This window comes from Saccostrea cucullata, unplaced genomic scaffold (assembly GCF_032062105.1).
Source record: "Saccostrea cucullata isolate Sc308-1 unplaced genomic scaffold, CSIRO_AGI_Scuc_v1 ctg6807, whole genome shotgun sequence".
In the NCBI taxonomy this organism is placed as follows: Eukaryota; Metazoa; Mollusca; class Bivalvia; order Ostreida; family Ostreidae; genus Saccostrea; species Saccostrea cuccullata.
The window spans coordinates 8,746-80,834 of NW_026937751.1; the positions used below are offsets into that span (position 1 = coordinate 8,746).

General features: G+C 33.9%; 1 protein-coding gene, 1 long non-coding RNA gene and 2 pseudogenes across 4 annotated transcripts; 3 read left to right on the forward strand and 1 right to left on the reverse strand.

The window, feature by feature from the left end:
- Positions 1-10,034: 10,034 nt before the first annotated feature.
- On the reverse strand, positions 10,035-23,604 carry LOC134248767 (uncharacterized). Its single transcript, XR_009988129.1, has 4 exons — positions 23,506-23,604; positions 20,273-20,428; positions 19,088-19,171; positions 10,035-10,189 (listed from the first exon to the last, which is right to left on the reverse strand). It is a non-coding gene; the product is annotated as an uncharacterized LOC134248767 (long non-coding RNA).
- A 2,708-nt stretch (positions 23,605-26,312) lies between these two features.
- On the forward strand, positions 26,313-27,606 carry LOC134248768 (uncharacterized; annotated as a pseudogene).
- A 27,556-nt stretch (positions 27,607-55,162) lies between these two features.
- On the forward strand, positions 55,163-56,696 carry LOC134248769 (uncharacterized; annotated as a pseudogene).
- Positions 56,697-66,404: 9,708 nt separating this feature from the next.
- On the forward strand, positions 66,405-69,198 carry LOC134248770 (uncharacterized). 3 transcript variants are annotated; one of them, XM_062731157.1, is made up of 6 exons: positions 66,405-66,606; positions 67,151-67,201; positions 67,502-67,540; positions 68,022-68,054; positions 68,336-68,377; positions 68,534-69,198. In XM_062731157.1, the coding sequence occupies exons 1-6, from the start codon at positions 66,504-66,506 to the stop codon at positions 68,728-68,730; spliced, it is 465 nt and encodes a 154-aa protein (XP_062587141.1). In that variant the 5' UTR covers positions 66,405-66,503; the 3' UTR covers positions 68,731-69,198. The 3 variants fall into 3 exon arrangements, with proteins under 3 accessions (XP_062587141.1, XP_062587143.1, XP_062587142.1); XM_062731159.1 differs by having other exon boundaries at positions 68,336-68,388; positions 68,534-68,710; XM_062731158.1 differs by lacking the exon at positions 67,502-67,540 and having other exon boundaries at positions 68,534-68,738.
- The last annotated feature ends 2,891 nt before the right edge of the window (positions 69,199-72,089 follow it).

Here is a 72,089-nt window from a genome sequence, read left to right on the forward strand (position 1 = left end):
TAAAACTAATTCCTGTAAGTATAGATCTTAAATTATTCTTGTATTTTCCATGTTATGAATGAATTAATGAATTTGAATGAATTGAAATGGAAGAGTGTTTTCAATTTGATATGCAAATGAGTGCTGGAAATATACTATCTAAATATCTATAATCTAAATTTTTAACCTTTACAATTTTTTGCAGAATTGAAGTAAAGGTAAAAATTGCAAGCATATTTCAACGAAAACTTAGCCGACTACCAGTCACACTGCCCGCCAGCCAAGACGTCTGACCAGCTAAAATGATGGAGGCAGACCACCAGCCAAGTCCCTCGGCCAGCACGGCTGACTACCAGTGCGGCCTGTCAAGAGATGACCAAGTCCATCAACTAGCTCGGCTGACTACCAGTGCAGCCTGTCAAGAGATGACCAAGTCCATCAACTAGCTCGGCTGACTACCAGTGCAGCCTGTCAAGAAATGACCAAGTCCATCAACTAGCTCGGCTGACTACCAGTGCAGCCTGTCAAGTCCTTTGTCAACTTACTTGGCCTATTACCAGTGTGGCCTGTCATTGAACGACCAAGTCCATCAACTAGATTGGCTTACTACCAGAGCAGCTTTTCAAGGGATGGTTAAGTCCATCAACTAACTTAACCTACTACCAGTGTGGCATGTCAAGAGATGGCCAAGTTCGTCAACTAGCTTGTCTTACTACCAGTGCCGCTTGTCAGAGGACGGTTAAGTCCGTCAACTAACTTGACCAACTAAGGGATGGTTAAGTCCGTCAACTAATGTTACCGACTACCAGTGCGGCCTGTCAAACGATGGCCAAGTTCTTCAACTAACTTGGTCTACTACCAGTGCGGCCTGTCAAACGATGGCCAAGTCCTTCAACTAACTTGGTCTACTACCAGTGCGGCACGTCAAGGGATGGTTAAGTCTGTCAGCTAACTCAGCCTACTTCTAGTGCAGTCTATCTTCGAATAATAAAGATAAAAACTACAACTGTACACCTGCAAGGATATGTGTGCAAGGAGGATGGTATGCAGCTAGGAACTGTAACTGAAATCACTGTTTAGAACCTTTCTTTTTTTTGAAATACAGCTACTGAGCTAGATCATAAATAGATAGGGTGTTAATATTTAAAAAGTGATGTCTGTTTATACAATTAGGAAGAGTAGAATGCAGTGTGCTAGGTAATTTTACAAAGACCATAATTGCTATATGCTAAAAATGTATTCTTTAAAACAACCAGAGAAATTTCAATCTGTTGAAGATGACATGATGAAAAATAAGGTAGACTTGAATTTTGAAAACAATTGCATGTGCATTCATTTATTTGTATTTGACAATAAACCAAGTTATCTTTATCGTGTTTGTTAAGTAAAATTGTTATTGCCTTTAATATATTTTAAATAATCTTTTTTGTATAAATTTCAAAAATCTTTTTTTTTTTAATTTTAATGAGAAGCTTTTTAAAAGCTTATAACTGAGTAAATCCACAACGGGTTAACATACAGTGTATAATTTCACTGGAACTCTTACAAAAGTTTTTATTAATAGGTATAACTTTTTATAGTTATAACTTTTTTAGGTATAACTTTTCTATAACTTTTTTATAACTTTCTTGGGGTATAACTTTTTTGTAACTTTTTCATAACTTTATAATAGGTATAACTTTTTTTAGTTATAACTTTTCAATGGGTATAACTTTTTTGTAACTTTTTCATAACTTTATAAAAGGTATAACTTTTTTTAGTTATAACTTTTCCTGGGTATAACTTTTTCCGGGTATAACTTTTTTGTAACTTTTTCATAACTTTTTTTGGGTATAACTTTTTTGTAACTTTTCCACTGTTTATTTGGGTATAACTAAAGTATAACTTTGTAACTTTTTTATAACTTTTTGTGTAACTTTTAATAAGTATAACTTTTTGTAGTTATAACTTTTTTGTAACTTTTATGTACTTGCTGTATTTATGTTGAATAAAGGGTGAAAAGTTATACAAAAGTTATAACTTTTTTGTAACTAAGTTATAACTAAATTATACCTCACTTAAAACATGCCATTCCAAACTCCGATAACTTAGTTATAACTTTTTTGTAACTTTTTTTAGTTACAAAAGTTATAACTCAGTTATAACTTTTTTCGGTATGGGTCAATAAGAAGCTGAACCTTACGTCGCAGGTTCCAATCCCATTGCTAAATGCTTTAGACAGGTTACTCCTATGAGACTGCATAAACCAAGATTCTGTGTCACGGTAGGTGTTAGCACAAAATGGATCTCATACTTCTTAAAGGCAATAAGTGCTGAGTACAAGTCTATATTTGCAGCTAATACCATCCCAAGTGGTGGCACCATGAAATGACTGAAAAATGTATGATTAAGGCAAATAAACAAACATTAAACCATTACAGCAGTCTTATCAAACAAAAAAGCAAACTTTCTATTATTACAATTTTTTTAAACAAATTTCTTTTGCAATTTAACTGAGCAATATTTGTCCTTTTTGTCAGTAAAGTATGATATTAAATAATTAAGACTTTTTGAGAACATCTATTTATAGCGAGTCCAGACAGCAGCACAAATCCCTGCCCATAATGCGAGCTCTTATGATAACACCTTGGCAAAAGAAGATTGTGACTTGCACATTGCTACACACAATTTTTCCGCAGTATACTTTGGACCCACAGTGCTTAGCTTCTTTATAATGTTTAAGCTACATTCAAAATTCATGTCTATTGAATTTGAATTAGCTATCCTTACTCATGTTCCCATGGAGCTAATGGGAAGTAATTTAACGAGCAGTGAATTCATTCGTATTAAACATTTGAATAAACTCTCAGTGTGAACACTGAGCATGGATGCACCAAATGTCAAATGCGGCTTGACAAGCACAATCTAAATTAAAACTAAATAAGTATCTGCCCTCACCCTTACAGTCACACTGTCAATATATAATTAGTTGAATATATTCTGAAACATTAAGTGCAGTTTGAATTATAGAGTATGAATACTATGATAGATAGTAGGGCTGTTGAAATTACATCCTCAAATTTAAAAAATAAAATATAAAGCTGTAGGGATTTACAAGGCAAACAGAGAGCGTCTGAACTGTAAAACAGATAATATATCGGTGTGTCTGTGTATTTCTAATAACATCAATGTATGTCACTGTCATGTAATCAGTAGTGTAAATTTTAAGTAATAAAAATATTCTAACCTTCATTCCAATGGTCCAAGCCGGTAGAGTCTATAACATAACCTAGTCCTGGATTCCGGGAATATTATTTCCGGTATGGTTTTTTGTAATAGAACACATATTCGATCCCGATGCAATATACTTTATGTGTGGCAACTAATTCGATTTTTAATCGGAGACCTAATATTATGACATCCAAGCGAAAGTACGATTTCACTAAGTTTGTGGTATTTAATAGTAAACATAATAAATTTCATGACCTAATAGTATCACTTCTACAGTTCTATACACAAGCATGCCAAGGTAGAACTAGTGACCTACTTCAGTACTTAGCATGTGCACGTACTGCAGAATATTAATTAAATTGATTAAGTATGTTAATCTACCGAGACAAAAAGAAGATTGTTATAAGGAATCCAGCCCATAAAAAGCTAGGTAATTAGTCTCTAAATGTGAACCTGGATAAAAGGAATTAGGTCCTAGAAGTAAAATAACGTTCAACGAGCAATATATGATGATATAGGTGTTCAACATAACCTAATAAAATCTTCAACTGTGCCATTACTCACATATCTCATGAAAAAAAATCATCGGAAACTAAAATCCGATACACAGGGAAACCTAGTAATCCAGTCATGGTTTAACAGATCCCAGTCACCGAACAGTGTAACCCAGCCACTGAACTACATATCCCAGTCACTATTCAACATAACACAGTCATGGTTGAAAATAAACAAGTCTCTAAGCTACCTAAATCCAGTAACAGTTCCACATAAATAAGTCTCTTAACAACCTAACCCAGTCACGGTTCTACATAAACAAGCCTCTAAAGTACCTATCCCAGTCACGGTTCTACATAAACAAGTCTCTAAACAACATAACCCAGTCACAGTTCTACATAAAGAAGTCTCTAAACTACATAAACTAGTCACGGTTCAATATAAACAAGTCTCTAAACTACATAACCCAGTCACGGTTCTACATAAACAAGTCTCTAAACTACATAACCTAGTCACGGTTCAATATAAACAAGTCTCTAAACTACATAACCTAGTCACGGTTCTACATAAACAAGTCTCTAAACTACATAACCCAGATTCTGTTATACATAAACAAGTCTCTAAACTACATAACCCAGTCATGGTTCTACATGACAAAGTCTCTAAACTACATAACCCAGTCACGGTTCTTCATAAACAAGTCTCTAAACTACATAACCCAGTCACGGTTCTACATAAACAAGTCTCTAAACTACATAACCCAGTCACGGCTCTACATAAAGAAGTCTCTAAACTACAGAACCTAGTCACGGTTCTACATAAACAAGTCTCTAAACTACATAACCCAGTCACGGTTCTACATAAACAAGTCTCTAAACTACATAACCCAGACTCTGTTCTACATAAACAAGTCTCTAAACTACATAACCCAGTCATGGTTCTACATGACAAAGTCTCTAAACTACATAACCCAGTCACGGTTCTACATAAACAAGTCTCTAAACTACATAACCCAGTCACGGTTCTACATAAACAAGTCTCTAAACTACATAACCCAGTCATGGCTCTACATAAAGAAGTCTCTAAACTACAGAACCTAGTCACGGTTCTACATAAACAAGTCTCTTAACTACCTAACCCAGTCACGGTTCTACATAAACAAGTCTCTAAACTACATAACCCAGTCACGGTTCTACATAAAGAAGTCTCTAAACTACATAACCCAGTCACGGTTCTACATAAACAAGTCTCTAAACTACATAACCCAGTCACGGCTCTACATAAAGAAGTCTCTAAACTACATAACCCAGTCATGGTTTTACATGACAAAGTCTCTAAATTACATAACCCTGTCACGGTTCTACATAAAGAAGTCTCTAAACTACATAACCCAGTCACGGTTCTACATAAACAAGTCTCTAAACTACATAACCAAGTCACGGCTCTACATAAAGAAGTCTCTAAACTACAGAACCTAGTCACGGTTCTACATAAACAAGTCTCTAAACTACATCACCCAGTCACGGTTCTACATAAACAAGTCTCTAAACTACATAACCCAGACTCTGTTCTACATAAACAAGTCTCTAAACTACATAACCCAGTCACGGTTCTACATAAAGAAGTCTCTAAACTACATAACCCAGTCACGGTTCTACATAAACAAGTCTCTAAACTACATAACCCAGTCATGGCTCTACATAAATAAGTCTCTAAACTACAGAACCTAGTCACGGTTATACATATACAAGTCTCTTAACTACATAACACAGTCACGGTTCTACATAAAGAAGTCTCTAAACTACATAACCCAGTCACGGTTCTACATAAAGAAGTCTCTTAACTACATAACCCAGTCACGGTTCTACATAAACAAGTCTCTAAACTACATAACCCAGTCACGGCTCTACATAAAGAAGTCTCTAAACTACATAACCTAGTCATGGTTCTACATAAACAAGTCTCTTAACTACATAACCCAGTCACGGTTTTACATAAACAAGTCTCTAAACTACATAACCCAGTCACGGTTCTACATAAACAAGTCTCTAAACTACATAACCCAGACTCTGTTCTACATAAAGAAGTCTCTAAACTACATAACCTAGTCACGGTTCTACATAAACAAGCCTCTAAAGTACCTATCCCAGTCACGGTTCTACATAAACAAGTCTCTTAACAACATAACCCAGTCACGGTTCTACATAAACAAGCCTCTAAAGTACCTATCCCAGTCACGGTTCTACATAAACAAGTCTCTAAACAACATAACCCAGTCACAGTTCTACATAAAGAAGTCTCTAAACTACATAAACTAGTCACGGTTCAATATAAACAAGTCTCTTAACTACCTAACCCAGTCACAGTTTTACATAAACAAGTCTCTAAATTACATAACCCAGTCATGGTTCTACATAAACAAGTCTCTAAACTACATAACCCAGTCACGGTTCTACATAAACAAGTCTCTAAACTACATAACCCAGTCATGGTTCTACATAAAGAATTCTCTAAACTACATTACCCAGTCACGGTTCTACATAAAGAAGTCTCTAAACTACATAACCTAGTCACAGTTCAATATAAACAAGTCTCTTAACTACCTAACCCAGTCACGGTTCTACATAAACAAGTCTCTAAACTACATAACCCAGTCACGGTTCTACATAAACAAGTCTCTAAACTACATAACCCAGTCACGGTTCTACATAAACAAGTCTATAAACTACCTAACCCAGTCACGGTTCAACATCACTAAGTCTGTAAACTACCTAACCCAGTGACGGTTCAACATAACCAAGTCTATAAACTACCTAACCCAGTCACGGTTCGACATGACCAAGTCACTAAACAACCTAACCCAGTCACGGTTCAACATCACCAAGTCTTTAAACTACCTAACCCAGTCACGGTTCAACATAACCAAGTCTCTTAACTACCTTACTCAGTCACGGTTCAACCTAACCAAGTCTACAAACTACCTAACCCAGTCACGGTTCAAAATAAACAAGTTTCTAAACTACCTAACCCAGTCATGGTTCAAGTGTTATCCAAGGTCCAGTCTGTTACATTCCTTCTTTCTTAAAAGGTCTTCACCCTTGACATAACCCAAGTTCTTTGTAGCCTCTGGCAGGAATTTCACCTGCAAGCCTAGGAGTGGTCAACGACACCAAATCTGTAAAGTAGAGAAGAAAATGCAGCGGACTAGACCGAGCCACATTCCTCCCTACTTTAAAGTCTTTTACTCTCCAAAGACCCAAACCCAGACTCATCTTAGCAGGTCTTTCACGTCAATTCCAGGGCATGGCTCCAAATGTAAAGGTAGAGGAGAAAATGCTGCAGACCAGACCGGGATTCAACCCGGGCCCCCTGAAACTCTTGATAGGTGCTCTACCAACTGAGCAATCTGGCCATGGGTTATCGAGCCTGGCTGACCGCCACAGTTACATGCAATTAAAAAGCTTAATTTGCGAGCATTGTTACTAAACTAAACCAAAATACTTGTATTCAATCTAATCATACCGCTTTATCATTTCGGGATTAACCAGTATCTGCAGCAATTGGGTCCAGTCAATGAGAGTCATCAAGATAACAAGAAATATGTCCATAGGACATGAATGCTCTACTGAGGGTATACTAGAAATGCAAAGTTAAAACATAGGTAATCAAAGATTACGAAGCTAACCTCGAGGAATGTTATTGGTTTAAGTAATGCAAATCTCACATCATATTTTCTTAACACTTTGTAATTATTCTGACAACAATATTCAAGCATGTTCTGCTTAAATAAGTCTAGAAGTTCAATAGAGAATGACCATGCTCCAAAAACTTTAACCTGATCACTCATGTGGAAAATGTAGGTCAGATCCAGCATCCGAAGGAAGTCTGGTAGTGTCCATCTCTAGATGCATCATCCATGCAAGTTTGGTCCAGGAAGGGCTAATAGTTACTTGGGAATGGACTTGCTCCTAAAACTTTAACCTGGGACGCCGATGCTAACGCCAAAGCCGAGGCTATAGCATAAGCTCATTTGACTTCGTTTTCATCGTTTAATAACATCAAGTACTCATACAATCTAATTAAAATTAGATGTTAGATCCGCTCGCATACTCGCTACACTAACATCTAACAACATCCAATTGAGGGTCACGTCAGAGGTCAAATTCGGAACGGCTCTAGACTTATTCGCTTCAACAATATACGATAGTTTTGCCAGCAACGATTTGATTGGTTGATAGAATTTGACCTCTGACGTGACCCTCAATGGGTTGTTGTTAGATGTTAGTGTAGAGAGTATGTGCGCGGATCTAACATCTAATTTTAATTAGATTGGTACTCATATACCAATATGTAAACTATGGTTCAAATAAGAATTACAAGTAAAGCGATCTGGAGTGCATTTAATTTGACTGAACTCAAAATTTACAGGGTTTATGAGTTTATCTACATTAAGCAGACACACTGGATCAGCTCTGATAGAGTCCATTTGTATGTCATAACAATTAAATTTCATCAGATACTGATCAAACAAGAAATCTGTGAGCCAATGCTCACTAGTAATACCCCCACTCTGATGTAAATAAGCACTATCATATTAATATACACTTACAGGCAGATCCACAGAAAAATATGAAGTTGACATCAGATTCATATAAAAATTAATTCCACCATATGGCATGCTTAAACAAAGAGTGTAGTACAATTTCAAACATCTGCTATATATAGTTAATGAGAAAATTTGTTATGTATGAAACCGATGGATGCAGGAAATTGACATCGAATTTGAATAACCAGAAGTCTCTGTCGAGACTGTAGCTCTACTGGTTTGTACTTAAAACAAAGGATGAGAAAAGAAGCCATTGCCATCAGACCAAAACTGTAGTAGCTTTAAAAGGAATTTCACAGAAAATTCTATTTTTAGTAACCATGGCAACACTGTTCATCGAAATCAAAAAACCGATGCACTATTTTATGTATCTTAGTGTCGTCTACTTGTGTGCCAATTAATATTGAAATCAGACCAAAACTGTAGAAGGAGTAGCGTTTTAAAGAATTTCACAGTAAATCCTATTTTTAGTAACCATGGCAACACCGTTCATCGAAATCAAAAACCGATGCACTATTTTATGTATCTTAGTGTCGTCTACTTGTGTGCCAAATAATATTGAAATCAGACCAAAACTGTAGAAGGAGTAGTGTTTTAAAGGAATTTCACAGAAAATTCTATTTTTAGTAACCAAGGAAATACCGTTCATTGAAATAAAACACCGATGCACTATTTTATGTATCTTAGTGTCGTCTTCTTGTGTGCCGAGTAATACTGAAATCAGACCAAGACTGTAGAAGGAGTAGCGTTTTAAAGGAATTTCACAGAATATTCTATTTTTAGTAACCAAGGAAATACCGTTCATCGAAATCAAAAACCGATGCACTATTTTATGTATCTTAGTGTCATCTACTTGTGTGCCAAGTAATATTGAAATCAGACCAAGACTGTAGAAGGAGTAGCGTTTTAAAGGAATTTCACAGAAAATTCTATTTTTAGTAACCAAGGAAATACCGTTCACGGAAATAAAAAACCGATGCACTATTTTATGTATCTTAGTGTCGTCTACTTGTGTGCCAAGTAATATTGAAATCAGACCAAAACTGTAGAAGGAGTAGCGTTTTAGAGGAATTTCACAGAAAATTCTATTTTTAGTAACAAGGAAATACCGTTCATCGAAATAAAAAAATTGATGCACTATTTTATGTATCTTAGTGTAGTCTACCTGTGTGCCAAGTAACATTGAAATCAGATCAAAACTGTAGAAGAAGAAGCATTTTAAAGGAATTTCACAGAAAATTCTATTTTTAGTAACCATGGCAAAACCGTTCATCGAAATCAAAAACCGATGCACTATTTTATGTATCTTAGTGTAGTCTACTTGTGTGCCAAATTATATTAAAATCAGACCAAAGCTGTAGGAGGAGTAGCGTTTTGAAAAATTGTTTACAGACGGACAGACAGACAGACGGACGGACGACGGACACCTTACTATCGCATAAGCTCTTCTGGTCTCTGACCAGTAGAGCTAAAAATGTATCCCACTATATGGCATGCCTCAGAGAAGATTGTGTTAACATTTCAAGCATCCAAGAGGAATTGCTGAGAAATCTGCGACGAAAATTTGTTACCAACAGACACACAGACAGGCACACAAGGGTAAAACAGTATACCCCCATCTCCTTCGGAGCAGAGGTATAAATATACCTGTAAACCATATACCAATAGCAAACTTGTAAAAATATATAATTTATACAGTTACTGATGAAGAGCAAAACAAATTTGTTAACTCAGTCAATCAAAACATAAAACTGCTATATCACTGGGTATAGAAGTTCTTCGACTTTTCTATATGTGATGTTCTTGACAATGGAATTGGAAGCTGCGGTAATGATTCTTGCCTAAACAAGCAACACATCTTTAAAATATCAAACTTCTTCATTAAAACTCTGTCCTGTCCTAAAAGAGAATGAAAATAAATAAGGGTAAGAATGAAATTCTTTTGAATATTAGTCATTTTAATAGCACTTCAGATGTGACTAATTAAATTATGGATATAAAGACTGGTCTCCACATATGGTTTACCTTAAATGTTAATAAGTTGATTGGTTATCAAAGAATCACAAATTCACTTTAAAATATGCATATCTATTTTCTTTACGGTAATTTCCCATGGAAAAGTGAACTGCCTATATAGGCAGTTATTAGGCAGTTCTTTAGCAGTTTTACAAATTTTTAGCAGTTTTCAAACAGTTTCATGCAGTTTGGTTTTTACTGCTCTTCAGTAACTGCTAGGGCTTTGAGAGTAAACAGTTTTCCTTAGCAGTTTTTAACGTAGGTCGCGGGTTTGCTGATGTCATTAAAACTGGGTACGCAATTTATATGATTTGGGCGACTTTCTTGTGCACATCTGATTATGACGTCACGGTGAGAAAGGGAAAAATTCAGTACATTATCTAGCTATACCTTTTATTGAAATTGGTTGTTTAGTGTAACCGTATACAAAGAACATGCTGAAGTTATAAAAAATGATGAAGGCCTATTTTGATTCGAATGACCATCATTGAAAGTGTTAGATAGCGTTTCATTATGTGTTATCAATCACATTATGTGTTTTCAAACGTATATTCTCGGGTCTATTCTGAAAGCACGTGTACTTGATTCGGAAATAAATTTTAACCCTTGTATCATGTATGATTTATAAATATTGAATACATGTATTAAATGTGTATAATTATAAAACACTCCGAATTACACTCGATTCCCCCTCCTCAGAAACGCACTCATTTTAGTGTACACTTTCAGTGGAAATGCAATAACAAACTGTTTATTACTATTGTTACATGTATCTACACAACCATATATGGGATGCATGTCTTTGTTTTCATTAATTTTATCTCCGTAAACAGCGTCAAACCTCTGCTCGCCTATGGAAAGTCGAACTCAATTATGAAACGGTATGTGCTACACCCTATATGTGCATGTTGATTTAATCGAAATATTTACTAATCAGAGGCACATAAAGAATTAATTTAATAAAAATGGAAATCTGAAAAGGAAGAAGAACGTGTTTCAAATTTATCGATGTCTGCTTATTCCATGATTCTCCACGCTTTAGATAGTGATAATGCAAGTGAAGATTAAGTGAGGCAGACGTCGAGAATAAAAACAAATTGCAGGCCGTCTCTTTTTACACCGTGTATATCCCTACATGCGGGGTGTATACTATGTTGTACGCGGGGTGTATGCTTCTTAATGATATTTCAGACAATGATACTATGGAGTAAAAAGAGGGTATACACCCCGTGTACAACATGTTGCATACACCCCGGACACAACATTGATTTTTCGTCAATATCTTTATATACGAACTGTTTTATTTACAGACATTTTGTACTAACGTTTATATTGTAAACATGTATTTAACAATAATATAAAAGTGATGATAAAGCAAAGCTTTGTTCTGATATTTGATCACAAACACAGTGTAGCGTCAATCTTGCTCCGATCCTCGGAATTGTGTTGAGGTGTTTGATAAAAGTAGAAGGTGTCCAGTGGTTTCATAGGTATCCATATACTCCTTAGTTAATGCTTTCTTCCGTAGGCATATGCTTTGTGGCGAAAAATATCAGTAAGTTGAGAAAATGGACGAAGAACATACATTGACCCACTTTTCCTCGCTTCGGAAGCATACACCCCGCGCACAACATAGTACTGGCATGTTGGGATATACACGGTGTTTTATGTATCAGTCGAAAACAAAAATCATGTATTTAAAAACAGCGTAAAGAGATAAAAGGGTAACGGTATTACTAACTTGCAATACAAAAATCCAAAATTGTTAAACCCCTTAGAAAAACAGAAGGGGGGGGGGGGGCTCGATACTCCGATTGCCTGTTTAAGTAACAGCACGCGTTGTTGTTAGTTACATGTACATAATTTATTCGCCGCGTTGCTTTCCATGTTCATTCAGTAGAATGAATGTTATATGTATACATTGAAAGTCTAAGAACGAAATAAAAACGCTTTTTTCTATCCTTATACGTGTAAGCATAAAATAAAATCAAGTTAAGTTTTATTTTAGTTATTCGCTGCCTCTTTTTAAACTTAAACAAAAACATTTCTCAATATAAACACTGAATGCATTAATGCTTATACTCGGGAGGATATTTGGCGGAAATTGATTCAGAAGAAGTTATTGTTGATTTGATAGCCTTGCTGAATTTACTAAAGAAAAGGGATATATACAAAGCGTAAAAAAACATATTTCGGGGTTGGGGGGTGTTAGTAGTCCTTGACTTATAAATTATCTTCATACCTACGACTTTTTAAGCAAACTAAGATCACAGATTTGCGATTTCAACGGGGATGGGGAGTCTTACTTTTCCAGAGGGGAATAGGGCTACAAGATCACTTTTATTTTGCAAATTCCGGCGAGAATCCGCGCATGAATAAAAAAAAAGAAACGGTAAGAAATAAACACATCAAAAAAAAAATAATATATATATATATATATATAGTTGAAAATAGTTCACAGTCGATGTCACACAGGTGAAAATAATTATAAAAGAAAAAGAAAATGAAGTTTCCAAATTTCATTTAACACAAGCGCTTTCTTGATTTCATAATCCGTCTTCAGGTGTACATAAATTGAACTGATTGTTTTGCTTAGTAACGTTAACTATGACGTCATGACGTCATGAGAGTCTTTGCAGGGAAGGAAGTAATCTATGACGTCATAGTATGGCTACGTTACGTAAAAGTTAGGGAAAATCAAATTGGACAATAATGGACAATAAATCACATATTTTTCAGTCTCAATAAACAAAGCAAACAGAAATTCTAATTGATGATATATAAAATTAGGTAATTTCTCAATGTTAATGTTTGTTCAGTTTTGGTGAAAAAAGATTTATGAAGTAGTTTTCTTTTGCTAATCTCATTGCAGTGGAATCGTTCCTAAGTTTATAAAAGGGGAACACACAATAGTTTCCTTGTGAGCAAATATCGAAATGTTCACTGCATGGCGTGTTTCTGAGGCTCGGATTGTTAATTTGTTGGCGATGTACGCGCATGCGGGCGGTTAATTGGGTCCCGGTCTGGCCGATGTATTCCTCTCCGCAGTTGTTACACGTAATACAATAAAGGAGGTTTTTGCTCTTACAGGTCATATTTTCATTCACAAGAAATGTTTTTCCACACTTGAAAATAATAGAGGATCCTGTTCGTAGGTTAGGACAGGTACCGCATCTCGGATCACCGCATCTTGTTACGGAATATTGTTCTGGAGTGGTGTTGAATTTAGCTCTGGTCAATAGTCTTTTTAAATTTGGCGGTTGTCTTTGGCTGCGAATCAAATCCGATTTTGGTATAAGTTGATGAAGATCATTATCCCTTTCAATGATGGTAAAATTCTTTCTTGCCTCTTGAAATATATTAATGTGTTTCGGATTGAATGTTGTTACAAAAGGGATTAAGAATGGATCTTTGTCCTTTTTTCTGGTTGTTCTTAAAATATGCTGCAGAATTTTCTTGGATTCTTCTATGGCAGAAAGGATAAGATTTTCTGGATAATGTTGTGCTAGAAGAAATGTTTTTAGTTCGGTCAACCTTTTATTTCTAGTTTCTGTATCTTTCACAATCATACAAATCCTTCTGGCTAAGTTGTAAGGGATATTTCTTTTGGTGTGAGTAGGATGACACGAAGTGAAGTTTAGATATTGGTGCGTATCCGTGGTTTTATAAAAAATATCCGTTAAAATAAGTGAGTTTTGCTTTGTGACCAAAACCAATTACTGGAAAAGTGGAAAAAAGATACGCACGAGGAAGAAGAAAAGTCTACACAAATTTGGACCAAGAAAAAGGCATTTTATGATCATTATGAAGAAAACTATGGAACCGTTGACTTGGACAGAAACCAGAAACCGAAAAAAAGCAAACCATTGAAATCAAACCAGAGTCAGGAACAGACATACTGTAAAACTTATGCCGAAAGCGTAAGTAATAACACCATTCAACATGGAAAATTTTTCAAGCAAAAATGGAGACCGTCCCCAACATCTGATGTCAAAAGTTACCATCAGAATTCTAATTTCAATCAAAATCAAAGGGACCAAGGACTACAGGAACCGAGATTTCAGCAAGAATTTCCCCACAACAATAAGGCAAACTACAAACCCAAGAACAACAACAATAACAACAGCAACAAAAAGAAAAACCAAGGTAAGCCTTTTTTGTGGAAGGGCAAAATTCAGAAATATCGATGGAAAAGCTGGGCGTAAAAAAAGTGGACCCAAAAATCATTAATATTTCAAGTAAAACGTTTACTCAAGAGGAAAAAGAATTGTTAGAAAAGGGCTTTAAATTTACACCAACACCCAACCCCGACAATCAAAACCTAGAAAAGGATATAGATGAATTCTGTAGAAAACTGCGTTTAAGAGAATTTTTTGGACGGGTAAATAAAGATGACGATTGTATTGTGAGAAATAAAAAAAGGGACGACAATACAAAAAGGACGTAACAAGGATTTAGATGACTATATAGATGTTCTGAAGTCCACAAAATCATCTTTGCTAAACAAAAATCCTGTGAAAAACAATTTGAGTGTAAAACATAAAAACGCTCTACAGGAATTACAAAAAGAAACGGAAATTATCTTCAAAGAAGCGGACAAAGGAGGAGCAATAGTTTGTATGGACAAACCTTTCTATAAATCCCTAGTTCTTCAACAACTGAGTGATGATAATTTCTACATCAAATTGCCTGATAATCCTGACAAAACAATCATGAGGCAGCTCAAACAATTATGCAAAAAACATCAAAATTTATTAAAAAAGGATGAGCTTGACTATTTAATAAACTTTGAAATGAAAACAAGCAACTTTTATGGACTACCTAAAATACATAAAAGCAGTGATATTAAAACGGCCATAGAGGAACAGAACGGAACATACATTGCTACTGAAGAACCAACAGATCTGAAACTTCGACCAATTGTGGCTGGTCCTGCGTGTCCCACTCATAGACTGAGTAATTTTATAGATATACTCTTGAAGGATTTGTGTGAAAAAGTCCCGAGCTACATACGAGATAGCATGGATTTTTTAAACAAAATTCCCGAAAACGTGGAGCCAGATACACTACTTGTAACCTTTGATGTGAAGAGTTTATATACTAATATTCCACATGATCTTGGACTAGAAGCCATAAAATATTGGATTGAAAAGTACCCAGAGTTAATTCCAAGAAACATTTCTTCAGAATTTATCCTAGACTCAGTTAGATTTATACTGGAAAACAACACATTTCATTTTGATGGAGATTTTTATAAACAGATCAAAGGAACCGCCATGGGGACTAAAATGGCACCAACATACAGCATCCTTGTTATGGGATTCTTTGAAGAAACATTGTATCAAAAAGTTTCCGATGAATTAGGCCAAGAAATTGGAAAACATTTAAGGGATTATTGGAAACGATTTTTAGATGACTGTTTCCTATTTTGGAACAAATCAGAAGAGGATTTACAAACACTCTACACGCTACTAAATTCAATAAACCCAAATCTTCAATTCACAATGGAGCACAGTGATTCCTCTATTCCTTTCCTTGACGTCATGGTCACAAAGCAAAACTCACTTATTTTAACGGATATTTTTTATAAAACCACGGATACGCACCAATATCTAAACTTCACTTCGTGTCATCCTACTCACACCAAAAGAAATATCCCTTACAACTTAGCCAGAAGGATTTGTATGATTGTGAAAGATACAGAAACTAGAAATAAAAGGTTGACCGAACTAAAAACATTTCTTTTAGCACAACATTATCCAGAAAATCTTATCCTTTCTGCCATAGAATAATCCAAGAAAATTCCGCAGCATATTTTAAGAACAACCAGAAAAAAGGACAAAGACCCATTCTTAATCCCTTTTGTAACAACATTCAATCCGAAACACATTAATATATTTCAAGAGGCAAGAAAGAATTTTACCATCATTGAAAGGGATAATGATCTTCATCAACTTATACCAAAATCGGATTTGATTCGCAGCCAAAGACAACCGCCAAATTTAAAAAGACTATTGACCAGAGCTAAATTCAACACCACTCCAGAACAATATTCCGTAACAAGATGCGGTGATCCGAGATGCGGTACCTGTCCTAACCTACGAACAGGATCCTCTATTATTTTCAAGTGTGGAAAAACATTTCTTGTGAATGAAAATATGACCTGTAAGAGCAAAAACCTCCTTTATTGTATTACGTGTAACAACTGCGGAGAGGAATACATCGGCCAGACCGGGACCCAATTAACCGCCCGCATGCGCGTACATCGCCAACAAATTAACAATCCGAGCCTCAGAAACACGCCATGCAGTGAACATTTCGATATTTGCTCACAAGGAAACTATTGTGTGTTCCCCTTTTATAAACTTAGGAACGATTCCACTGCAATGAGATTAGCAAAAGAAAACTACTTCATAAATCTTTTTTCACCAAAACTGAACAAACATTAACATTGAGAAATTACCTAATTTTATATATCATCAATTAGAATTTCTGTTTGCTTTGTTTATTGAGACTGAAAAATATGTGATTTATTGTCCATTATTGTCCAATTTGATTTTCCCTAACTTTTACGTAACGTAGCCATACTATGACGTCATAGATTACTTCCTTCCCTGCAAAGACTCTCATGACGTCATGACGTCATAGTTAACGTTACTAAGCAAAACAATCAGTTCAATTTATGTACACCTGAAGACGGATTATGAAATCCAGAAAGCGCTTGTGTTAAATGAAATTTGGAAACTTCATTTTCTTTTTCTTTTATAATATATATATATATATATATATATATATATATATATATATATATATATATATATATATATATATATATATAAAAGAAACTAAAGGACTGATTCTTAAAATCCGTATTTTTTTTTTGCTCTGTATACAGGATCGATATTCACAACGTCAAGCGTGACGTCGCGATATTTTATGACGTTATTCTTAAAAATGCTACATTTTTCAATATAAAAGCAATTATCTTCAATTTAATTACGAGAAAACAAACCCGAAGACATATTAATTTTTTCACATAGAATTATTTCAAATCAATTCTATTTTTAAATACCAAAGGATAAACAAATTTGTCTGAACGATTTAAAAGTTATTGATATTTTTTTAATCAAAACCTTGTCTGAATACAAGCCAAAAACGACGTTTTTCCTATACAATTCAATGGAATACCGTTGAAAATGTTACTACAACAATGACATCTTTGGAATTCAATTACACAAAAACGGTGCAGACGAATTTTATAAAATTTTCAGAGAATGGAAATCAAAGGTGGAGAAATCATATAGGCAATTTTCATGGTATGTTTTCGAACACTTTTAAAAGCCCTGTAAACCCGCGACCTACGTTAAGCAGTAATTAGTGTCCCTAACAGTTATATCTTAGCTGCACATGCTTGAGGACAAGACAGTTTTCCTAAACAGTTTTGTAAGCAGTATATAGGCAGTTCCCTTGTATAATTTGATTGGGTTCAAGAGAAATTTTAATGTTGGGCTCAATGTTCCAACAAATATAAACAACAGGAACCCAACAACTGCCCGCCAAAATTGAATTCTGGGTGCAATGTTGTATTGTTGAACAAAGGCTATAAACCATTGAAGAGGGAGCCTGCTGGTCTGAGAATTAGCTTTAGAATTATTGAAATAATGATGTGGACATTTAACAATTGGTAAGTATACAGAATAAAAAGATAAATTGAATAAATATATATGTCAATTCTATTTGAATAGCATTAATTAATTACAATCTGTTTCTATTATAATTCCTTTCCATTTACAGACTTTTGGATGAGGAGTGGGACAAATGAAATTCTAGTTTGCATACACTGAAATACATTTTTGTGTCTCTTTCAAGAAAAAGAACTGAGATCAATGGATGATCTATAAACCCAAGCAATTATGATTCCCAAAATTAATGTACATGCAGTACTTTTGTGATTTAAGAAAACCCAATAATTGCTGGAATCATTAAGAATTGAAACCATGCAGCTATGCAATGTAGCTATGTATACTCCAGTGCTGTATAATCAGGACTTAATGTGGGATGAAGTGGATATTGACCTTGCTGTTTCTTTCGACATATTTTAATGGTGTTGAATAGTTGAATCTTAATTGTTGAACATTATAATCTCTGGGATGTATGTTTTCTAAATAGTCAGTGAGTATAACTGCATGCATGATTGTTTATGTAATTAAAATAAGATACATTTAAAATTACAGATGCATAAAACAGTGTTTGAAAATTTTCAAACATTGAACATCATAGCAATCTCTGATTGCTTGATTGTGTAGTTATACAACTGTACAAAATACAATAAATTAAAATGTAACAATTGATGTATTATTGCTTAGTATTTCAAATTTGCTACCAGAAAATGCCCTTGTGACTCATTAATATTTATGTGGTAAAAGGAAAGTAGATAAGCAGTATATAACTGTTTACTGGAAGTCCACTAGCAGTTGGCAAAAACTGCTTAAGTAACTACCTATGGACTGCTTAAGTAACTGCATATGAACTGCTTAAGTAACTGCCTATGAACTGGTAAGAAACTGCCTATGAACTGGTAAGAAACTGGTAAGGCTAAGAAAACTGATTATAAATTGCAAAAGGTTTGAAAGCAGTTTGTATAACCATTAGCAATCTGGGGAAGGTTAAGTAACTGCTCTAGAACTGCTAACATGTTCAAACTGTTAAGGTTAAGAAACTGCTTAATAACTGCCTTCCACTTTGCCATGGGTTATCCTGAAAAAATAAAATTTATCATACCCATCTTCCAGTGATGTCAAAACCTTTCCATTTTGGCAGTTTTTCAAACTATAAAGGTAACATCATGGAGAACTGAACATACCCCTAAAATCAGTGAAAAAACAATAAAAAAGCTCATTGAAGAATGCTTAACATGATAAGTCAATGGAATAGGTTTTGTGTGTTGAAAAGGGGAAGTGGAATTAGATTGTGTGCTTTTTTAATGTATGCAATATACAGTGTATCACTGGGGGAGTTACCCAGGCCAGGAATATTTCTTAACATGCAGTTAAGAGAAATAGTCCTGGTGGAGGCGAACTGGAAAAATACATTAAATCGTTATTCTCAAGATATTCAAGATAAAATCTTAAAAAAACAAAACAAATTTGTTTGGGACTCAACAATGAGGGTTAAGAGGTTAAAATTTTGGTATCATTTGAAAAAGTCTTGTAATAAGGAATGCACATCTGAAATGAATGCTGACCCTAACACGGAAAATTAAAAAAATCTATGGTTATGTGAGATTTAAGTTTTTCAAAGGTAGTCATAATTCAAGATCAAGGTCATGAGGCAAACATTCAACAAGAGGCCCATGGGCCACATCACTCACCAAAGCACTGTGGCTAGGAAAAAAAGCAGAAATCAGTTTATGATTAAAGTTTAACCCAAAAGTGGTCCCAACCAATTAAAGGAAAAAGGGTATGATTTGATCAAAGTTCAGTCTACACTAACCTAAGGATGCTTGGATATTTCTTTGACTACCTGTGGCTTTATTGACCTTTACATTTGAACTTACTTTGTGCCCCCAAACTAAAATAAGACCAATCATGGCTTTGCTGTCCAAACATTGATTTGCCATTCTGGCCCACCCTATCCCTGAGGGTCATGATTTGAGCAATTGAGCTACTGACTAGTGAATTTTAGGGGTGGGCAAGTGAAATTTTATCGATCACTTGCCCATGGGCAAGTGACTTAAAAAAGCCATATGATCTACTTAGTATTTGTCTTCCTCTTCAATTTAAAAATATTTATATTAAAATACAGTATTAGGTTATGGTAGGACAAGCAAAAATTCAGGTTTTGCAAGTGAATTTTGACCATGTACTTGCCCTTGGACAAGTGCCTTAAAAATCTGTCAGTCAGTCCCTGAATATAAATGTATTTATCATATTTGTAATAGCACCTTTTATAATTTCATTATTTTACCTCTCCTTTCTTGAGACTTCTATGATATTTAACAGTCTGTTAACTGTACATAAAAATAATTTTCTATATTTTCTGCAGGTGAGACCTTCAGGTCTTCTTTAAGTTTCACGACCACTTTCTTCAGAGACTTCTGGTGATGAGGTTTGTTTTCTACACCTGAAAAATATATCCATAAAATTTCATGTTGTTATACATGTTACATGTATTGATAAATATTCAATAATTAATGAAACAAATAAATACATATCCAATAGCTTAAAAACTTTCAAACATGTTAAATATTAATTTGAACAAAACGAGCCATTCTGCACTAATAAACAATTTTGTTGACATGTGTATTCAGACTACAATAAAAGATCTGGGTTAGGTTGTTTAGAAACTTGGTTAGGTTGAACCGTGACTGGGTTAGGTAGTTTTCAGACTTGGTTATGTTGAACCGTGACTGGGTTAGGTAGTTTACAGACTTGGTGATGTTGAACCGTGACTGGGTTAGGTAGTTTACAGACTTGGTGATGTTGAACCGTGACTGGGTTAGGTAGTTTACAGACTTGGTTATGTAGAACCGTGACTTGGTTAGGTAGTTTATAGACTTTATGTCGAACCGTGACTGGTTTAGGTAGTTTAAAGACTTGGTTATGTAGAACCGTGACTGGGTAAGGTAGTTTATAGACTTTATGTCGAACCGTGACTGGTTTAGGTAGTTTAAAGACTTGGTTATGTAGAACCGTGACTGGGTTAGGTAGTTTAGAGACTAGGTGATGTTGAACCATGACTGGGTTAGGTTGTTTAGAGACTTGGTTAGGTTGAACCGTGACTGTGTTAGGTAGTTTACAGACTTGGTTAGGTAGAACCGTGACTGGGTTAGGTAGTTTACAGACTTGGTTATGTAGAACCATGACTGGGTTAGGTAGTTTAAAGACTTGGTTATGTAGAACCGTGACTGGGTTAGGAAGTTTAGAGACTTGGTTATGTAGAACCGTGACTGGGTTAGGTAGTTTACAGACTTGGTTATGTAGAATCGTGACTAGTTTATGTAGTTTACAGACTTGGTTATGTAGAACCGTGACTGGGTTAGGAAGTTTAGAGACTAGGTGATGTTGAACCATGACTGGGTTAGGTTGTTTAGAGACTTGGTTAGGTTGAACCATGACTGGGTTAGGTAGTTTACAGACTTGGTTATGTAGAACCGTGACTGGGTTAGGTAGTTTAGAGACTTGGTGATGTCGAACCATGACTGGGTTAGGTAGTTTATGGACTTAGTTATGTTGAACCGAGACTGGGTTAGGTTGTTTAGAGACTTGGTTAGGTTGAACCATGACTGGGTTAGGTAGTTTACAGACTTGGTTATGTAGAACCATGACTGGGTTTGGTAGTTTACAGACTTGGTGATGTTGAACCAGGACTGGGTTAGGTAGTTTACAGACTTGGTTATGTAGAACCGTGACTGGTTTAGGTAGTTTAAAGACTTGGTTATGTAGAACCGTGACTGGGTTAGGTAGTTTAGAGACTTGGTGATGTCGAACCATGACTGGGTTAGGTAGTTTATGGACTTAGTTATGTTGAACCGAGACTGGGTAAGGTAGTTAACAGACTTGGTTATGTAGAACCATGACTGGGTTAGGTAGTTTACAGACTTGGTTATGTAGAACCGTGACTGGGTAAGGTAGTTTAGAGACTTGTTTATGTAGAACCGTGACTGGGTTAGGTAGTTTACAGACTTGGTTATGTAGAACCATGACTGGGTTTGGTAGTTTACAGACTTGGTTATGTAGAACCGTGACTGGGTTAGGTGGTTTACAGACCTGGTTATATAGAACCGTGACTGGGTTAGGTAGTTTACAGACTTGGTTATGTAGAACCGTGACTAGTTTATGTAGTTTATGGACTTGGTTAGGTTGAACAGTGACTGGGTTAGGTAGTTTACAGACTTGGTGATGTTGAACCGTGACTGGGTTAGGTAGTTTACAGACTTGGTGATGTTGAACCGTGACTGGGTTAGGTAGTTTACAGACTTGGTTATGTAGAACCATGACTGGGTTTGGTAGTTTACAGACTTGGTTATGTAGAACCGTGACTGGGTAAGGTAGTTTAGAGACTTGTTTATGTAGAACCGTGACTGGGTTAGGTAGTTTACAGACTTGGTTATGTAGAACCGTGACTAGTTTATGTAGTTTATGGACTTGGTTAGGTTGAACAGTGACTGGGTTAGGTAGTTTACAGACTTGGTGATGTTGAACCGTGACTGGGTTAGGTAGTTTACAGACTTGGTGATGTTGAACCGTGACTGGGTTAGGTAGTTTATAGACTTGGTTATGTAGAACCGTGACTGGGTTAGGTAGTTTATAGACTTTATGTCGAACCGTGACTGGTTTAGGTAGTTTAAAGACTTGGTTATGTAGAACCGTGACTGGGTTAGGTAGTTTAGAGACTAGGTGATGTTGAACCATGACTGGGTTAGGTAGTTTATGGACTTAGTTATGTTGAACCGAGACTGGGTTAGGTTGTTTAGAGACTTGGTTAGGTTGAACCGTGACTGTGTTAGGTAGTTTACAGACTTGGTTAGGTAGAACCGTGACTGGGTTAGGTAGTTTACAGACTTTATGTCGAACCGTGACTGGTTTAGGTAGTTTAAAGACTTGGTTATGTAGAACCGTGACTGGGTTAGGTTGTTTAGAGACTTGGTGATGTCGAACCATGACTAGGTTAGGTAGTTTATGGACTTAGTTATGTTGAACCGAGACTGGGTTAGGTTGTTTAGAGACTTGGTTAGGTTGAACCATGACTGGGTTAGGTAGTTTACAGACTTGGTTATGTAGAACCATGACTGGGTTTGGTAGTTTACAGACTTGGTGATGTCGAACCGTGACTGGGTTAGGTAGTTTATAGACTTGGTTATGTAGAACCATGACTGGGTTTGGTAGTTTACAGACTTGGTGATGTTGAACCAGGACTGGGTTAGGTAGTTTACAGACTTGGTTATGTAGAACCGTGACTGGTTAGGTAGTTTATAGACTTTATGTCGAACCGTGACTAGGTTAGGTAGTTTATCAAGTTGACCTTTGGCAAAACTTGAAGTAAATTTGTATATATATATATATTTATAAATATTTTAATTTGATTTTCTCGTATGCTTAAATATATTTATACCAGACCCGTTGAACACTGTTGAAGTGTTTACACCGCATATTCAATCACTATTTCAAAACATATCTCTATGTTTACTACGTTCATACCTATTTTTTTCATCCCTTTCATGGAGCTGTTGTGAAGAAAGAGGTCGTACTTCAAAACAAAGCAGTATACCGGAATTCCTTCCATAAAATACATCACTCTCTACCATCGGCTCATACATTCACCTCTGTCGTTGGCTCGCGTATATCACAGTGATAAACACGAGAAATAGTGCGTTTGTTTTAATTGATTATAATTCATTTTCTATGCTTATGTCTGAGTTTCGAGATAGATATTTACTAAATAAATCCAGAACTATCCATTTAATTTGTAACAATCCTGCAAATATCACGTTTTATACGTTATGTCAAAAATCTTGACGTGAGCCCATTGGATTGCAGAGGTGTTTGAGAGAGGAACGAACGACAACTCTGCATAGGAGATTGAAAATACATGTCAAGATTGGATTTACCACCTCATATGAAGAATACAATCGGGTTCGGCGTTCAAGAAAATTATAGATGTGAAAACCAATCTGGAAATAATTTTCCCGAAATCCAAGACTGGGTTATGTTATAGACTCTACCGTCCAAGCCAATCATACATTAAAATGTCAAGAGTGTTCATCCTTGTTAATGTGACAGTCAGAATTTCCTCGTAAACAATTCACACAAGATTCTTAGAATATATGAATCGGGATAATTCTGCTTAGAATAATGTTACAGAGAAGTGACAAAGTACTTCGTAGCTGCAGATTAAATGAGTGTGCATGTCTACAAACGGATTCTTTGTGAGAAAATGTTCAACTTCACAAATCATTCTATTTTCAGTTTGTAAACCATGGCAAACATGTGTCCGACGTCGACTTGAAGGGGCACACTAAAAACGGGATATACTAGAGACCTGATATTTACCTGACGTTTTAATTTTTAATTAAATGGTAATATTGAGTATTTTGAATTACTTATGTACAGACTTTATTACTTCGAGGCATATGCTATACAAAAATTCAATTGTTTGGAACATTTACAGACAAATTTGAATCAGGTCAAATCAGTGTTTAGTACATCGCGTCTTTAGTACCTTCCTATTTCCCACAATGCCGCGCGTTGTTTACAAACAAGCGCGAAAAAATCCTCTAAACTAGGTACTAATTATTGTTGTGTACATCATCACATTTTAAAATTATTTGAATAAAAAGAAAACAAAGAAACACCGAATCAAAACTATATCTTTTAGATGCATCAACTAAAAATGTGCACATGTATGCAGTAAAGGCTTGGCTGGCTATAGTAGACAACTTGTTCCTGAAAGGTTTCTCACATACGTACTTGTTTTATAAAAAAAGCAATTAAATATAGCTGGAAGTTTATTTCTTTTTATATCAAATGACAAGATTTTATAAGTTCGAAATTATTTCAGTCAAACTTTTTCATAATATACCAATATTTTTAGCTATCAGAAAAAAGCGTGTATGAGCTATTAACCCCTAATTATAGCGGCCAGCCCCTTTTCGTTAATCAAATATGAAAGCCCTCGTAATTACCCACAACTTTTGTAATATATTTCTTACCAAATTATTCTCGGTTTAAAAGTTATTACACAAAAAGTAGCAAAAATTCAAAGAAAAAAAATTACTAAAATTTGCCGTTTTATAGCTTCAAAACTTTAAGAAATCAGCTATATAATTTTATCGTTGTGCACATCTACAATGTTTTGGCTACAAGTTCTCCAACTTTCGTGTAAATATCTTATGTCATTTTTGAGATTTTCAGTGGAAACGAGACATCAAAAATTTTCAATTAAAGGGCAATAACTCACAAATAAAGGTATGCATCAAAAAACTGAAAACAGGTTTAAATAGGTTTAACTACAAGCTATCTATCCTGAAAGTTTCATAACGATCAGTCCAAAGGTCTTTGAGAAATCGCCTGTCAAAAATCGAGCGGGAAAAAAAAAGAATAATAAGAAACAATAAAATAACAGTAGGGTCTTCCGAAGGAAGCGGAAGACCCTAATAATAAGAAACAGTAGAATAACAGTAGGGTCTTCCGAAGGAAGCGGAAGACCCTAATAATCTTTACCAACAGAATCAGTAGAAGGTCTCCCGTTGGAAACGGAAGACCTTAAAAATAAACAAACCTTTTAAGCTAGGTATTTGAAATTCAAAACATCGTCTGCTAACGTAAAATCCAACACAATTACACAAAAGAAATGTAAATCGCGCTTGTGATAAGTGGACCGTGACTGGGTTTGCTTCAAATGAAAAACTCATATTCGATTGATTTTCCAGTCGTATGCTTTGATAAAACGTGCTTTTTTTTGCGCTTTCAATACTTAGTTACAAATGAAAAACATAATAAAATTTCTGTAAAATGGCGCGTATGTCAGTAGAAGAACGTTCAAAAGCGGTTGGCATGCTTCAAGCTGGGCGCAGTTTGCGAGAGGTTAGCTCTCATTAAATATAAATACAAAGTTTGCTCACATTTTTGCATAATTTTTTTTAAACTACACTCGTATAAGAACTTGTAGACGAAAGTTTTTATCGAGAGCAAAGTGAAGTCAAAAAACCTCGAATTTAATTAATTTCAGGTCTTGAAAAATGCATTGCTGATATTCAAAGATGTTTTAAAGTGTGTTGCAGTTTGTTTTAACCAAAAAAATGCAATAGAAGCGAGGAACGAGAAGGTACGAGAAACGAGAAGGTAAACAAAATTTGTAAACATATCTGTTTGTGAACACTAGTGAGCGATACTCATACGTTCCACTGTTACATTGTGAAATATGGCTAGTCAATTGACCCAGTCTAAAAAGAGAGCGCTCGATGATATACTAACACCACTAACACCAGTACTAGTGATGAAGAAATTTCAAAGGAATGTGAAAATTTTCAGATGAGAGATGTCATGCACGGTATAACTAATATACAAAATACTCTTGCAAACCTTCTACTAAGGATTGATGGACAAGGTCGCCATCTAGACGAAGTTACCAAGGACATTAGAGGAAAACATGGCATTCAGGAGAGATTAGAAAACGTACAAGAACAGGCGAACGATACGATATATATAACCACTGAACTGCAGGAAAAACAGAAAAAGATGGAGAGAACTTAGCCGAATGAAAGATTACATAGTTCGACTGGAGTATTGTGTAAAGACTCAAAGTGAACAGATTCTAGAGCTAAGATCTAGAGCAATTGAAGACAATATCATTGTGAGTGTAGTAGACGAAAAGGCACCCGAAGTAAAAAATCCTGAAAACCTTGTGAAGATCATTAGTAACGTGTTTGCAGTAGAGATGGAGATACCGGCAGAGACTGTTGATAGCCTACAGATATATAAAGTGTTCCGAATGGGGGAATACGACAAACATAGGAAATATCCTCGGCCAGTCTGTGTCCAGTTTGTAAATAAATCACACAAGGACATTGTGATGAGACACATTAAAATTCTCAAGGATAAGAAGTTCCCAATAAGAGTGTCTCAACACCAACCTGAAGAAGTCCATGAAAAAAAGAAGCATTTATATGATGTCCAAAAGAAATATGCGGACCGTAACATAGAAACGGTGCTAAAAGGTCAGAAGCTCATTTTCACGCAGAGCAAGACGGTGTACAGGGAAAAAATTGGTAGCAGACCAATGGCCGATGAGATCATCAGTGGAGAAGAGGTAAAGATCGCGATCAGTACGGGGAAGACAACAGAAGACAATGGAAACCGGATTGCTGCCCACGCAACGCCAGTAGACTCCTATAAACAGGTGAGACGATCGCTTGTGAAAGTTGTGAAAGATAAGTTAAACACTATCAGTGCAAGTCATAACATTTATGCGTTTCGGTTCACCAGTCACGACGGCACGATACACGAGGGATCAGAAGATGACGGCGAGCACGGAGCCGGGAGAATGCTACTAAAGACACTGGTTGATAATGACATAAATAACGCACTAGTGGTCGTTTCGCGGTGGTGTGGTAGTAAGATCGGTCCTAGACGCTTCACGCACATCACAGAGGTTGGGATGAGTGCGGCGAGAAATATGCCGGTTCCCATCTGACGCTTCAAAATATAAATTATGAAAAGTCACTAGCTAAAAATACAAACTTACAGTAAATCACTTTTTCAATTAGTTAGTATTTGTGTACTTTCATCGAATTTGACTATTACGGTAATTCTGCATAAACTAAAATATTTATTCTAGTGGTTTAGTGGTTTTCGATATGGCTATATTCATGCTGCACATGATATCTGGATAAATTATAAATTATGTTTAGGTTTTGATACTTTCCGGAATTTGCAAGTGTATACGTCACTATTTTTGTGTTTTTTCAAAGACTCAATTTCCGGTATAGATATCGTACAGCATGGATCGTGTAAACTTGTCTGTGTGCATAATTTCAATTTTAATACAGTGCAAAGTGCGACATTTTGATATGGATAAATTTTTGTTGTAATTACATTTCAGATATATATATCTTTAATAGAAAAAAAAAAAACAAACATGGTAACTACAACAAATTGTAATTAGAAAAAAGGAACTGAATAGGAAAGAAATTGAGTATAAAGAGTTCCTCTCAACTGAAATTAATTTTCTATATTTTTAGCATTTTCATTTCAAATATAAACCTAAAGTTAGGTTTTTTGGGTCTAGTTTGGCACATTTTCAAAATGACAGCAGGTGTGTCTGAGCTTAAAAACTACTTTTCTCTAGTGTATATAGATTTTTACTTTTTTTATCAACTCTTGTTTTCTTGCTGTAGGGGAACAGTAAACTTATGCATTTGCTGTGGAATGGATGACTATCCATGTGAAAATTTCCTAAAAATACTTACATTAAATTGCCAAGGTTTAAGGGACATGAATAAAAGGAGGGATGTCTTTAAAATTTTAAAAGAAAAAAAATTAAATGTTTATTTCCTTCAAGACACACACTTTGTCACAAAAGATGAAAGCATGATAAAAGCATTATGGGGATATAAGGCTTTTTTTAGTTCATACAAATCAAACTCACGGGGAGTTGCTACACTTATCAATAATAACTGTGACTTTACATTGATTAATGAATATAAAGATGACAATGGCAATTATCTTATTCTAGATGTAGTAATAGACAATCTTCCTTTTTTGTTAGTGAATATATATGGACCAAATCAGGATACACCAGCCTTCTATACAAAGATTTTAAATATGATACAAGAATATTACTCATCACAATATATGATTATAGGTGGTGATTTTAATTTAATTTTAGATAAGGATTTGGATTCAATGAACTATAAAAACCTAAATAACCCTAAATCAAGAATGGAAGTATTAAAGATGATAGAGATACTAAATTTAAAAGATATTTTTCGTGAAAACAATCCAAATTTAAAAAGATTCACTTGGAGAAAGAAAAATCCAATAAAACAGGCAAGACTTGATTATTTCCTAATATCAGAATCGTTACTAAATTTGGCCCCTTATGTAAAATTTGAAAATATAGTTATCGTTCAGATCACTGTCCAGTTGTAATGGGTGTTAAAACAAATGAATTTTTGAAAGGAATAGGGTTTTGGAAATTAAATAACTCTTTATTAGCAGATAAAGAATATGTAAATTTGATAAAAGAAAAAATTAAAAATATTAAAGTACAATACGCCTGTCCTATCTACAATTTTAATAACATTGACTCTATTGAAAATGATAAAATTCAATTTATGCTAAGTGATCAATTATTTCTAGATACATTATTGATGGAAATAAGAAGAAAATCAATTTCTTATTCAACTTTTAAGAAAAAGAAGATAACTGAAAAAGAATTGCAACTAAAAAGAAATCTTTATACTGGAACAGAATTTGTCGCAAGAACATGCTGAAGAATTAGAAAACAAACATGAAGAATTAGAGAATATTAGAAAAATAAAATTTAAAGGCCAATGTATTAGAGCAAAAGTGAAATGGATAGAAGAGGGAGAAAAACCTTCAAAATATTTTACCAGCCTTGAGTCTAGAAACTATCAGAGTAAAGTTATGCCTAAAATTGAAATGGAAGATGGAACTATAATTACTGACCAATTTGATATTTTGAATGAAGTTAAGCTGTTCTATGAAAATCTATATAAAAGTAAAGAGAATGTAGAATTAGGAAATATCCATGAAAAATTAAAGATATTTGATGTGCCAAAAAGTCTCGAAAGTCTCGAAGGCCCTTTGACTAATTCTGAAGTTTTGAATTATTTGAAAATTATGAAAAATGAGAAAAGTCCTGGACCAGACGGGTTCACCTGTGAATTTTTCAATTTTTTTTGGCAGGATTTAGGTGCTTTCATTACAAGAGCAATAAACAACTCGTATGAATTATCACACTTTACTGAACCAAATAAATTAGGTTTAATAACTTGCCTACCAAAACCAGGAAAACAAAAACAATTCTTTTTTTTTTTTTTTTTTTTTTTTTTTAAATATTTTACCAAGTTCAAGTTCAAGTTCAAGTTCAAGTTCAGTTTATTCTCCCAAACCAAAATATTGGTACATGGGGTACAGTAAAACATATATACATTTTAAACAAACGGGTCAGAGGTACAAAAAATGTAATATATACAATACAAAATATGTTACAAAATGACAAAAAAGGAAAAAAGAGGGAGAAACAGACATTAAGTATCATATTAAGGAGAGCAGGTAGCGTCATAAATTTTTAGAATAAACATACATAAATTTTTCAGAATTTATTCGTTTTTAGTTGACATAAGTTCTGTAAATTTAATAATATTCGGTCTACTAGAATAATATTTACCTAGGTATTTTTTCCTTTCATTTTCCAAAGCTTTGCATTCTAGAATATAGTGAAATTCATCAGCAATTTGACCTTTACTACAAAGTGTACAAAGTCTTTCAGAAAGTGGTATACCACACCACCTTCCAGTTTCTACTGGTAAATGATGATTTGTGGTGCGAAATTTTAATAGAATTTTTCTAAATTTAGGCGATAATTTACAAAGATAGTTTTCGAATCCAAAGTTTTGTTTGAAGATTCTGTAATTTTGTCCTTTTGAGGAATTATTTATATCACTGAACCAATTTTGAATAAATTGATCTTGTAGTATTTGCTTAACAGTAGCACTTATCCATTCATAATTAATACTAACACCTTGTAGGTTCCATACATTTGATAAACCACACATGTTACAGATTTTCTGTATACAGTTTAACCAAGGATTTGTTAGATTTCCATCACAATAAAGTTTTAGTGTATATTTGTATAACACATTTACAATTTTATTTTGCGGGCCGGAAAAAAGTTTTGCCCAGTAAGAAATCATTCTACTGTATATTGAAATATAAAGAGGAAAACGACCTGTTTCACCATAAACCATATATGATGGCGTGGAACTTTTTAAATTAAATACATGCTTTAAGAATTTCAAATGTAAACGTTCAATAACATCTAGATTTTCATAACCCCATATTTCTGATCCATATAATAAAACTGGCACAACAACTTTATCAAAGAGATCAAATTGGCAGTCGACTGATAATTTAAATTGTCTGATTTTTCTGATAATGCCGTACATAGCTTTTTGTGCTTGTTCATACAGATGTTTTTTTGTTTTACAAAAGGAACCAGTACGTGAGAATACAACGCCTAAATATTTAAATTCTTTCACATTTTCTATAACTAAATTGTCATAAAAAAAAATGTTCTTTTCAACATTGGCCCTTTCGAGAAAACAAGAATCTTTGTTTTTTTTTCGACATTTACATGCAATTTCCATTGTGAACAATATGTATGAAATTCATTTAGTGCAAGTTGTAGTTCATCAGCTGATTCAGTCAAAATTACAGTGTCGTCTGCATAAAAGAGTACCAACAGTTTTAAATACATTAGCAGTTCATTCTCAATATCATTTGCAATACTTTTTAAGCCTACAATATTCTTATTCGATAAAAAATCTTCAAGATCATTTATATACATTGAAAATAAAAAAGGTGAAAGATTTTCTCCCTGCCTTATCCCGACATTACAACTAAAAAAATCTGTCGACATGCCATTTAATTTAACCATGGATTTTACACCTTTGTACATATTTTGTATATATCGAAAACACTTGCCGTGTATTCCACTGATATGTAATTTGGTCCAGAGCCCATTTCGCCACACAGTATCAAAGGCTTGTTTAAAATCAATGAAAGCACAAAACAATTTTCTCTTTTTTTGCATTAAAATATTAGATAAAAATTGTAATGTTAAGATATGATCTAGTGTAGAATAACCTTTCCTAAAACCCGCTTGATTTTCTTGAAGTAGATTTATCTCATTTGCATAATCTTCCAATCTCCTATTTAAAATGCACGTAAACACTTTTCCTAAGCAACTGAGTAAAGTGATAGGGCGATAATTTTCAGGCTTTGTAGGATCGCCTTTGTTTTTAAATATCGGCTTTATTATACCAATCAACCATTCTTCCGGAACAATTCCATTTTCATATATCATATTAAAAAATTTTAAATAAACTGGCATAAATAAAGATAATGTCGCTGAAATGTGTTCATTCAATATATTATCATATCCTGGTGATTTGCCATTTTTAATTTTTTTAACGGCCTGTAATATTTCATCTTCTCGTATTGCAGAATTTAAAAACTCATCAGATATATTGTTTATATCATTTATGACAGGATCTGAATTATCACGAAATGAGTTTTGCTCTTCGTGATCACTCTCGTTAACATCTTTCAAAAACTTGAACATATCATTAATATTAACAGCACACTTTTTCTCTTTATCAGAAGCGTTTAAGATTTTCCAATAATCTTTCGAATTTGTTGAGCGTAGTTTTTTGAGTTTATTTGATATATCATTTCTATATTTTTGTATGCACTTATCCATCGTCTTTTTATATTCTTTACTCATGGTGACAAGATTTGTTTTATTTTCTGCTGACTTGTCTCTATTGTGTATTCTCTTCGCTAAGTGAAATTTTTTTCTAGCCGTTCTGCAGTCTTTGTTAAACCATGGTTTGTTACGTTTAGTCGTACCTGGTGTCATAGCTTTTTGCAATCCAAATGTTTTTTCCGATGCATTTTTGAAAACATTACTTATATCGTTTGCAACCTTTGAAATATCAACTTAAAGAACTGGCGCCCAATCAGTTTATTGAATGTGATTTATAAAATAGCCTCAGGCTGTATTGCTGAACGATTAAAAACTGTGTTAAATAAATTAATTAATAAGGACCAAACTGGCTTTTTGAAGGGAAGATTCATAGGTGAAAATATTAGACTAGTTTATGATTTAATGAATTACACAGAACAAAAACATTCCAGGCTTATTAATGTTAATTGACTTTGAAAAAGCTTTTGATACTATTATATACCAAACATTAGATTTTTTTAATTTTGGGGAATCCATTAAAATTGGATACAAACATTTTATAATGGAATCAAATCATGTGTTATACAGAATGGAATTTCCTCTGATTACTTGTTCCCTCAAAGGGGATGCAGACAGGGGGACCCAATTTCACCATATCTCTTTCTACTATGTGCTGAAGTTCTTGGGATTCTCATTCGAAATAATAAAGACATAAAAGGAATTGTAATTGATGGGGAGGAATATAAACTTTCACAATATGCCGATGATACTTCAATTATATCTGATGGATCACCACAGTCTATGGATGGTATAATAAGAGAGCTTGATTATCTTGCAATAGTATCTGGACTGAAAATTAATTTTACAAAAACAAAAATGGTGTGGATCGGTAGTAAAAAATTCTCTAAAGAAGTCTTTCATCACTCGAGATGGAAGTTAGACTGGAATAATTCTACTTTTGATCTTCTTGGTGTAAAGTTTTCTATTAATTTAGATGAAATGATTGAACTGAATTACCCCCCAAAATTAAATGAAATAAAGCGATTGATAAAACAATGGCAATTAAGAAAACTGACTCCCATTGGAAGATTAACAGTGATCAAATCCCTGATTATACCAAAGATGAACCATTTGATATTGACTATTCCAAACCCCAATAAGGAATTACTCGATGAATTTGAGAAAGACCTTTATTACTTTTTATGGGGAAGTAAAGTACATAAGGTTAAGAAGAGTGTTATAATCCAAGACTATAAAATGGGGGGTTGCAAATGATTGATTATATGGATTTCTTATGTGCATTAAAATCAACATGGATTCGAAGACTAATCTGCTCAGACACGAAATGGTTAAAACTTTTTGAATCAGAATTAGGAATGAAAATTGAATCTCTTTGGGTAAGAGGTTTAGATTTTATAGTTAAGATGTGTAATAAAATAAGCAACAAATTTTGGAAAGAGGTTTTACTTAATTGGGTAAAAATCATTGACTGCAGTGGTAGTCAAAAAACAAGTAATACTCAAATTCTTCATGAACATATATGGTTTAATCCAAGAATTAAAATAAATAATTCCTCTGTATTTTTGAAAAGTTATTTTGATGCAGGCTTTGTTTTCATAAGAGATTTGTTTGACGTTGAAGGAAAATTTATAAGCCTCGAGTACCTCAATAATCTGAATGTACAAACTAATTTTGTAGAATATACCGGTTTAAAAATAGCCGTTACAAAGATATTGAAAAGTATTGATATTGAAAAAAGAGGAGAAAGTGGACCTTTTATCCCAAATTCAATTTACATTTTTTATAAAAGCACAAATGGTTGTAAAGATATGTACAATATACTTATCAAGAAGAAAAAGCAAACAATTAAAGCAGTAGAAAAATGGGAAAATAATGGAATATCTTTTGGTGAGTTAGAATGGAACAAAATATTTGAACTACCATTTAAAGTTACAAAAGAGGCAAAATTTCAGTGGATGCAATTTCAAATCCTGCACAGGATTATTGCAACAACTAAATACCTTTATAAACTTAAACTAATTGATTCACCTGTTTGCTCATTTTGTAAACAAGAAGTTGAAACAATTGAACATTTATTTTTTGAATGTTTCTGTGTAAAAAGAATATGGTGTCATATAGAGGAGCGGTTTATAAAAAACTTCCATTTTACTATTAATTTTGATAGAAAATATATACTGTTTGGAAAATACAATAATAAAAACATATATAGATTACACAATATAATAATACTTACTATTAAACAATTCATTTTTGCCAGTAGGTTTAAAAATATGCCTAAATTAAGTATAGTAATGCTAGAAAAAATAATTGTAGATAGAATACTGGTTGAAAAGGCTATTCTTTTAAGAAATTGTAAATTTTCAGAATATGAAAAGAACAGGAAAATTATTTGTGATATGCTATAATGTTCTTCAAATTTATACTCAAATGTACCAATATGGTAAAATAGTGAAAACTGTTCCCCCACCTCACTTTGTTTTCCTTCCTCACCCCTCCCTTTTATTTACTTTTTTGTATATAAAGCTTTCACAATGAAGATTCATTATATACATGAATGTCATATATCTTATGCAGCTTTATGAAATGAATTTGTATTTAGCATTTACCAAAGAGAATTTGTATAAAGTATATAATATAAATTATATGGAAGAAAAATTATATAGTATATGTATGTATTGAATGTAAACAAATCTATTGTACATAGTCTGTAAATGTGAAAGCAAAAAATAAATTCTATGAATTAAAAAAAAAAAAAAGAACCGAATTAACGTCATAATCATTGTTACAGGTTGCACGACTATAAGACAACCCGGAAAATAGTCCGAATATTCAACGGAACCGGAAGTGTGACAATTTACGACGACGACCCGTCAACAGGACCGGTATATATCAGTTTCCAATTTGCAGGACAATCTTTTGACGGCACCTACTGCAAGACGTACATTTAATACTCATGGTAGGCCCTTCAGTGACCAGACGGTAAGGAACAGGCTTGAGGAGACAGGATTAAGGGCAAGAAGGCCTGATGTAGGGTTAGTGCTATCTGCAAGATATAGGCGACAGCGTTTATCTTGGGCACGTTGCCATCTGAGATTTATGCCTGCGGACTGGGGTCAAGTGCTTTTTACAGACGAATCCAGTTTCAATCTGAGAAGACCAGATGGTCGTTCACGCGTATACCGGAGAAGAGGTGGTGTCACGTAGATGTATGCATGAGGGAACGAGGGCAGTTTGGAGGGGGCTCGGTCATGGTTTGGGCGGGGATATCTTTGCATACCGAAATCAGATCGTACCAATCCATCATAACCTAAACGCTGTGAGGTCTCAGAATCTTGTACTGCAGCCTGTAACCATACCTCATATCCAAATAGAGGCATGATCCTAATGCAAGATAATGCTACTCCCCACACAGCCAAACAACCCAACAGATGCTACAACATCATATCAGCAGGGTACTTAATGGCCCCCAAGCAGTCCTGACCTTAATCCAATTGAGCATGTGTGGGACGAACTTGACAGGAGAATTAGGCAACTTCCACAGCAACTTCCACCTAGCGGAACTTGAAAGAGAATTAGTGAACTCTTGGAATAACCTTTCACAGAGGTTTTTAAACAAATATGTTAATTCTATGAGGAGTTAGATGCCAGGCAGTTATTCGAGCTTATGGGGGACACACACGCTATTAATTGAGACTTTTATTTTGTAGGGTGCATACTGTCTTTGTTCTTCAATTAAACGATGAAAACAATGATTTAAAAGAAAATTGTTTTTTCTACTTTATGAGAGTATTTTCTTTATGTCAAACAAAACTTAAGTCGAAACAAAGTGATACAGAAACAGCAGGAGACAAAAACCTAGGTGGGAACTTAGAAATTTTGACAAGTATAGTTATAAAACATCCTGGTTGTTGCTGTAGGATTAATAAATTGCTAGCGATCAGTGCTAACACTGGGCATTTCTGTTTAATTCTGAAGTTTAATTACATTTGTATTTTATTTAATGTGTAACTTACATTTTTGAAAAGTAAACTACACAAAAAAAACTTATTTAGGTCATATAATGCCAAGATTCTAGAATACCTTCTAATTATATAAGTTAAAAAACCAGGAACAATTTGTTTTATATTAGAACTTTATGAAATAAGAACTAAATATTTCAGGAGAAAAATTCTTCGTGCTTTGAAAAACAGACCAGGAATAAGGAAGTTACTTGATCAACAATCGTGGTATACCCTAACGGGCAATGTATAATTACGCAACTTGTGGAAACATTTAGAAAGTAATATTTATAATGAAAAAAGCATCAGTTCAGTTTGCCATGTACTTTCAATGTTAAAAGTATTCAGCGATTTTCATTATCTTTTATCCGTCTTTTTTTTGTAATAGGTATCTTTTTACAACTTGTACTTATATGACAACAAAATCGTCACAGTGGTTGCTCCAAGAATCATTCTGTAAAATAAAAAAAATAACATGGAAAGAACAAGGTTCACTTTTGCCTTATTTGGCCCTGTGAATTTCTGAAAAAAGGAAACTACATAGTTTTTATTAACAATGCATTGACTTTGGTGATTGCATATCTATAAAAAATGACGTCATTTTCTGGCTAGTCAATGTATTATGACGTCACGAAATGCGTCAATTTCCTCATATTCTGAAAAAGTCTTCAAAATCAGCCAATTTTTAAAGCTATTTTTAAATATTTTATATAGAGCGCAACCTCTGATCTAAAATATGCAAAAAGTAAATGATAGAACTGTTTTTGAGGATTAAAAGATAGGTCTTATTTTTTAGATCAGAGAGTGCGCTCATATTATTTTTCTTCACTGAATGTACTCAATTATACCTGTTTACCTAAAAATTCAAGAACATTGCAATTTCATAAAGCTAGTTCCCCGAGACCTGGACGTTTAGGAGAAAATTTTTAATAGGATATGAAAACATAAAGTCTCTATTTTATTTTAATGCTTCAAATGAACAATAATTGTTAATCAATCAATTAGTATATCTACAGGGCCATTTTATGCGTAAAGTGAACCGACTTCTTTATATCAATTTCTTTTCCCGAAATAAACTGCTCATCAGTTATAATATCAATATGAATACTAATACTTGAATCAATATATATCCTTAAAATTAGTGAAAATCAAAGTTCGTATAAATTATGATCCTCGTCCTTGGGGTATGGTTGAAATAAGGTCAGAGCTAATAAGGGACCTCGTTCAGAAGTTGATGGTGTCTATGGTTCCTTATTTTGCGAAGATATTACTAATTTTTAGTGTAAACAATGAAGTTTCCTTCACAATTAGACTTGTTAAAAATTATATATGAATTTATCTTTACTTGCATCATATCATTATTGCATTTTTAGCTCACCTGAGCCGAAGGCTCAAGTGAGCTTTTCTGATCACATTTTGTCCGGCGTCCGTCTGTCCGTCTGTCCGTCTGTCTGTAAACTTTTCACATTTTCGACTTCTTCTCAAGAACCGCTTGGCCAATTTCAATCAAACTTGGCACAAAGTATTCTTGGGTGAAGGGGAATCAAGTTTGTGCAAATGAAGGGCCACACCCTTTTCCAAGGGGAGATAATTATGAATTAGAGAAAAACTAATGGCATTTTTAAAAAATCTTCTTCTTAAGAACCACTGGGCCAGGAAAGATGGAACTCGTGTTGAATCATCCTCAGGTAGTGTAGATTCAAGTTTGTTCAAATCATGACCCCCGGGGCTAGGGTGGGGCCAAAATGGCCGACCCAAGTTTTACATAGGAATATATAGGAAAAATCTTTAAAAATCTTCTTTTCAAGAACCGCTGGGCCAGGAAAGAGGAAACTCATGTGGAATCATCCTTAGGTAGTGTAGATTCAAGTTTGTTCAAATCATGACCCCCGGGGCTAGGGTGGGGCCAAAATGGCCGACCCAAGTTTACATAGGAATATATAGGAAAAATCTTTAAAAAAATTTTCTTCTCCAGAACCACTGGGCCAGGAAAATCAAACTTATGTGGAATCATCCTCAGGTAGTGTAGATTCAAGTTTGTTCAAATCATGACCCCCGGGGCTAGGATGGGGCCAAAATGACCGACCCAAGTTTAACATAGGAATATATAGGAAATTTTTTTAAAAATCTTCTTCTCCAGAACCACTGGGCCAGGAAAGATGAAACTCATGTGGAATCATCCTCAGGTAGTGTAGATTCCAATTTGTTGAAATCTTGACCCCCGGGGCTAGGGTGAGGCCAAAATGGCCGACCCAAGTTTAACATAGAAATATATAGGAAAAATCTTTAAAAATCTTCTTCTCCAGAACCACTGGGCCAGGAAAGATGAAACTCATGTGGAATCATCCACAGGTAGTGAAGATTCAAGTTTGTTCAAATCATGAACCAGGGGCTAGGGTGGGGCCAAAATGACCGACCCAAGTTTTACATAGGGATATATAAGGAAATCTTTAAAAATTTCCTTTCAGGTACTTCAAAGCTATGATTGGTGATATTTATATGGAATCATCCTCAGGTAGTGTAGATTCTAGTTTGTTCAAATGATGAATGCCTTGGGGGGGGGGGGGTTAAATTCAAGCCCGATGTGCTCAGGTGAGCGCTGTGGCCCCTGGGCCTCTTGTTTAAAAAGGTTATCATAGAATATTTACTTTAATAAAGTAGAAATCAACTCACCCTTATAAAACTAACCGATATTACACAATCTCAAAGCTGTTTACAAATTGATTTTCATAGCTTTTTGTTGCTTTGCTGTTGCAGAAGTATTGTAAGAGTTTTCAAATCAATTGAATAAGCTGTTACTTTCTTACTTATATTTTTAAGGAATTTAAAGCTAGATAATTGAATGTAGATGGAAATAATGTTTTTAAGCAACGATCTGGCATATATATTTGTCCTGCACAAAATGTTAGTTTTTTGGGATTTGCATGTTTTTGTCACCAACTGTTGCCTTCTTTATTGTACTTGGTCTGTTTCTGCTTATGATCTCTTGTTTCTCTTGATTGGAAGACAAAAGAGAAACAAGAGATCATAAGCAGAAACAGACCAAGTACAATAAAGAAGGCAACAGACGCTTATGTCTCATTTACTGTAAATTGTAATTTATTTCATCGTCGGAACCCACGGGTTTTCTCTCCGTTACACTGCAAAAATGCTGTGTAACGGAGAGAAAACCCGTGGGTTCCGACGATGAATTTATTTAATATAATTTAATATTTTTAAAAAAAATCCATCCTTCTCTGCATTATTGATAACTCCTTTTTAAACATAAAATTCAAAAAGAGTTTCAGATCCTGATGTTGATTGCAACAAACTGGAAGTCATTATCATTGCTTTACCATGTTCCACAGAAAGTATTAGCTTCCATTTAAACAACGAGCATCGCCAACTGCCACAATACAATCGTTTGGGAGTTCGGAAAAGTGCTTTATACTTTCTTTCTTTTGGTGCCAATAACCTCATGAAACTTTTACAATGAAATTTTTAGTGAGCATGGAACCCTTTTCTGGAAAAAGTCTGGATCCTCCCACGCCACGAGTCTTTACCTTATACGTTGGAACATGCTCTGACTACTATCAATTTTTACACCGAAGCAGGTTACAATCAAAAGAGGCTGATTAGATTAATTTTTTCCAATGATATCAGAAGTATAAAGTGAAACTCAAAGAAAAAATTAAAGTGTTAAGATAAGTTGCAATGATCAATTAGATTTTTTGAAAAACAATATGTATCATAAGCAGAACCAACATGGACCTCTGAAATCCAATGGAAGTTTCGTGAAGGAGTAAGCATCTCCTGCTTTCTCATACATGTATTACCTGCACTGAGCTTGAAATTCTGTTTACTATTCAATTTGAAAATAATGGCGTTACTTATTGTATAAAAGAGTCAGTCAACATTCCACCTTATGAAAGACTGTTTTTTCAAACAAGGTCATTGCTCCGACCATGGAATGTGCGTAGTATTGACCTTAAAGAAGATCTTTATTGTTCTTATAACATAAACGTATTTGTCAATAGCCATCCTTCCATTAAAGAATTGCTGTCAATTTTTTGTGACGAGTTAGTCAAGAAGAAGGTATGGTTTCCATACAAATTTTGCCCTGTGATTTTCTAAAATATGAAACTGGTGTAAAAGTTTAAAACTCATGTTTTTTAAATAATTGAAATTCAATGCAGAAAAATCGTACAAGTCAATTTTCTTACATGTTTTTAAATGCTAATTATGACGTCATAAACATGTGCATTTTCCCGTATTTTCTTAAAAGTTGCAGAAGACACCAATTTTCAATGTAATTTTCTTTCAGATAACATGGTCCACAGCCGTCGCCCAAAAAGATCTTGAGATATGTGATTTGTTATTAAATTTTGCACAAAATATCAAAAAATTAACGTGGGTGACGGCTGTGGACCCAGTTTTCTAAAGGAAAATCACCCTTGAAATGTGAAATTTTGAGGCTTTTTCTGTTGCGCGGGTATGTTAAGGAAGCATATAAGTAATTTCTCGGGAAATTTAGACTTTTTGAAGAAATTTTAGTTTAATAAATTACCAAAGCCACTGATAAACGTAAACTGTCATTTACTTTTGCATACAGACAAAAGCGTGTCTAAAGCAAAGTCGTGCATCACCGCCACGGCATCACGTGACTTCTATTAATAGCAAAATTTTCCTTAATAAAAAGGCTAACAGAACATCAATACCCCGGAGTTTGATAATCTCTTTGAGTATGTAATATAGCTGAAAAAATCTATTTTGTCTAAAAAGTGCTGCTAGAATCCCACTGTCTTGTCCGTAAAATATTTAATCCACACATTCGCACGAAACCTTACCCTTTGTTTTGAATTTTATACATATGAATCGAGATTTTTCGTACAACCATGCTTAACTCGAGATTCTAGCAGCACTTTCCAAGTTTGTTAAAATGCAAACTTACAATCTGTACAAATCGAGTGTTTTAAAATATCCAGCTTATTGTTGTTCTGTTGCATTTTTTGGTCAAGAATGACGGACGATAGGCCGACCAGGATACGTAATATAGCTGACTGTCTTCGAAAGAGAATATAATCGGTGAAAATAAATTTAGCATACCTGTTTTATTAATTGAACTCCATATGAATTTAACACAATATTTCCGATATTTCCTTTTAAACTCCATTCTACATATCTTTGAACATGCCTCCTTAGCCAAATTCTCTTTACACGACATGATCAATTCCCAAGTTACTTGAAGTACACATATGACGTCATCGGTGGTAGATTTCAATTATAATGACTGTTAGAGCATACCAAAATAAAAACATTTTATTTTTGTTAATGTTTTCACATTTCTAATAATTTTCTAGAGTTAAATTACATAGCTAAGAACCAATATTACGAAAACATGATTTCTAAAATTGACGTCATCTTGCCTACTATGACGTCATAATGCAGCACTGATTTAGCCAAGGTAGAATATTTTGTATGCTTCCTTATTTCCCCTGCGTGAAAATAGAGAAATGCTTCACATTAATGACGTCATATTTGCAAAATGGTGAACCTTCATGCCATATTTTTTCCTGATTTATTAAAGTCATTTATTCAACTAATATTTAAGCCAGTTTCAAAACTTTTTGATGTCATCACATTTTTAGGGCGCAATAAAGCTAAAACCATACCTTCTTTGTTTCCTTAAAACCGACATTCTTTTTATTCGTTCAAAAAATGAATAGGATTTACGGGGAAACATGAAAAGTTCATAACAACCGAGATTTTCTTAGTACAATAATACAATCAATTTCTAATAGATATAAAATATAAATCTTTAAATTAGTTTTCAATGACTTTATGCTTTAAGCATGGCTTATTGATCTAATCGGAAAAGAACAACACTTATTTGTATAATCTTAAGCTTTGAAAGAGACCTTTCATCTATCTAGTCTTTGTTCATCAAATCCCAGCCTCACGGTTGGTTTAACCGGTCAACTTGATATCTTTACTTCTCCTTGCCACCTGATCCCACCTCTAGAACTCCCAGAGGTCAATTTTGTTCACATATTTGTATTAAAAATAGATTTTTTATATAAGTTTGACGTCATAATCCATTGGATTTGAAGGTGTCAAACCTTTATAATTTGATAATATTAAATAAGCCAAAATTAGCCTTTTGCTTGCGTACCGAAATCAAGTCACCGGGGCTTGGCGCAGACATATATCACATATTTGTATTTTTTATTAAAAATAGATTTTTAGATCGATCGCGGTTCTTTATCTTCACCTTTTACATCACCTACATGTAACCGTATAGATAAGAAAAAGCACATGATCTTCACATCTACAGGAGGTTTATCAAAGGTGCAGAGCGACCGTTTCACTAACAAATCGTAGATCGTAAACTTACGATTACGTTTGCGATTATTTCACGTGAACGCATACGAGCGTTTCACAAAACATGTCGTAGACGTAGCACTTACGACTTCCGAGTTACGATCAACTTATTGGAACTCTTCTGACAAAGAAGGTAACTGTGGTTACAGCAGACGATTTATGTCAACAATCATCGCAATATCAATATCATATGAATATGGAAGAGAGAAAAGCTAACTGGACCGAGGTAGCTATAGAGACGCTGGTGGACCTCGTCACAGATTCTGAGCGATGGGCTGTTATTCGTGGGAAGTTTAGCCCATCGCTCACAATCCAGAAAAAACATCAAGTCTGGATTGACATAACTGAAAGGTATCTCGATCGTTACTGACAGTAACATTTATACATTTTTACAGTTGTTAAAAGAATTACTGGTTCAACAATCATAATCGTATTTCAATATTTTTACCGAACATTAAATGGCTAGACGTCAACTTATGAAGGGGAAATTAAGTAAAATAATTTTAACAGATAAAAATAGTAAAGAAGAAATTAGCTCATATCCTCAGGTACTTAGTTGTGCAGTGAGCTTAGTTATGTTCCCCAAACGAAGTTGGGGAACATATTGTTTTTACTCTGTTTCTTATTATTATTATTAAGGTCTTCCGTCTCAACGGAAGACCTTATAGTGATTCTACTGTTTCTTATTATTAAGGTCTTCCGTCTCCAACGGAAGACCTTATTGTTTTCGTTCGGTTTCTTTTTCCCTATTATTATTATTATTATTATTCTTTTTTTTTCTTACCGATTTTGTGCACGCGAGTTCTCGGAAACGGCTGGGTCGATTTTCACGAAACTTTCAGATCTGATAGACATTGGTCTGAACCTTATTGGAAATTTTTTATATGTACATCGTCACTTCCGGTCGTGAGATATAGACGATTTACTGATTTTTAGAGGGTCGGCTTGTCCTGGCAATCACTGAAAAACGAATGAAGATATTGACTTGAGATTTTCAGTGATGGTAGAGGAAGGATTGCTGAATTGCTTTTTTGAGTCTATATCTTTCCAGCGCAAAAGGCGTTGAAGCTCACCTGAGCCGAAAAATAGGCTCGGAAATCTCTCGCAAAATTTAACACGTTTTCTCTGAATATCTTGATACCTGTCAATAATTTGTTAAAAGATAGATAATAAAAGTTGTTCAGAATTAGATTTTCTATCATTTGATATAAAGAAAAGGGGTGTAACCCCTCAAATAAAGGGCAAACAGGGGCCAAAAGTCTCTCATCTATAACTCTTTATATATCAATTTTTTGTTATAAATAACTGAAACGAAAATGTTTATCATAACAATCTGCATCAATGCATTGTAAAATCGTGATAATATGTTACGTAATAAGGGGTCATAAGGGACCAAAATGCTCATTCTTGGATTCTTTATATCTCCAAAAGGGAAAATATTTTGATAAGCGATATCGAGTAAAAGATGCTCAGTGTTGTCTTTTAAACATTATACAATCATTCTATATATGCAAAAACATCCCATTAAGTATATAAAGGATTGGCCCCTAAATTTTTCTATCCTTCATAGCGCGAGAACGAAAAGAAATATCTTATTAGTAGTTGAACAAAAAATCTTTAAAATAGAAACCTGATCATTTGATAGGAAGAAAGGATCTGACCCCTCAAATAAGGGGCCCTTAGGGGCCAAAAGACTTTCATCCATTATGATAACAACATGTATTTAATAATTTTATAGTAGAACGTAAAAGAATTTAATCAAAGGAGTGAAGTCTTGATATCATTATGATTTAACAAAGATCATTGTCAAGATCATATCTTATCGAAAAATCAGACGGAAGACCTACTCGTTGCTCGCAACGAGATCTCATCTAGTTATTATTATTCTTTTTTTTTAGACAAAATTTTGTGCAGGCGATTTCTCGTAAACTATTCGGTGGATTTCAATGAAAATTTCAGTAATTATAGGTCATTACATGAATTTTATATAAAATTCCGTTTTTTGGAAAATTCGCTACCAGTGCCAAGTTATGGGCATTTTCCTGATTTTAAAATGCAATTTTGTCTTCGAATGTTCTCGAAAACGGCTCAAGATATTAGCTGGAGACTTGTTAAAGATGATAGACCATGATTTATAGATGTGCAATTTTGCCTTCGTTTGCGTCGTCAATACTTCCGGTCGCTACAGGAAGTGAATTCAAAATGTGCACTTTTTCAACTTTTTTTGTTTTTCAATATTTTTCTTTGATATAATTAATGTTAACAGAGACCCTACTTGAAAGGCCTAATATATCATTTATTTAAGAATTGATCAATCCACACACTAGATATTTGCATTTGAAAATCTGAAGCGTGTCCAAGATGGCGGGGCGTCTCCGTAAACTCCGCCATTAAGCAAGTCGGGTTCTAGAAGGTCAGCTGAGCGTTTAGATGATCGAAACTTTTACCAAAAAGATTTCTGAAATGCAAAGGATTCTTTGGATTGCCACGTCGCAATTACATTGCATTGAGTATAGTTTTATTGTAAGGTTTCTTCAAACGTCTATTCAAATTGCTTTTGTTTGCATCTCAAAGTAGAATACAACATCACTACAAGTGGAAATACGACGACTTCAACCTTTGGTTTTGCACCAGGGAAAACTTATTCTAAACCAAGGTTTTAAGAAATAGCTTTTCAAGAAACTTGCCTTATTCATATACACTATGTTTCTGAATTTACTTGACTTCTGTTTATTTTTTCACGCAGGCTTGTGACATATTAAATGAACAGAAAAGACAAAAATAAGAAAAACATTTTTTTAAAGATTGTTTATTAAAGGATATATGAATATTCTTGTGATAAATGCAAGTTATTGAACATAAATAGTATCAGATTCCTAGACCGTCTGAGGGCGCTCGATTTTTTTAAATGAAATATTCCAGTCTTTTCATGAACGTGTAACTCATCTCTACTTTGGGGGTAAACAGGATACAAAATTCGTGGAAAATCTTACTGATTTCACTGCTTTAGTGTCACTTGGCTGTATACGATATTATATTTGTACAATGTGATAAATATACTTTCTAACGCTAGAAATTCCGGTTATAAGAACATACATTTCTAATTTTCATTGAAGTTATCACATCCATTCAATAGATCAAACATTTCAAAGGAATAGCGTTACGTTTGGCACAAAATAATGTATCGTGACCCGACTTAAGAAGACATTGGCATGGCTGTATATGCAGTTGCATGGAATAAAAAGTTGAATGCATATCGAAAAAAGGAAAGAAAACAATATCATCTGTTCATCACTAATAGAGTATCTATCCTAAAATTACTGTTAAAACTCAAGTAACAAATTTCGATGTGATCATTTTGAGCAAAGTTTGGCAAGCTAGCTCTCATTTTATAATTCCAAACTGAATTTTTAAAAAAATTGTAAAGTTTGTTGGAATCAAAAAAAGCAATCTCGCGATATTCGAATGTTAAATTTGAAGCGGGTTATAATGGGTACCGCAATGGATTTTCACGCTGGCGACCCGGGTTCGATCCCCGTGTTTCCGATTTTTAAAATCACTTTTTTCAGTTTGGTTTTACGTTTTTTTTTCTGAATCGGACGGAAGACCTCTCGTTGCTCGCAACGAGTTTCTTTTCTAGTTATTATTATTATTTTTTTTCTTCTTCCTGGGAAAATTTTGTCCTCGAGTGTTCTTGTAAACTACACATCCGACTAAGGTAAAATGTTTTTAGGGTCAGTAGACATGTTATGTAGATTTGCCAAACAAAGGTCATTTTGCGCGCACGTGCTTGCAAGAGCGAGCACGTGCAACACGTTAAATGGCCAATATAATGTATAAATGCCTTAACTTTTTTATTTTTTGATGAAATGCTTTGAAACTCATAATGTAAGGATATATTAGTAGTATAGACAAGATGACATGGTCAAAATAGCAAGATCTCACGCGCATGCACGTGCGCTTTGCTCTGATTGGCTGAAACTAAAGTCTCAATATCTTTCTTGTTTTTTGACGAAATCATTTGAAATTTTGTACATAGCCATGTATTACGATATCCTACAACGTGATATATAGCAATGATCATGAAAGCACGTGCATGCACGTGCGCTGGAATCTGATTGGCTGAAACTTTAAATTGCTATAACTCCTTTGATTTTCAACCAAACAGGATGGGATTTGGAACATAGATATATTTAATGGACTTCTACAAGAAGATATAGTCACTGTGCACATGCATACACGTGCGTGTACGTGCACTGCAATCTGATTGGCTGAAACTTTAAACAGCTATAACTCCCTTGGTTTTCAACCAAACCGAATGGGATTTGGAACATAGATATATATAGTGGACTTCTTCAAGAAGGTATGGTCACCAAGCACATGCATACATGTGCGTAAACGTGCGCTGCAATCTGATTGGCTGAAACTTTAAACAGCTATAACTCAATTGGTTTTCAACCAAACGGGATGGGATTTAGAACATAGATAGATGTAATAGACTTCTACAAGAAGGTATGGTCACCATGCTCATGTATGCACGTGCGTGCACGTTAAATGGGTAAAATCAAAAATGCACTTAAATGAGAGTTTTATTTTATAAGTTTGGATTAAATACTTTAATATTTAGCATATTAAAGTACATAGATTGTGTAGACAATATGGTATGGTCATTACGCACATGCATTCACATGCTCAAGTGTGCAATGATAAAATTTGAATGAACATGGTACACTTCTGGGTAAACGTTGTTTAAGTCTCAAATGCAGAGAGTTTGTCTTATTTAATTACGCTTACAGGGAATATGACTATGAAAGGGAGTTGGGGAGCGTTTGGGGAACATCTGTAACGGTCCCCGTTACAATTAGCACTAGTTATTATTATTATTATTTTTCTTCTCGGGAAAATTTTGTCCGCGAATGATCTTGTAAAGTACACATCCGATTAAGGGGAAACCTTTTTAGGGTAAGTAGGCATGTTATGTAGATTTGCGGAATCAAGGTCATTTTGCGCGCACGTGCTTGCAAGAGCGTGCACGTGCAAAACTTGAAATGACCAATATATAATGGATATAACCGTAACTTTTCTATTTTTAGACGAAATGTTTTGAAACTCATAATGTAAGGATATATGAGTAGTATGCACAAGATGACATGGTCAAAATAGCAAGATCGCACGTGCAAGCACGTGCGCTTCGCTCTGATTGACTGAAACTAAAGTCTCAATATCTTTTTTGTTTTTTGATAAAATCATTTGAAATTTTGAACAAAGTCATACATTAGGGAGATCTACAGCCCGTAATAAAAGAAATATCATGAAAGCATGTGCATGCACGTGTGCTTGCAAGAGCTCGCACGTGCAACACGAGAAATGTCCAATATTATTGATACAGACGTAACTATTTAAATTATTGATGATATGCTTTAAAACTCATATTAGAAGTATATATTAGAAGCATAGACAAGATGACATGGTCAAAAAAGCAAGATCTCACGCGCATGCACGTGCGCTTCGCTCTGATTGGCTGAAACTAAAGTCTCAATATCTTTCTTGTTTTTTGACGAAATCCTTTGAAATTTTAAATATAGGCATGCATGAGGATATCCTTCAATAAGATATATAGCAATTATTTTGAAAACGCGTGCATGCACGTGTGCTGCAATCTGATTGGCTTATGCTTTACATAGCTATAACTCCCTTGGTTTTCAACCAAACAGGATGCACTGGATGAAAAACCAGGTTTCCCAAATTTGGAAACCCGATGGAAACATATGGGAATCGTGACATCAGTAGTTTCCATATAGTTTCCATTTTATGGAAACCACACAGTGGTTTCCACGTAGATTCCCGACATGGAAACAATCAACCTGTGGTTTCCCGTAAGTTTCCCAAGATAGGAAACCGTGGAAACATGCTTCAGTGGTTTCCATGAGATTCCCGACATGGAAACAATCAACCTGTGGTTTCCCGTAAGTTTCCCAAGATAGGAAACCATGGAAACATGCCTCAGTGGTTTCCTTATAGATTCCCGACATGGAAGCCATCAATCTGTAGTTTCTCCCGTGTTTCCCGGGTAGGGAAACTTTGAAATTATATCTCATACTAATTTCTAACTACATGTACTTTTATTTTACAAAAAGTTAAATATTTTCTGAGGTTACCACATTTTTTCCCGATTATAGATTTTTTTCAAACGTGTACACATACTGTATCAAATGAATTAACTGGTCTCCCCCTTCAAACAGTTAAAATAACTTAAGTGTATTTCAGTGTGATAAAATTTAATATTTCATGACCTTGAACGCAAATTAATTTTAAATTGGATTTATCACATGAGTCTTGGTAAACTCGTATAGAATGCGTGAATTGGAATAGAGAAGAATGAGTGCAGTACGTACAGAGAGAAGTTGTGATTACTGATTAAAAGACATAATATAGAAGAGTAAGAATTAGTACAATAGTTACATAGAAATCAATGTAAACTGGTCAGAAAAAATCATTCATCGAGTGAGATGGGGGTCTGAGTATACTTGGCTACTATTTGCTATAGTAAATATTGTTTAAGATATTATTTTTATTTATTTATTTATTTATTTATTTATTTATTTATTTATTTATTTATTTATTTATTTATTTATTTATTTATTTATTTTAATAATTATTATTTGCTTGTCATTTTTTTCTTGGGAAGCCCCCCCCCCCCCCCCTCTAAAAAGCATATTTGAAAACGTTGGTACGGCCTGTGTAACTACGGGCAACTGTCCTCACGTGCCATATCAGGTGGAGACACGTGCCGCGAAGACACCTGGAGACATGAGACACCTGTCACTGTGTATTTTTTGTATATTCTATGTGATTTGAGAGGGTTTTTACTTACAGGGAACAATGGGCTGTTGTCAAGCATGTACACACACAGTCTCCGCAAATTAAGATGATGATTTGTGTTATTTATTATCATTAAAAATTATTGTAAATAATCATAAGTTATACAAGAGAAAATAGTTTATTCAAAAAATAACCTATTTTATTTTAAGAAGTTCAATGAAAGAACAAGCTATTTAGAATTTCGATTTCAATGTTCATTACTGATTTAAAATAAAATAATCCCGTTTAAAAATTAAATAATTTTCCATAGGTATAGAATAAATATAAATACTCGTCGTGTATAATTATATTAAATCATAATCACTTTATGTAGATCAATGCCATTAAAACGGTACTTAATTAATAGTCTTGTTGATGTTTTGTGTTAAATTTGTAATCCAACTACAAAGACATCTATAAAATAATGATTAAAATATAAGAAAAATATTAATATTCATATAAAAACGTTTTTTTTTCTTAATTTCTTTTGAATTTAAATATGTTCGCAGATCCCTGTATAGTAAACATCTGCACTTTTCGCATGAAACAAAGGTCCAAATGCACACTGTATATATTAAAAAACCATTTTTCCCCTCCAAAGGCCATTGCTCTACATGTAACTAAAGAAAAATCTGTAAAATTTTACATTTATATTTTGTTTTTTCTTAAGAACAACGGCTTTTTGGTGTGTAGTGCATGCTAAGGCAATCTATTAAAAGAACTGAGTGTGTTTATTGTATTATTGTGCATTTTCTGTTGATGTCTTTATATAAAGATGAGAAGGTTTTTAATTAATACAACTACAAACATTTCTTTATCTACGTTGTCCACTACTTTTTTTTCTACATGCTGTAAATTACTCTTATATATATATATATATATATATATATATATATATAAATATATGCGTGTTATTAAATTTGACTAGACTAGGCCTGAATGTAAGTAATTTCAGTTTGGGTAATAAACTTACCGGGAATTTTTTTTTTTTACTTGCATGCTTTACCAAATTTCCTGAACGAAAAAAAAGTACATGAGAAGAGATACAGGGCGGGACCAGCTAAAGTTGTGTGCATAAACTCACAGCCCTTCAGATTAACAAGTATCTATCGACAGTATATGAATTTTGACAAAATCTTTCCAATGACCCAATTATACCAGTCACGACTAAAATACTGAATTAATATACTGTTAATTTTTCCTGCCTTTGACTAGATATTAGTTTTGTTCCACCTTGTGATAACTCTCCTAAAAAAAGGGGGTTTTGACATTCTGATAAATTAAACAATACTACATGTTAAAATCATGTGGGAAATTTATTTAACTAAAGGCCAATAGGTTTCAAATACAATATAGCAAATATAGAAGCAATTCAGCAATCACCTTCACCAGTAATAATTATATTGTAGCTCATTTTAATGCCTTTTAGCACATTTTAAAAAATATACATCGTTATGATGTGACATTATAAAATTCATAATTACAACCGTTAAAAGTAGCGAGGAGTGGGGGGGGGGGGTATTACTTTCAGCTAGGACGGCCACTATACCTACAACCAAGCCCCGAAACCCCCACCCCAAAATCAAATAATTTGAGTTGTTATTCCAGAAAGAATTTTTTCTCTAGGTGGCACAAGCGATTTTTTTTTTAAAAAACGTTTTCGATCTATACTAGGCCGACACATCGTATCGGCAAAAATATTTAGGAGCCCCCTCTTTATTCCATGAACAGGGAAAAACTTCATTAAATTCTATTATAAGATGTCATAATCATACTTAATCATAATGAATTTTTTCCCCGTCCTGCATCGCTCTGCAGGCGCTTTATTTTCATTGGTCAATTTACCGAGGCGCCATTTTTCGAGGATTGAGAAGGACGAAGAAGAAGGTGTAAGCAGCTGGTAAATGTGAAAAGTTAATGATGTTTTCACCACCCAGTGTCTTTAAGACTGTGATAAATGCAGGGAACATCAACCAAGGATTAGTGTATGTATATTTTTGTTAATTTTTTACGGTAAATAATTGTAATATTTGGCCCCAAATCTTCACTGTCGTAGACAACTTTTGTTCTGACGCCATTTTGAAAAGTTGGAATTTATCTAATATTCTTAGCCTTTCGTACATATATTGCAAGAAATGAAAGGGAAATTTGAGTGATATGACATACTTAATTTACTTCCCTGTAATAAATAGACAACGTAGGCCTCCAAGCACCGTACATGTATGTGTTCCATACTATATGTTGTAAAATGGCTACGTTTCGCCTTTTAATAAAATGAATGCTCAATATAATAGTTTAATAGTGCTCTGTGTGTATGTACAAATGAGTTCTTTTAAAGCGGATTTTTTAAATTTATTTTTTAATTTTTACCACCTCTATTTATTCGGATGATAATATTGGTGTCGAGTGGTTACGACCCGATTCCGTGTTCGACCCGCGTGGTAACGACCCGAGTGGTTTCGACCTACTTATATATGTATATACAGGTAAATAGGAGGGTTCAGGGCTTCACACTATAGGGTATACACATGGATATTCGGTAGCAATTACAGGTGTATGGTTTCAGGTATAAGGGGAATACGTGTCATTAATTGGTTGTCAACATTGAAGTCAAAAGTATAGGTGTTTTTTTTTTAATGATTTTAGGGCAAGGATGTAATTAAATTCAATTGAAATATGATAATAATGTATATCTGAGCATTTTCCCCTTAGAAACAAATTGAACATTCAAACAAATTATAGGTCTTGGTTGGATATTTATTTAATTCATAATATTGTCTGAGTGTTTTAATTTTTAATTATTCACAGTACACAAACATGTCAAAACATTTCTGCAGACTTATACTGGTAAAGGAATGAACAAAATATGCTGGTGATTATTTCATAATTCTAAAATATCAATAAATTATATCTTTTAGATTTCTGTGGATAGCTTTCCAGGCTCCTGAAATGATGGTCAAGATATAAGATTATATAAACAACAACAAAAAAATGTTAAGTATTTTTTGTATTCTTAAAGAAATCAATCATATTGATATCAATTAAATAATTATTTCAATTACAAACAGAAACATTATTCTTTCATTTTTATTTTACAATTACAAATAGATTAATCATTAATTCATTTTTATTTTTTATTGTATTTATTGTATTTGTTGAACTCACCCTGCTCAAAATCCACCATGAACATCTCCACGGTTGGTGGTGTAGGCAAAGCAGACAAGATGCCTTGAAAGACCTGAAGAAAAATTACTAAAATTACTAATCATGTATGACTATAAAATTTAAAAAGTGTTTGAAAGTTGTTTTTTTTTAATTCTATTGACAAGAAGAGACTTTGGATTAATATATAATTATATATATATAGGATAAAGGATAACATTGAAAAGATACATTTACTTTTTTTAAGTATATCTTTGAAAGTTAGAGGGAATGATACCTTAGCATAGTCTCCCTCTTGCATTTTGAATGTAAATTTTTCTCCGAATGTAGAAAAAAAAATATCTTCCCAGTAAATATTGTAATAGTCCAAAGTTTTTTTCAAATTATCAGAATTGTTGTCATCTGCTGACTCCAAACTATTGATTAAACTATGCTGTTAAATAAATAGAGTATATGAAAAAGTCTGTCCTCTATAGTTATCTTTGTTACTTTATATGAATATTTCTGCCATTTCACATGTATCTTGTACATTATTTTTTGTATATATACAGGGTTGGAAATTACAGCCCGCCCGACCGCCCGAGACGGTCTGTTTCTCAGGCGGGCGGGTACAAAACTTCAGATGACAGCCCGGTGGTCGGGCTAATTTCAATAGTTAAAAACTATTTTTAAACCCAGAATTTCTATTTTCTATTTTTACTTCGTTTACCTCATTAACAAAAATCTCAATCTGCAGACTCTCGGTATCGTTTTGAATTAGGTAAGATGTAAATTGTTATCTATTCGCTCATTGGTCTGTATGAATGTTTCAGCCAACCAGCGTGCACAATACAATTCATATTCGGCAATAATGAATGCAAGATGATGCGTAAGTTTTTGGGGCTGTCGACGCCAGAAAAGCGTCCTTTGCTTGACTCAAAGGAAAAAAATAAGGCATATGACCAAAACAAAAGATGCAGAACGATAGTTCCTCGTTGGAAGGAAGAATTCAAGTGGTTAATCAGCGATGAAACCCACGGAAAGCTCTTTTGTCAAAAATGTCGGGGGGTGTATGGACCGTTGGCAGTTAAGAAGAGCGCATCCGACAGAATAAAGCGATATGCAAATGGACCGTTTGTGGTAGGTTCAACAAACCTTAGACATGACGCACTTACAACACATGAAAAGTCGGAAGGTCACAAATATGCTGTAGAATTTACAATTTCTAGAAACAAGCCATTAGGCGAAAGTTCTGCAGAAAAAATACTTCATTCATTAAACCATGCTACTGTTTTAAAACTAGAGAAACTGTTTCGAAATGCACATGCCATAGCCAAAAAGTCGAGACCTATTACAGATTACGTGTGGTTATGTGAACTTGATGAGAAGAAAGGTGTTGATTTAGGTAGTACTTATAAGAACCACAAAAGTTGTAAAGAGTTCATGGTTTCCATAGCCGAGGTTGAAAGAGAGAAGATAGAAGAAAAACTAGCACAAGTTAACTTTTGCACAATCATGTCTGATGGGTCGACAGATATTTCAGTGTCTGAAAATGAGATAGTCTACATTCATTTTGCTCACAGAGGTGTTCCATATTGTTTTTTTCTTGGGTTGATTGAATGTGAGTCAGCAAATTCAGAAGGAATTTACAATGCAATTAAAAAGGCACTGCATTTTAAAAACATTTCTGCAGAAGATATTCTTGAGAAAACTATTGCGTTTGCTGGAGATGGTGCATCAGTGAACACAGGGCATCTCAATGGTGTGATAGCACATTTCCGCAGGAATGTTAGTCAGTCTATCATCATGGTCCAGTGCATGTCTCACAGGGTTGAGCTGGCTTATAAAGCTGCTTTGAAGGTGAGGGAATTAATTTATTAAACCTAATTTCTAATCAGTAATTTTCTTATTAAAAAAAAATAATGATAAAATTATTTTGTCATGGCTTACAATTTTCACATGTATAATTATAGGTAGCACCAGCATTTACTAAGGTGCATTGCTTGCTAGATGAACTTTTCAAATTTTACCACAAAAGTGCCAACCAAACCAAAAATTTAAAGAATACTTTCGTTGCCCTTGGCATGTCCCAAAGTCTTCCTACGAGGATAGGCGGAACAAGGTGGCTGGGCCATGTGCAGACAGCATTAAAGAGCTTGTGGAAAGGCTATAAAGCCTTTGTCACACACCTTAGCCAGGTTTGAAATAATGAGACTTTTTAAATTTATTGTATTTCTTATGTAAGTGTATCATTGTATGTGAAGTTACAGGTTATAATTTAAGAATGTTGTTAAAGTGTAATAAATTAACATGCAGGTTGCTTGTAAAAGAAGTGGACAGTCAGCAACACAGTCAAAGGCAAAGTACTTGGTCAAACTTCTGCGGTCTAAGGATGTTATCATCTTTGCTCATTTCCTTACTGATCTTGTTGGTGTTCTAACCAAGTTCTCCATGTGTCTACAAACGAGAGCAACATGTTTTTATGAAGTCCACCAAGAATTGCAATGTACCATTGCAAACATTAAAAAGCTAGAAAACAGGTGAATGAATTTTTCATGTGTCAATATTATCATTGCACGCATGTGTACTCACCTTTACTAAGGATGCTTTTTCACGATTGATCATATATTACATTGGAAACCTCTGTCTCTCTCAATCTCTGCTTGCTTGCACATTTATATAATATATATGTACATATATCATGTGTGTTCCACTTAGCCCTAGCTTCTTTGTAACTTTCTATTTCCAATATTATTAAAATAGCCTAGTAGAATACTAATCAAATTAATATTGGATGTGTAGTTGCACAGCTTTCTTGCTTTGTTATGTCTAAGCATGCTAGTGATTCACATTTCCAGACCTGGTCCTGAATTTAGAAAAATTGTTGAAGCTGGAGATCAGTTTGAAGGGGAGACACTCTGTGGAAATGAATTATCCTCTGATCAAATAAAAAGAGTGTTGAAAGGTTTGACAGATAGTTTGGAGGGCAGGTTCAGTGATGTGAATGATGGAGTGAAAAATGCAACCAAAATTGCTGATCTCACATCCTGGCCTGCAACACTGGAAGAGGCTACTGGTATTAAATGGCTATTAAATATGTAAATAGTTGGACTAAAATATTCATTCCAGTAGCTAGCTTTTATTTGAACCAATGTTACTTATCATGATTGATATATATATGTATATCAGTATACTATTCATTATTACTACAAATCTTTTCAAGTTTTATGTACCCAGGTATGTAAATGTAATTGTTGAAATCATTTTTAAATCTGAAAATTATCAATTGTTTTGTAGATTTTGGTGATGAGATGGTGCAGACTTTGGTTGATCATTACCGCCAACAACTACTGAATAAGGAACTTGATGTGGGGCTTATTGAGTCAGAATGGACAGTGTTAAAAAATGTTTTGTATAACAAGTATGTGTATAAATTTACTGAAGTTAATTAAGTCATAATGTTAGAAATTTATTGACCCTTTCTTGTAAATGTAATAAATTGAAACAATATTACCTTTTATAGCCATAGAGTCCATAGCCTGTCCTGGAGTACAGTAAATGATCTGTACATCGGCCGTGTTCCTAACATTCTTAGCCTAGTGGACCTTGTGTTGTCATTGCCAGCTGGGACTTCGGAATGTGAGAGGGGTTTCTCCCAGATGAAAATCATCAAAAATCAGTGGAGGAACAAGCTGAAATCATCTTCAATGACTCTCCTAATGACAATTCAGCTACACTCTGAAAGTGTAGCTGAATGGAATCCTGAGAAGTCTATATTTCACTGGAACCGGAATGCAAAGAGAAGACCCTGTTTCATGGAATCAAGGAAAAGGCCTGTTTCCATTCAGAGAGAAATCTTAGAATTAGATGAACAGGAGGAAGAATCAGGGGAAACTACAGAAGAAGCAGCAGGAGAAAGGGGGGAGAAAGAATACTCAGACTTGGATGACTCAGACTACACTTCAGACTTTTCAGATTTAGATGAGGATGATTGTGATTCTGAAGAATATGATTAGAACAATAAAAGCATCACATATAAGCATTACAGTGTAATGAATGAAATGAATATGGAATTTTGAATGACCATTATATGAAATTTTGAAATGAAATAAATTTAATTCATGAGATTTTATTCATTCCTCATTCAATATTGGATCTCATTGTTGCCACTTTCCAATCTTTGAATTTTGTTTGAAAGCTCAGAATTTTGACATTGTTTGCAGTCTACCAAAAGAAGACTTATATACAGCATAGAATGATAGATGAATATTTTGAATAATGTTTTTTAGCATGTTTAAAATATGCATCCTTCGGTTTATGATTAGATATATAGTTTCAAATATTCTGTAAATGATGTAAAATTCAAAGAGCATGTAAGACCTGTGTTATAAATGTAACTATTAAGTTTTATTTATAGTACATTCATAATAATGAACATTTAAATCAGGACTGGCAGATTTTGAGCAGGACTGGTAACTTTTAAAAGTAGCCAGCCCTGTGTCTGGCTGCTATTTTCATTGAATTTCCAACCCTGCTCACATTCAATCAACCCAAGAAAAAAACAATATGGAACACCTCTGTGAGCAAAATGAATGTAGACTATCTCATTTTCAGACACTGAAATATCTGTCGACCCATCAGACATGATTGTGCAAAAGTTAACTTGTGCTAGTTTTTCTTCTATCTTCTCTCTTTCAACCTCGGCTATGGAAACCATGAACTCTTTACAACTTTTGTGGTTCTTATAAGTACTACCTAAATCAACACCTTTCTTCTCATCAAGTTCACATAACCACACGTAATCTGTAATAGGTCTCGACTTTTTGGCTATGGCATGTGCATTTCGAAACAGTTTCTCTAGTTTTAAAACAGTAGCATGGTTTAATGAATGAAGTATTTTTTCTGCAGAACTTTCGCCTAATGGCTTGTTTCTAGAAATTGTAAATTCTACAGCATATTTGTGACCTTCCGACTTTTCATGTGTTGTAAGTGCGTCATGTCTAAGGTTTGTTGAACCTACCACAAACGGTCCATTTGCATATCGCTTTATTCTGTCGGATGCGCTCTTCTTAACTGCCAACGGTCCATACACCCCCCGACATTTTTGACAAAAGAGCTTTCCGTGGGTTTCATCGCTGATTAACCACTTGAATTCTTCCTTCCAACGAGGAACTATCGTTCTGCATCTTTTGTTTTGGTCATATGCCTTATTTTTTTCCTTTGAGTCAAGCAAAGGACGCTTTTCTGGCGTCGACAGCCCCAAAAACTTACGCATCATCTTGCATTCATTATTGCCGAATATGAATTGTATTGTGCACGCTGGTTGGCTGAAACATTCATACAGACCAATGAGCGAATAGATAACAATTTACATCTTACCTAATTCAAAACGATACCGAGAGTCTGCAGATTGAGATTTTTGTTAATGAGGTAAACGAAGTAAAAATAGAAAATAGAAATTCTGGGTTTAAAAATAGTTTTTAACTATTGAAATTAGCCCGACCACCGGGCTGTCATCTGAAGTTTTGTACCCGCCCGCCTGAGAAACAGACCGTCTCGGGCGGTCGGGCGGGCTGTAATTTCCAACCCTGACAATACCCGAATAAAAGTCACTGTAAAGGTTTAGTTATCTCTTACTTCACATCATCATCAATCTTTTTCGACGAATGACCCTTGTTTAAAATATATAGACATGTATTACAGCAGTTACCATCTTTTCAGCTGTCAAAATCATGTCAACTTTCGCGGGATTTAAAAAGAAAGTAGAATGGTAGATGATTAAATACTGATCCTGATCAGAATTAAGACGAAGAAAAACAGAAATAAAATAAATCGAGGCGGGGGTATTAAATCGGGGCGGGTGGGGATGAGAATCTAGGAATATTTTTATTATGGCCTTAACTTCCATTTTTTTCCCCATATATCCTTGCTATGGATATACTGTGGTAAAAATTTGGGGGGGGGGGGGGGCGCAACCATCTTTTCAACGGACATTTTCTATAGTAAAGGTAATGTTGGGGGAAAAAGTGGAAGGGGGGGGTAGCCCCCCCCCCCCCTGCCCCCCTCCCTGTTGCTACGTGCCTGTTAATGCTTTGATAAATTTCAAACATGCCTTCAATAAATGGGTGAACTAATTAGTCATAAGAAACTAAACGTATGCTATTTTCTATATTTCATATAATGTTCAGCTTTTGTTTGTAATATGTATATGGGCTTCAGCCTTTTTTCTTAAAAAAACTAATTTCAAAGTGAAGGAAGAAATATGCTCGATAACTCTCGATTCCTGCCTACATTTTGCACTCATTTTGTTTAATATTAATGGCAATTTGGCCATAAAATCGTTTTTATAACAAAGAACAGTTAAGTGGTAATTGATGAATTGTTTTAATACCAGCACTTTGGCATGCCAAATTCACAAAAATGAGCTAAACCTAGTTTCACAATTGATAAACTAGGTTTATCGACTGTAAACTATAGTTTACAAACCGTAAACTTTAGTTAACGATTCGTAAAGTATAGTTTTCATCTGTAAAACTATATTTAACGGTTGTTAACTATAGTTTACGAATGATAATCTAAGTTTATCTGTCTGTAATAAGCGTTAACAATAGATTTTGTTGATAACAAAGATTCACGTTTGTAAACTATAGTTTACAATCGTAAACTATAGTTAAGAGTTATTAATCATAGTTTCACAAATCGTAAAACTATATTTTATCAGATCGTTAACTATAGTTAACGGTTTACAAATCGTGAAACTGTATTTATCAGATAATCTATGATTACAAGTTACTACTACATGAATAAGAAAAATACAAATTTTGACCAGATTGCAAAATAATACAAAAATGAACCCATAAAAAGGATGGGTTGAGGGTTTTTCCATCGCACTAACAGGGTAACAGAAATGGCGCAAGAAAAACAAAGATTTTTTTTTTAATTTAAAAAATCCGTAAACATGGTAACTATCCGACGGTTTAAGATCAAATAGATTTCTCATAGCGGCATGAATTGAATTATAAATGTATCTGTGATAATTTTTTTTTTGTTTTTGTTTTTTTTTTTGTCGTTTTTTTTTTCTATAAACATATCTATGATAATATTGTTTTTGTCGTTTTTTTGTCTATAAAGTATACAAATACCACCCCCCCCCCCCTCTTGAAACACAAAAAGCTTTGGTTTGAATTTTTGAAAAACAAATTGTCCATATCACCTGTAAAAAAGAATTTTTGTTTCACAGGGGGGGGGGGTATTTTCCGTTTTTCGTTGATTTCTTTTGTGAAAAACAAAAGTTTTACCAAATTTTTATAGTTATCTCTCTTTGTTTTCCCAAATTAGTAATGTTTTATGAAAATTTATATAATAATCTAATAAAAACAATATTAAAAATCCTTTGAATATGTTAACTTTTGAAAATTATAACTTGGCGGTAGGCGGAAAAACAATATTTATTCAAATAGCATAGTATCTGTTATTATATATATCATATTATTTTTATCATTGATGAACTATTCAAAGATTTTATGCAAACGTTAATTTAAGAGCTTATATCTCAAAGTAAAAGATTCCCGGCAGTCATTGGTTTATATTTCTCTTCATTTTGAATAAATTTCCTTGCCTATTCAAAAAATTCTTTTAGGAGTGAACATCCTCTGTCTATACCGTTTACACCTACTGTGTGCCCCTTGTCTTGATCGGGAAATGTACCGGGAAAAATCCGTCAATGTGTAAAATATGGCCTAATAATTACTATGAAAAACGTCAGTCAGCATTTGACTCCATGATAAATTGTATTTGCTGTCAAGATCATTGCTTCGACCACGGAACTTTTGAAATTATGACTTTCTAAAACAAGACTTTTGATATTCTTGTTTCAGCAACTTGTTTGTCAATAATTTAATATATACGTATTAAAAATTTCTGTTTTTTCAAGTTCCTGTAAATCCAATATTTTATTTTTGTTTTACTGATAATATTTCAGGAATTGTTATATGTTTGCACTCTATATATTTAAGAACATCAGAGAATGGTAAGCACGTTCGGGTATATACACTACTCCTAAGACGACCCCCAAAAAGATTCAAAATTTTCTGCAAAATGCTTTCTCTTTCTTAAGAGTACATATACATTTGATCATTTTTGTTATACACGTATTTATTGATCAGTCTGACTAAATCAAGCCCTTACTATTTCACTTCTAACAAAGTGTAATAGGGACTAGCTTTAGTCAGACTGTTTATTGATAAACTTTTATGTTAAGAAAAAGACACCGGACTAGAAAAACTTAACAAGTACTGACAACGGACATTTTGCGTTTAAATTGCGATTTCTTAAAGCCTGCTACAAAGAAAAGGATGTCAGTTGCCTAAGACATGTAAAATTAAGTTTTTCTTCATATTTCAAAATAAAAGGACCATTTTCATAAATTTTACGTAAGAAATATTAAATTTTCAGGCTGACGATCATGACTTCACACATGGGCATGTGATTGCCAACGCAAACTCCTCTTTTATTACTTCATTTTAACGGCTGAAATTCATACAACACCAAAAGGGGTGTCAGTCCTATTCCCCATTGCAATTTCAGACATTGGTTGAATTATTTAACTTAAAAAATGAAAAACTGCTTACGACCTGTCTTCTACAGTAATGACACCGGACAGTTTTTGTCATAACCTTACCTGTATTTTTATGACAACGAGCCATTTTTAGTGCTTAACTTTAAATGTTTCTGACAACGGTACTGTCTTGGAACTTAGCGTGTTCCTGGCCGTGGAAATGATATGTAGAAATCCATTCTGTCAATATTTATTGTCTCGCCATTTGTTTTCAACCTGGACACTTTCTGTGTCTCCTTTGCAGAAGAGTTCCTTGGAAAGCATAGTTAACTAAACTGTCAGTAAAATTTTATTTTGTACTTCACTTTAGATGGAAAAATCAAAGACTTTAAAGTACAATTGATGTTATTGTTCTTATTTAATTTGATTATATCGAGGCTTCTACCTTAGAATTTACATGCCCTTCAGGCTTGTAATTGTACAATTTCCACATGCCCGCTTCCAATTTTACCAGGTCCCGGGTATTGGACTCCCGGGATTTGTCGAAGACTGAAATAGTGATGTCGTGATCATCAAAAATCTTGAATATCACGATGATGCTTTGAACAGACAACAGTTGAAAATGCCTAATTACAAATAATACAGTAGGATAGGTAATAATGAATATTGTTTGTGGTCCCAACATCAGAAAAGTAGAATGGTGCAAACAAGTCGATGCTTGAAATTTTGTTTAATATTCAGGTTTTTCTCCCATCCTGGTACAGATGTAGTTGCTGACGCGGAGTGACGCCTGATGCTAAATTACATACTTAGTTTGAATTAGAATGCAATAGTACATGAACATAATATATCCTTATCCTTTCAGAGAGAAGAAAACTGACTTTAAAAGAAAACCAGTGAGATTAAATCATATGAATGTATGATGAATCAGGATGTGATCATTTGGTAAGTGGTAGTTAATTTAATCATAAATTGGAATGTATGACAATTGCATGAAAAGAAACAAAAGAAAATAAATGATACCAAATTTATAAAAAAAAAAAAAAATTAATTGAAATACTTAATTTTGGTTTACCAGCTGTAAGCTACAACAAGTTTTATGTAAAAGCTAGGGCTGGATCCATATGCCCCCTCAATGATATGTGTGTATTGTTGTGATTGACATACATCAGTAAACTAATACATACAGTCAAACTTTGTTTAACTGAAACCTGAATTGAACAGGAAAGAACTTCGATATCAATGAAGATAGGAAAATTAAATACATATTTACTGATTCTAGCTGGTCAATATTTCGTTGACTTTAAGGAAGCTCTAAACACTGCGCACTAAAGAGCTTAGCCCTTAGATGTGAGATTTCTCCTCACAAATAGTCCAATGTCTTTTTGAACATTTTCCTGGGAAATGAGGCACATACAGTATCCTACTAACTTATATTTATTTTGATAAGTTTGTAAATATATTTTTGATTAACAAAAAAAATCAAAATTGTCAAATTGATAATATGACTGTTGACAAACAATTCATGTTTTAAGAAGGGGTACAATCGTACATTGGCCACTCTTGTTGCCTAGAGGAGATGCATCCAATTTCAATATTGCATGTTGATCTATACCCGGTGATTTATCAGTTTTAAGTGAATTTTTCTAAGACAAAAACATATCAAAAAAGCATTTCAGAACAAAACGGGGCTTCAACTGGGAGTATGGCATGTTGTGACAACATAGAGACTCCCCTAAGATTGATCATTATGGTGTTTTTTTGTTTCTTTTTTTTGTGTTCAGTTTGTTATATTTGAGTTTTTATATATTTTAGAGGCATTCGCCAATGTCATTCATAAGAAATGGAGACGGGAGAATGGAAAGACTGATCTTCACAGACAGCAGTCAAAACAAAGCAAAAGAAAGCGTTCAGTAAGTCTAATTTACCTAAAACCTATATGAAAAAGTGATCTTTTGGGATTTATTTTAAATTAATTTGCCTACATTTCAAAGATATTTGTTAATTAACAGTCTTCTTTCATCATGTATAGCAGGGTTGTAGAGGAATTAAATATTCTTTGAAATTTATATTTTGTGTCAATGGGTATTTCTACAAAAATAAGGTCACATAGTTCATTATCATTGAGACTTGTACAGATATTTTTTTAAAAAGTCTGTATGATTAACTATGTGCTTTTTCCCTCAGGAACTGTAAAGAAGAAAGAAGACCATGGAACATCTTATCTAGACAAGTCATGGACCCCAACATCTAAAAAGAACTTGACGGAGTGCCTTCAGTTGGACATTACTTCACCTGAGAAGACTGATGACGAAGACTCAACAAAGAGGGTCAGGCTCCCATTTTCCTGTGACTAATTCGCATTAAATTCTCCGTGTGAATGCCAATTCGCAGTAACTTTATGTTTAATTCGAATTAAACTCTCCATGTGAACAGGGCATAAATATCAATAGTCACTAATTTGGTTTTCATGTATAAAATATTTATATAAAAGCAGCTAAAGCACCTGGCCATGTTTGTATTTTTGTTTTACATACAGATGCAGTGTTGATGTTTTGACATATCTGTAAAAATTGTTATGCTTTTTCATAGATTTATTTTTTATAATGCTGTAGTAACTTAATTGAGTCCCTGAATGTCAATAGTCACTAATTTGGTTTTTATTTATAAAATATTGTATTTTTTTTTATAAATAGTAACTAAAAGCAAGCCATGATTTTTTTTTTATGTTGTACATATACAATGTTGACGCTTTGATATATCTTTAAAATTTATTATACTTTTTCATAGATTTATTTTGTTCGAATAATACTAAAGAAACTGAATTGAGTAACTTAAATTTTTCTTTGTTGTGAATTTGAATAGGTAGTATTATTAATATAATTTCTGAGAATACAAATGTCATCTATTTGAAATTTGTTTTGCTGTTTACTATATCCTCAAGGTTCACTCATCAATATTCAATAACAAATGTAACCCCACCTGAGAAACTTGAAGATTCTCATAAGCTTATTCCAGTATGAGATTTTAAAGAAAATTCATCAAGAAAAAAAATATATTTATTCCAATAAATCCATTTAGATTCCATCAAGGGAAACCCAAAGATTCCTGATAAGTTTCCATGATACGGAAACTACTACCTTTCAATTCCCTTAGGTTTCCAACCTATGGAAACTCAAGGTTTACTATATGAATCCAAGCAGTTTCCTATTCATGGAATCTTTAAGATTCCCGACTAGTTTCCCATCCACGGAAACTACTACGCTCCAATTCCATAAGGTATCCCGAGACACGGAAGCCAGTGGAATCTTCAGGTTTCCATATGGTATCCAAGTGGTTTCCAAAACATGGAATCCTTGAGATTCCCGACTAGTTTCCCATCCACGGAAACACCCTACGCTCCGATTCCATTAGGTATCCCGAGACACGGAAACCAGTGGAATCTTTAAGATTCCCGTTCGGGAAACTTACGGCTTCAAGGGAAACCTCGCGATTCCACTGGATTCCAAGCATCGGGATACCTAATGGAATCGGAGCGTAGGGTGTTTCCGTTGCACGGAATCAAGGTGGAATAACCCAGTATCCCGAACGGAAACCACAAGGAAACATAATGTAATCTTGAGGTTTCCATATGGTTTCCATAAGGTTTCCCACAATGGGAAACTGGTTTTTTCACCCAGTGATGGGATTTGGAACATGGATAGATATAATGGACTTCTACAAGAAGACATGGTCACAATGCACATGCATACACGTGCATGTACGTGCGCTGCAATCTGATTGGCTGAAACTTTGTACAGCTATAACTCCCTTGGTTTTCAACCAAACGGGGTGGATTTTAGAACATAGATAGATGTAATGGACTTCTACAAGAAAGTATGGTCGCCATGCTCATGTGAGCACGTGCGTGCACGTGAAATGAGTAAAATAAAAAATACTCTTGAATTAGCGTATTTTTTTAATACGTTTGGATTAATTACTTTGATATTTAGTATATTAAAATTTATAGATTGTAAAGACAAGATTATATGGTCATTACGCACATGCATTTACATGCGCACGCGTGCAATGCTAAAATTTGAATGAAATTGGTACACTTCTGGGTAAACGTTGTTAAAGTCTCAAATGAGTTTGTCTTATTTAATGAAGCTTATAGGGAATATGGCACCAAAAGGTAGTTGGGGAGCGTTTGGGGAACATCTGTAACGGTCCCCGTTACTGGTATTCATTTGGTTTCAATAAAATTTGTATATTCATCATGTTCATATAAATTAGAAAATTATGTATTTAAATTAATCCCTTTCTTTTTTTAGATCGTATCTATCCTCTCAGAAGATGTCATTAATCTGGTGTAGATGGGGGGTTTGACTCTTTGTGCACAGCAAGTTTTCCAACGGATAAAACAAGCAAGTATAAATATCAATGCAGTTTTTAGCTCACCCGGGCCAAAGGCTCAAATGAGATTTTCTAATCGAAATTTGTCAGTTGTCATTCGTCGTTCACATTGTCATAAACGTTTCTCATTTTCATCTTCACCAGAACCACAATTTAAATCAATACCCCCAGGGGTAGGGTAGAGCCACAATGAAAATTCAAGCTTTTAGGGAAAAAAGTCACAGTTGGTCACAATCATATGTAAGCATCTTTAGTAAGTGTAGATTAAATTTGGTTCAAATCACTCATCGCTAGGACCACAGGGGCATTATACATGTGGATGTATAAGCTTTTCAATAATCAACTGATTTTTGCTTTTTTTCCAAGTCACAGTGCTCAGATAAGCAATATAGCCCTTGGGCATCTTGTTATTTATAACTTACTGTATAATCCCTATTAACCGCCCCTGCCCCTATAAGCGCCCACTTAGATCTTTTTCAATTGTCAGGAAATAAAGGCACCTTGTACAATGATCAAAATTATCTAGAAAGACAAGAATAGTATCAAAAGTCTGCAAATTTTTGAAGGAAAAGAAAATAAAACTTGTTGATTATCCAATTTCTTGGTGGAAAATGATTCATTTAGCATACTTTGGGTGGATTATCTTCATTTAAAATAAAGTAAAACATTATTTTGCAGATTCTTTGAATTTATTTTTTTTTAATTTTTTTTTTAAGTTAATATATGATATTACCTAAATATTACAAAGAGAATACCAAAATAACTGCCCCTTTTTCGCAATTGCCTAAGCGCCTGGGGCGGTTAATAGGGATAATACGGTAAGTGGTATGGCATTGCTGTTATAAATGTGAGTGAATATAATATAAATATAATGTCCCGTTATGAATTCATTGTTTGTTCCATCACTTATCTCCCCTCTCTTTTTGTAGATACTCAATCCGGACAGGTCCTACCAGTGTCAAAGAGGAGATATGGTACTCGTATATGTTTCTGAAAATAATTTTTATGAACCGTCATATTCATTATCTCGAACTCAATGGGAGGACCCTAAATAAAATTGAGAAATATTAGGATTCACTATATCCAGGGTAAAATACATGAGGAAAAAGGAGTCAGGACTTCCAAATTTCTTCAACATATCCTTGGTACTGTAAATCACTTTATATTCGCGAGAACTTTATTTTCGCGTAATTACGTGAGACAGTGTGCTCGCAAAAATTTAATTCTCGCGTATAATAGTATTCCTTAAGAACATATAAAGCAAAAACCAAAACTCGCGAAAATTTTGTCTCGCTAATAAAGTCAATGACTATCTCGCGAAAATAAGGTGTCGCAAAAATTTAGTGATTTACAGTATTTTAGATATCATTGTTCGAGATACTGAAGTTTAACTGTATTTCATGGTCAATAATTATAAGATGTACTTTATCTAATTTTGTTGATTATAGTTTAACATATGATACAAGTGGTAACTGAAGAACTACATCTTTGATAATACTTTGCCTATATAAATTCTAGAGGAAGCAAATCTTGAACCTGAAATGGGGATGGAAGCACCATCATCATCTGGTTAGTTACTTTTTATTATTCTCTCTTTCAGGGAAAGGCAAAAAAAAAAGAATGGGGCGATTTAGAAAAATTATTTCATTAATACCAATAACACAATTTTGCAATTAAAGTATCTAAAGTTTTCTTGTGAACTATTCAAATTTTGGGCATGTTCCTTTGTAATATTGAGAAAGGTTACACACTCTTTAAAGAAAACAGCTAGCAGCAACAAGCAATCCTTAACTTTAAATTTTATGTATTCTTTCTTAGGCAGTTGAATGTACTTTAATACAATGTAAATTTCTAGTTTTAATTACACAGGTTTCTGCCAACCAGAAAAAGCTTTAAAGACTATTTCAGGTGAGCTAATTTCACACATATAACTAAATTTTTCACAATACTTAAATATTGCTTTTAATACAACATAAAATTATGGTTAATCTAATAATGAGAAATAATTTAATTTTGGTTGTAACATGTCATTTGATTAGATTATTTTCAAAAAATTCAGACTATATCAGATGACTTGGGTTACCTACTTCAAAAATGTATCAGCTTGATGTTACATTTAAATTACGTGGAATTTGAAGGCATTTTTGAAGGAGAAATTGTCCCATTTTCTACATTTAATGATGGAGAATTAAAATGAATGAATTTATTAGCTACCCAGTTTATACTGCTATAACCTGTTTTGGCTTTTTTTCATACCATGAACTGTAAACTGCTACAACCCAGGTTATGTATACATGTACCAGTATAACTTGGGTAGCTAGTAAAATCACTCCTTAAAAAGAAGCAATGAAAATATGCTTTTCATTTTATTTATTTTCACTTTTTGCAGCTAACAGTCTTTCTGCCAGCAGCAGAATCTCAAGTGAGTATAATACTCATACCAATATACATGTACTAAGTATTAAATATGTATACATTTGTTCCAGCCAAGGGATTTAAGATTAATAAAGCAAAGTGTAATTTCTTCAAATTTCCAATCAAATTTTTAGACTAAATATATCCATGGAATGAATATCAAAAATGAAAGAAAGTGAATATTACTTTGATCTGGACTGTTTTTAATGTGAATGATCATTAAGAAAATGCACATACAAAAAAAAGAAAATACATATTCAGTTCATGTAACAATTTTGCTGTTTTCAGATGACAGAACTGCCAGTAAAAGAAAAGACTCCACAGTGAAGGGTAAAATACAAGTATACATATAGTTTCAACCCAGTTGAAACATTCAAATTAGTTTATGCAAATGTAATGCAGGTTCATGCAGATTTATCTCTAAATTCACACACCTTTTATTTTCTTCTGTATGATCATTCTTACTAAATGTAACATTTATTTCAGATCCAACAAAAGACAGACTTATGGAAATTGAAGAGGAGAAGTTGGTGATAATGAAGGAACACCTTAAGATTGAGAGAAGAAAAGTGGACATCTTGGAAGATTACGTTAACTGGAGAAAGAAGATGTACACAGAGGGCATGGAAAATACATGTACACCAACCGTATCTCCAATAATCAGAGGGCTTTTCACCTCATAGGCTAAAATGAGCTTTTCTGATCACTTATTCTCAGTCCGTCTGTTGATTTACGTAAGGGATCACTGTCTAGTTAGGATAGTGTGCCAAGGCATCAACAATAGTTAGAAGCATGGGATAATTTTATGCATAAACTGTAGTTGATGTCCCTGACATACTATCCTAACTAGACAGTGATCCCATATATTTTCATTTCATTGTGAAATAGAATTTTACATTTAGATTTTAAAAATATAGACCAATATATTTCAATTACACAAGGCCTCCCATGCCATTTTAAATAGCCCTTGCCCTCTGACTTCAAACACAAAGTCGTACAAGATTTACAAGCTCCTCAGCTCCTGACCTATCAATTTGCCTGGTAATATACATTCTTGTAGAATTGTCAGGAAATCAACTCCAATAAATTTCAGAGTCATGATATTTTTTCTGTAAGCTTATGCACTTATACATAAATCAAAGTTTTGCACTGAAACATGAATCAAAGTTTTACATTTTACTGATAAATTAGTTTTTTATGCCCTCGTAAACGAAGTTTCGGGGTATATAGTTTTTGTTGTGTCCGTCTGTCTGTCTAGCTGTCTCTCTCTCTGTTTTTCCGCAAAAACTTTAACCTTGCCCATTACTTTTGAATTAGTAAAGCTATGACTTTCATATTTCTCAGGTGTATTCCTTGTGACAAGATCTTTCTTTGGGTACCACCGAATTTGACCTATTGACCTTGACCTTGAAGTTTGACCCATTTTTACATGAAAATTTTAAACTTTTACTTTGGCCACATTTTATTGAACAGTAGATACCTTGTAGATTTCCGTACTTGTGAAAAAACTTAAACCTTGGCCATAACTTTTGAACGGTAAGGGATAGGGCTTTCATACTTCATATATGTAATCCTTGTGAGAAGACTCTTCATTAGATACCATGAACTTTGACCTTGACCTTTGAGATGACCTACTTAAAAAAAACAAACCTTGACCATAACTTTTAAAGGGTTAAGGCTAGTGATTTCATTAGATACCATGAACTTTGACCTTGACCTTTGAGATGACCTACTTAAAAAAAACAAACCTTGACCATAACTTTTAAAGGGTTAAGGCTAGTGATTTCATACGTTACATATTTAATCCTTGTGACAAGACCTTTCATTTGATAACAAGAACTTTGACCTTTGACTTTGACCTTGGCGTTTGACTTACTTTTAAAAAAAATTATCCTTGGCCATAACTTCTGAACAGTTAAGGCTAGGGGTTTCATTCTCTATATAAGTATTCTATGTGGCAAGACCTTCCATTTGATACCAATTACATTGACCTTTTCACCTTGACCTTGGAGATTTTTGTACTTATTGAAAAAACTTTAACATTTGCTTTCTTTCAAATTTCACAATTGTTTTCCAGTGAGAATACCTTACTTTTGGTACCAATTAATCAAATTTGCATTTAAGAAGTTTAATCTTTGCTATGATGCCATACGGGGGCATCAGTGTTTCACAAACACATCTTGTTTTAAATTAGCTTTGAATGAATATGAATATATTAAATTTATTAATTTATAAGTACCAGGTATAGATATTCAGAATATTTTATTTTCATATTCTTCTTTGACTGTAAGCACTGTGGCCCATGGGCCTCTTGATTCTTAAAACCACACCTTTTATTTGAGGGTTAGATTACCATTTGAAAATGCTGTACATATTTATCTAACATTAGTATATGTTGACTACTTATTCAGTTATTATGTTGTATAGATAAACTGTATTTATATCACCTGAGGTGTGTGTATATTGTGAAGTCCCCTAAGATGCTTACTTTGTACAAATTCCACAAGAATGTTTTTTGTTAATGAAACAAAAATTTTGTTATTGTTTTGCGTGAACTATGCATATTATATTATTTGTTACTTATCCTACTGCTATTAAGGTCTTATATGTATTGTAATGAGATGTTTGTAGAAAAAACAACAGCAACAAAATAAGGTTTACTTAATTGTAATGTCTTTAAAATTCTGAATATGGTAATGTTTAATACATATAATGATAAGTAGACAAGCAATATTGACCTGCTGATGATGCAAGACATATACATGTACATGTACTGTGATGTACGCAATACTGGTTCTGGTATGACTGCTATGACTATATTATTATTATTTCTTAGAATGATCTACAAAAAAAAGATTACTTTCAATATGAATAAGACATTAAATTTGTATTTAATATTATTCACAAATTGTCATTAAGTAAACTACTTCAAGCATAAATATGGAGGGTTTATCCACATGGAATGAATACGCTTTAAGTTATATGGTGCCAATTTAAGGAGTTTACATGTAAAAAAAAACTTTGTTGCTAGTAATTTATTATCTTCTCTTTTTTCTGATGTAGAGCAAATTGCTTCATTGCTTGGAAATTTTTGCTATATCTATATTATAAGATGGTAACATATTAAATTTCTTTACTTAAAAATTGTACTTTGTAGTGGCATCTTGTCATTTTCAGTACAATTTAGAAATTTTTCAATTGGTTCCTGAGTGTATAATCGGTATTTATGAAACATTGAAAGTTTTAATTCATGTTTTAAGGTTTTGTGCCTCTCATCATACTATTTTTGTGAAGTTGTCATCTACTTAAGCTGTGATATGAATTTATAAGAAAAAAACCTTTGTTCCTTGGTAAAAGCTGAATAATGAAAGTCACCATTATATAGAATTCTGTTACACATGTATTTACATTTATAGTGAGATGAATTATTAAATGATTATAATAGTAACAATTTAAAGCAGTTTCAATTGTCTATTTGGAGAAGAAATCATTCCATCTATTACGGAAGCTGAAAACACTGTACACTAAAGAGTTCCAATTGTACAATACAAAATAAGTTTTTGAAAAAACTTTTATGCAGTTAAAGTAACCTGCTCCTGTATGAAAAATAAAATAATATCAGACCAAGATAAAGTAACCAAATACATAATTTTACGTGTTCTGTATTTTACAAATATTATATAAGCTAGAAAGATTGACTCCTGTTCACTGATAAATCATGATTGACTTTAGAGAGAGAGAAAAGAGAGAGAGAGAGAGGGGGCATGAATGTGTTTTGCATGCATATATACATATTTTTCTCAGTTGATATTAAAATATATTATATTTCATGTAAATTAGTTGAATCTGATTGGTCGAGAAGCATTTGCTAAAATACACTATTACCCGCTGAATGCTCTCCAGCGTAGCAACAGTCAACATTGCTTGACGAGGGTGGTATTACAAAAAATAGCGACTGCGCAGAATTTATGCGCGCACTGTTCACTGTTATATGTATTTGTATAAAACATTCAGTATAATATAATAAATATTGCATGTAGTT

Excerpts from the sequence above, each read along its gene's own strand:
- LOC134248770 (XM_062731157.1), top strand. The coding sequence starts at position 66,504 with ATGTCCCGTTATGAATTCATTGTTTGTTCCATCACTTATCTCCCCTCT. Across the intron at positions 67,202-67,501 it reads GGAAGCACCATCATCATCTG|GTTTCTGCCAACCAGAAAAA; the intron begins GTTAGTTACTTT and ends TTAATTACACAG. Across the intron at positions 68,055-68,335 it reads TGCCAGCAGCAGAATCTCAA|ATGACAGAACTGCCAGTAAA; the intron begins GTGAGTATAATA and ends TGCTGTTTTCAG.